This window comes from Lethenteron reissneri, chromosome 20 (assembly GCF_015708825.2).
Source record: "Lethenteron reissneri isolate LAM-NWPU_2019-01 chromosome 20, ASM1570882v1, whole genome shotgun sequence".
NCBI lineage: Eukaryota > Metazoa > Chordata > Hyperoartia > Petromyzontiformes > Petromyzontidae > Lethenteron > Lethenteron reissneri.
The window spans coordinates 10,936,473-11,008,065 of NC_083798.1; the positions used below are offsets into that span (position 1 = coordinate 10,936,473).

The 71,593-nt window shown below is 48.5% G+C and overlaps 2 protein-coding genes across 2 annotated transcripts; both read left to right on the plus strand.

Moving 5' to 3' along the window:
* Positions 1 to 18,516: 18,516 nt before the first annotated feature.
* On the plus strand, positions 18,517 to 52,239 carry LOC133344748 (sorting nexin-13-like). The gene is made up of 22 exons (XM_061554867.1): positions 18,517 to 18,657; positions 19,479 to 19,612; positions 20,219 to 20,317; positions 21,905 to 21,993; positions 22,729 to 22,812; positions 25,094 to 25,232; positions 30,978 to 31,063; positions 34,426 to 34,531; positions 37,679 to 37,884; positions 38,721 to 38,837; positions 39,670 to 39,796; positions 40,484 to 40,521; positions 40,796 to 40,877; positions 41,017 to 41,159; positions 41,865 to 41,965; positions 43,011 to 43,128; positions 44,271 to 44,432; positions 45,570 to 45,647; positions 45,821 to 45,966; positions 48,090 to 48,158; positions 49,095 to 49,207; positions 49,731 to 52,239. The coding sequence occupies exons 1-22, from the start codon at positions 18,626 to 18,628 to the stop codon at positions 49,979 to 49,981; spliced, it is 2,520 nt and encodes an 839-aa protein (XP_061410851.1). The 5' UTR covers positions 18,517 to 18,625; the 3' UTR covers positions 49,982 to 52,239.
* A 1,788-nt stretch (positions 52,240 to 54,027) lies between these two features.
* LOC133344487 (DNA-directed RNA polymerase I subunit RPA43-like) lies at positions 54,028 to 58,786 on the plus strand. Its single transcript, XM_061554460.1, is given in 6 exon segments — positions 54,028 to 54,600; positions 56,473 to 56,614; positions 57,276 to 57,356; positions 57,358 to 57,485; positions 57,983 to 58,112; positions 58,115 to 58,786. Coding segments are annotated over 6 exon segments (1,221 nt in total). The 5' UTR covers positions 54,028 to 54,334; the 3' UTR covers positions 58,589 to 58,786.
* The last annotated feature ends 12,807 nt before the right edge of the window (positions 58,787 to 71,593 follow it).

The following is a 71,593-nucleotide window of genomic DNA, read 5'->3' on the forward strand; positions in this document are numbered from 1 at the left end:
GTATTGATGGATCTGTTGGGAATTTATGCGATTAAGAGTACAGCCCACTAAATATTAAAGATAAAAATTACGAATACTCTTATAAACGACGGATGGCCATCACTCGGTCTCGTTGTGATGCCTTCCCAGCCACAGATGGCTTATGGGTTCGAGTGTGTTTGAGTGGTAAGAGTTGTCTTGAATAGTCAGTGTTCGGAGTCGATTCTTTATGTCAAACAGACGCCTGGTGGTCGTGTGGTGAGGGGGCGGTGCGCGTCATACGTATCAGTCGCTCCCCTGTCACCGTGGTGAACTGGTTCGGATGCCCGTTGATACGCTGTCGCAGTTCGGAACCCGGTCGGTAGGTGGCGCCCACAACTCGCTCGCAGCGTGCAGTGTTGGGTCGTCGACCAGGGTGTGCACGGAGCCTCGTCGCCAAACCGCGACCCTCACCACTCCGGCGGCAGCAGAGACCTCCGACTCGGCAGAGGTTGACCCACGCAGGCCGAGTTGAGCTGTCAAGCGGGTCTTGCCCGCCTGCAGAGGAGATGGGGAGCCGCTTGAGTCGAGCCCCAAGAGCCGGCTTTGGTAAGCCGATCGAACTCGGCTGAGTCCCAGACGAGCTGAAGATGAGTCGAGCCGACCCGCTGGTCGCAGCTCGCTCCTGAGCCGACCCTCCCGGTCGAGCTCGCTCCTGGGTCGACCCGCTGGTCGCCCTCGCTCCTGAGTCGACCCGCTGGTCGCACTAGTTTCCAATGCTCAGGATCCTTTCCTTTATGCCGAAAAATCCCCCTGGATCCCGCCCACAAGGCGGGGCTTCTTTCGATTTTTGCTGTGTCAGGATCTGTCCGTAGGCAGGTGTGTCCATGTGTGTGTCCGTACGTCCGTATGTCCTTGTGTGCATCACCCACGGTATATTCCGTTGTCACACTCCCTCCATTAAAACCCACGAGCAAACAATCAGATGTTACAAATTGCCTCGAAGTCGTCTCTCTGTCTGGGTGCAATATTATCTCTTGTCTGGCCTTCTTCATGAACCCAAAACACAGACGTTACAAATCGTCTCATAGGCGTCTTTGTTCGTGTTGCACAACCTGGAGGGAGGGGCAACACTCTCTCCGACCCGGCGCACAAAGAAATGGTTAAAAAGTTTTAAGTTAACATTTGTCCCTTACTATTTCACAGTTATGATTCTGTATGTAACCTAAGGTCTGTCGTTTCCCATCGTGGTGCTTGACTCAAGTGGAGGTGTTTCCCCGAGCGTATACACACTCCTATCCCGCGCTGCGGGGATACAAAGACGGCCGGGATCTCCCTTTCTCTCCGACCCTGGGTTTAACATCGTTTTTTTTTTATTATGTATTTATATTCGACCTGGTGGTGATTCATCCCGTTATCCTGGCTTTTCCATAAGTTTTACTTTTGTCTTTTCATGCATATGCTTATTACTATTAATTTATTTCCGATATCTTAGGTTAAGGGGTAAGTTTCTTGATCCTAGGAATTCGTATTCCTTGGTGTCTGCATGGTTATATAAGCGGAATATAGTTTACGGTGAATAGCGTTAACATTGATGTTATGTACGATATTATGTATTGTGATGTCTTTAACTTAACTTGTTTGTCAGGGCTTTACTGACACGAAGTTGCATTCCATAGCCCCGCAGTCTTTGCCCCACCCTATCTCTGCTCGCCGTGGTTGTTGCTGTCCAGCTGACGCCGTTAACTCAAGGCCTCATTAATTTCCGTCACTCCTTGTAGTGTGAGGGCGGTTGAACCTTGGAGTCAGTTCTGGTTTTTGTCTGCCTGCTTCTTCTTGTGTCCCCTGACCCCGGGAGTTATTATTTCTACTTTTTATGGCCTGTCGAAGCCCGACTCGCTGTTGCTGGGCTGGTGTCGTTCCCGGCTTTTTGCTTACGTTTGCAGTTCGCCGTGCTCTTAATTTCCTTCCCTCTTCAACCTTATATCGACTATTCGCTCCTGTCTGGGTGCGATTCAATTTTGACTTAGGAAGGTTCTGATTGTCATATGCTTCGGGTCGAGTTGTATAGAAAGTATTAAAGTATGGAAATAACATTTCATATTGACTTAATGATGGTGATGGTTCAGTAGGCGTAACTTGTGGCCTGGTTTAATTGGAGTGGGTGTAAATATCAATAACTTTAGCCTACCCTGTTGTTAAATTCCGACTTTAACGTTACTTTAATAGAAATACAGAATAATTGAGCTTTTTGTCTTAACTAGGCGAACGCGAACTTCTGGTGACCCCTGCAGCCTTGTTGTTCAGCTGGGTCTGCCTCCTTGAGAGATATACACCACTCTTATTCTTGTCTCACTGTGGCCACCCAACCTTCTGCTCTGGGAGTGTTATTCTTAATTTCAGGTCAAAGGCCCCCTCACGTTCAGACGTGCAGGGTTGTTTAAATCAGCTCCCTCCCCTGTGCACACAGCCTTGAGCTGACCCACTTATTTTCGTTGCTCCCTCAGCTGCAGGAGGACAAGGCGTACTTCTACCTCCCCCCTGTGTGCACGTGTTCTAACTAGCTCGGAATCCCTAAACACACAATCAGTGATGATTCCTGGCTTTCTGTGGTTGTGATTTAGACAAAGGCGCCTCTGCTTTCTTCCATTGCCTTTGAGTCGACACTGCCCTATTATTTGCCCATGTGCTGAGGTCATAGAATTCGTTTTGACTTCAGTAATATTAACATTCAGTATTGGATTAGCAAATGGGCAATGGTTCATTGATGTAGCTCGCAGCCTGGTCTCCAATTTGAGCGAGCGCGAGGATCGATACTTTAGCCTACTCTGTTGTTGAATTTCGAATTTTGACGTTACTTTAAAACCATGCAGGATGGTTGGGCTTTTTGCCTTAACTATGTCTGGCTGACACTCCCACTGTCTCTGCCGCCTGCACAGGTGACATGTGCCCGTTCATCAGGCCTTATCTTTCCTTGAAGCAAGGTTGCAAATTCTGCCATCCTAGCCCTCCTCCAGTTCATTACTTAACAACACCTGGTGTTTTGCAGTTTGCTGCGCTTTGGTGTGTTCTTCATTAAAAAAACAAGTAAAAAGATAATATATAAAATATCATCAAATATTATTAATCTCAATTTTGGAAGAAGGGTTAGTATACAACATTCCGCCCTTTTAAAAATGACCAGTGGTCAAATGGCCACGGGTTATTTTAAAAAAAATTGTATACCCTTCTTCCATCATGAACCATCGATTGTCCTCAAGTTTTGCTGCTATTCCTTACAACGCGCGCGTACGTGTCACAACTTAACATGGTTATATGTGACAAGAGAGAGGAAAAAGAAAGGAAAAAAAATTCTAAAGGAAGGTAAAACGATAAGGGAGGGAAAAATTATTCTATTGACTACGTGTTATAGGAGATATCGTTAAAAAGATAGTTTCTACGGTTATTCTTGGGTGGCATCATCAGGCCTTGGCTCTATCCCTGTTCCTGGGCTTGAATGGTAGGTGGCTTGTGCCTGCGATTAGTCTTTTAAGTTCGGCATTCATTTTGGCCACATGGTATGTTAAGGTTAGAATAGCCAGGACTAGTATGATCATCCCTGTTGCCCCTGTGATTCCCATCCCCATCTGTTGATTTCGCTGATATCCAGCCTCTTCGGTCGCCCAAGTAAGATCTGTTATGTTAATCTCTGATTCGCTGAGGGATAATTTCACCATATGGAATTCTTTACTGTTCAACAAGTTGGACAGAGTGCTGCTTATCTCAAACTTGTGGCCTCGGAATGTGTCTACTATTTCTACCTCCGCTTGGTGTAGGCTTTTGTCTAGGTTATATAATACCTTGTCCCCTATGCGTACGAATGTTCCTCTTGGTATTGTGACCAGTGCGACGTGGCTTGGAATCGGAACTTCCATGGTTATGGAGTGTTGATCGGTGGAAACAATTGCCGTGTCTAGAGGGGTGCTAATCAACCACTGGGCATTAGCTATCATGGCCACTGTTCCGGTTCTTTCTTTGGGTTTACTTAGCTTAAACTTGCAAGTTTCCTTGGAGCTTAGGTTTGACAGACCACACATTATTTCTGCTGTATTGGTCAGAAATGGTTCCCCTGGGCAGAGCCAATGAACCTCTTTCATTATTTGACACAGGTTTAGGTCAGGCACCAGGTACTTAAGGGGGCCTTCTTCCTGGTAGGCCACCACTAAGGGAGTTTCCATCTTGGAGTAAATGTCGTTATTCCATGTACCCACGTTCAATACTGTCCGCAATCGAAATACATTTCCGGGTTTGACCAGGGGTAAATTTAGCAAAAATGCCAGCTGTCTAGTTTGGGGGTCCACATGTATGGGTGTGGCTGTACCCATGTTGAAGGCAATTTGTACTTGAGTTGGACTGATTGTTTCCGGGGATGCTGCTTGTAGCACATCTTTTATCAGTGTTGGAGTTACCAGATATGACGGAATTTGTCCTTGTATAAGATCACTGATGCTGCCGCTGATGCTACGCAACAAGTCTTGGATCACCCACTGAATTGGCTCTCGAATACTCTCTTCTTCGTATAGACCTCGGATTGCAGAACTCAATTCTTGGAATGTTAAGTTAATCATGATAGAATGTAGGTTTACGAGAACCACGGTGTCTCGGAGGGTGGATCCCATTTCGACCAGATTCTTTTGTTGGTGTTGTATTTGCTGATGGATTTGATGCATATCGAGCTGTAAATTCTCGATACCTTGCGTGAGGTGTCCAATCTTTACGGCGTTGGATATGGATACTCCTAGTGTGATTAAGGAGCTAAAACCGGATAGTATTCCAAAGACCCCTCCCAGGCCGATAGACCTCTTGGAACGTGTTAGGTTGACAGTGGTGGGGGGAAGTATCATGGTTCTTTGTAATTGCTTCAGGATCGTTCCGATATTCTGTTCACTATATCTTAGGAAGTCATAATACCATATTCGGGTTGCTTTGGTGGCTTGGGGTGGTAACTTCCCGAAGTGCTTCTTTACCACCAAGGCAGGTTCCAAGGAGACATAGACTTGTTGGGTTACTATTTTCGTTTCGGTTACTAGGAAGCTGGATGAGTCTCTCAGCATCACCCCGGATTCTGGTCCTGGCTTGATCAGCTCTTGGCTCCCTTCTAGCTTGGCAAGGTACGTTAGCAGGAGCGTGAGCAGGAGGGCTGCCATTCCCTGGAAAACATGTTACATATTATTGTAGTGTGATAAGCCCATTAGTTTAGTTCCCCCCCCCCCTTTTTCCACCTTTATTCCTCATCTTGCTCCACCAGCACAGGGTACGGTTTGATTTGGTTGATGTGCACCCACTTGTATTGCTGCTCTCTTCCTGTCTTTGTGATTTTTAGCTGATATACGACTGGGGACATTTTGTCAACAACCTCGTGTGGTCCTGTCCAGGAAGGCAGGAATTTCCTGCACTTCTGTTTTCTTTTCTCGTAATTGAGGTACCACACCTGGTCTCCTAGCTGGTATTCTGCGTGGCTGGCTTTTTGGTCATAGTATGCTTTGCTCCCCTGAGCCTCTACTTGCAACTGGTCCCTGACCATAGCGAATGTGCTCTGTAGGTGACTATTGAGTCCCGTCAGGTATTCAGTTGGCGTCATTGCCGTCGGGGTCTCGTCCTCCGCTGGGACATATAACAGGTGTACTGGGAGGGTCATTAGCCTCCCTGTCATGATCTCGAAGGGTGTCCTGCCTGTAGCTCGGTTGGGTGTGGCTCGCATGGCCATCAAGACTAGGGGTAGTTTCGTATCCCAGTCGCGGCCCGTGGTAGACACATATTTCTTTAGGAGGCTCACGATGGTCCTGTTGGCTCTTTCCACCTGTCCTGAGGATTGTGGATGGTATGCGACATGTAATTGTCTTTTTACTCCCAACATCTTCCACACTTCTGTGATGACCTCGGCTGTGAAGTGGCTTCCTTTGTCTGAATCGATCGTTGACGGTAGGCCCCATCTACTGAATATTTGGTTGATCAGTAGGATAGCGGTCGTTTCCGCGGTGTTGTTGGGTGCTGGTAAACACTCTGTCCATTTAGAGAATGCACAGGTCACAGTTAGCATGTACTTGTTCCCTTTGGTTGATCGGTTGACAGGTCCTATCCAGTCGATTTGTAGGTTGGACCAAGGATAATCTGTTCCCCTCCTCTGTAGGGGTGCCCTATGCTGTGAGGTCGTTGGCTGGTACTTACAACACACGAGACAGTTGGACACATGTTTGTGTATGTCTTCCCCCATTTTTGGCCAGTAGGCCACCTGTCGCAGCATCTGTCCCGTATTCACCTCGCATCGGTGGCCGCTGCACGGTTCATTGTGGGCGTGTTGTAACATTATTTCTCGATATTGAGAGGGGACTACCCATCTAGGTCGACCGTCTTTTTCGTTTGTGTATACCAGTAGCCCTTTTCGCATTGAGAACCTTTTGATTTGGCTATGCATGATCTCGAGCTCTTTGTTGTCATTCAAGTTGTCAGTAGTGATTGGTTTTCCTGCTGGATCTTGGATATGATCGGCGAGTGTCTTTAGTGTTTCGTCCTCTTGTTGCATTCTGATCAGGTCTTCGGAAGGCTGGGCACTGTTCAATTGGGCTCTGGTTCCAGCTTCTGCCGGGTTCTTCCCACTTCTTGTGACCAGTCTTATCACGGCGATGTCTTGGTTCGTCGACTCTTGTTGTCCGTCTCTGTCGGTTTGGTCTTCTAGCTTCCACGGGGTGCCTTCCAGGCTTCCCACTTTTGCTATGGCATCTGCTTGGTCGTTCCCAGTTTTCTCTTGACCAGGTATCTTGGAGTGCCCTTTGACTTTCTTCCAAAATATCTTCATATCCTTGTTCTGAACCATCTTATCTATGGCCTCGAATAGTTCTCGATGGTGAATTGGTTTATTCCTATGGTTCTTCATCTCGTTTTTTTTCCATATGGGTAGGTGGTGCAGGAAGCTGTGCTGTACGTAGTTGGAATCAGTGCACACCACCATGGTCCGTATTTGGTTATCGGATGCCATTTGGACAGCGATGTGTACCCCGACCAACTCTGCATACTGGTTTGACTTTGGTCCCAGCTGAAATCCCTCTTGAATCCCTGTGAGTGGGCCAGTTTCCCAAATGACTCCTGACCCAGCGTGAAGCTTGTTCTCCTTCATCTTGGAGCATCCATCGATGTATACCACTGGTAGGTCGGCACATGTCTCCTTCCTGAAGGGCAGGTACCTGTTGTCCTCCGGAGGTATCTTTCCGTCCTCTGCTTCTATGCTGTCAAGGGTACAATCATGTAAATCGGCAAGACCTTGGGCCATTGGACTTTTCTTGTTTTTTGCGTATTTCACTGTGATTGGTAGGCCTTGGAGTGTCAGTGCCCAGCTGGCTATTCGGCTGCTGGTTACGCGGCCCTCTCGAATCTTCTTACTGTTGAGGTATGCCAAGGATTCATGATTCGTTTCCAGGATGATCTTCTCTCCGTTCAACAAGTTCCGAAAATGTTGTATGGCCCAGATGTTTCCAAATATCGCCTTCTCACACTCGGAGAACTTCATCTCCACTCCCCGGAGGGCTTTGCTGGCATAGGCAATAACTCGTTTCTCTGCTTCCTGTCTCTGGTACAGTACCGAGCTGATACTATGATCTGAGTATGCGGTCTCCAGGTAGTATTCTTTCCCTTTCTCTGGGTATGCTAGGCAGGATGCCTCTGTGATCTGTCGTTTTAATTCTTTTTCTGCGGCTTCCTGTTCCTGTCCCCACTCCCATGGTTCGTCTTTTTGCAGTAGTTTGACTAAGGGTCGAACGATTCCTGCGTAGTCGTCCACGAACTGTCGAAGGTAGTTGCAAATCCCTAAGAAGCTCCGAAGGGTCGTGACTGTGGTGGGCGATTTGAGTGCGAGGAGGGCTTCAAGTCTTTTGGTTTGGGGTAACATTCCCTCAGTGCCGACCTGGAGCCCGAGGTAGTCCACCCTTTTGCGTGCCCACTGTCCTTTTTGTATTGAAATCTTTGCGCCTGCTTCCTTTAACTGCTCGAGGGTATGCTGGAGGCTCTCGAGGTGTTCTTCCCATGAGGAGTCCTTGACCAGTATATCGTCGACATAGACGATGGTACCTCGCTCTTTTGCGTCGTCCATTGCCTTGTGTAGGAATATGTTAAAGTCCGCAGGTGAATTTGAGTATCCAAATGGACATCGGTTCCAAGTATACTGTATTCCATTGAATGTAAATGCCAACTTGTATTGATCCGCTTCTTTCACGGGCATGGTCCAGAAGCCATTTGATAGATCCATGGTGGTGAGAATTTTTGCGCCTTTTATTTGGTTGAGATTCTGGTCGATTTCTGCCATTGGCCATCGAGATAGGGGAACCGTTTTGTTGAGTTGCCTATAGTCGATGGTGAGTCGCCACTTGCCTGTGGGTTTCAATACAGGCCAAATCGGTGAGTTGTAGGTTGAGTTGCATTCTCGAATTATATTCTTCTTGAGTAGGTTCTCCAAGGTTTCTTGGATTGATTCGTAGGCAGCCAGTGGAATCTTGTATTGTTTCACATATACCGCTGGCGCTCCTTCCAGTGTGGGAATAGATACCACGTGTAGGCCGGTTTTGCCGCAATCATAGGGGTCTTCTGAGAACAGGAAGTGGTATTTGTGGAGCAGTTGACGAAGCTCATTTCGTTGAGTGTCGTTCTCGAGGGCGTCTGCTGCTTCAATTTGTTGTTCGATTTGTTCTTCTATTATGGAGACTCCTTGTCCTGGGTCTGGGTCCAAGGCCTTCGTGGTTTCGGGCGGCTCGGTTGAAAGTTCCTTTTGCGTTACTATCGGTTGAGTTGCCTTGGCTTCATCCGAGGGTAATACGCTCTTGCCCTTGTGTTCTCCTTCATCAGTTTGCAGTTCGTCGGTTTGGCCTCCAGGGGGCGGTATATACTCCATGAGGGGACGGTCATTTGGTGATACTGACTCTAAGTCGGCTTCCTTTCGGTCTTCTCTCAGTCTGTTAGTCATTAGCTGAGTGATTCGAATTCCTGCTGGGAGCTCGTCTTCGTTCCTGATTGTCGTTGATAGGTCGTCGAGCTCTTGTGTTATCACTTGGATTCCCGTGGAGTCTCTCATAACGTCTTCATCTTCTGAGTCCCTTTGTTGCTCCGGCATTGACTGTGCCCAAATTTGTCGGGATTCAAGGTTCATAATGGGTTTCAGGCGATTCAGTAGTTCTATCCCAATGATCAGCTCTTTTCCGGGGCTCCGTACGACATATAGGGGATGGTTCATGTTGATTTTGTTGAACGTCAACTTCGTCATAACTTTGCCCAATGGTCGCATGTGGGTCCCTTCACATCCTGAGTAGGTAAGTTTACTTGGCATCATTTGTAGTGTTTCATTCTTCCTCTGGAGGGCAGTCTGGAGTTCGTCAAATAATTCTCTGGATATCATGGATATTTCTGCTCCAGTATCACAAAGGCCCTGGCTGGTCAGGGTGTCTTGCAGTATTACTTCCACGTGGACTCGTCCGACTGGTCCTACGGGAATCAATTCCCCCAGATGGTACCCTTTTCCCTCTGGTACCACTTCGGTGATTGCTTCGAGGCTTCTTGTCTTCCCTACGTTCACTTGGGCTACCTTTGCGCTGGGTGTGTCCTCCTCCTGTGTGGGTATAGTTGGTATTCTTCCCTTCGCTACTTGCATGGGAGTCTTCATACTCCCTAGGAGCTCTTTTTCCATCCTAATGTGGTGAGCATATCGATTCCTGTTAGCTAACGGTGGTCTATGCTCTATTGCTAGTGGAGGCGGCAGTGGGGGACGATATGGTAACTGGTTTGGTGGGCGTCGGCCTCCGCGGGGTAGGTATGGCCCGTCACTCGCTCTTCCTCCTCCATAATTCCAGCCTCCGCCCTCTTCTGCATTCCATGGTGGTGGCGGCTGTGGGTGCCAGGTTCCTCTGGCCTCGTTCCTCCCCCCACGTGGAACGTTATTCAGCGTGTTGTGGACGGGTGTTGATTCTATTGGGTTAGGCGCCCTCTCCTGGGGGAATTCATGTCCACCCCGTGTGGCGCTAATATTATTCCTTGGAGATTCGCTTCCCTCCAGATCGAGGCATTCTTTATCTCTGGTGACGATGTGGGTTTTGGCTATGCCAGTGGTTTTCCGTCCGTTCACCCAGGCCGTGTGGGCCTTGCTTTCAATCTGGCGTAGGGAGGCAGTCTCGGGGTCCAACATCATTCCTACTATTCTCACTATTTCAGGTCTCAATGATTGGAAGAACATCACTTTTAAGACTGTCTTATCTCCCTGGGCATTGTCCACGTCCCCTGCGTAATATGCTTTCTTAAGGCGTAGGAGATAATCTCGTGGGTCTTCGTCTACACGCTGGGTCATCAACTTTGCCGCGTTCAATCCTTCGGATAGTGTGGAGTATTCCCCAAATCTCTTAACTACTGCTCGGCTCAATTGTTTAAAGTCACTCTTCACCCTATTTGGCAGGGAGGCTACCCATGGTCTGGCGGGTTCATGTAGGCTCCTTGATAATAAACATGCCTTTTCTGCTGATTTACCCAGACCCCGGATCTTAGCCTCCTGTTCTACTGTAGCTATGTGAGTGTGTATATCCCTGTTCTTGTTATGTGGATCGAAATAGGGAATTCTCACGAGTGCTTTGTCCATTAGTTTTAGTGTCTTACTGTTAAAAGTGTGTTGTTCGTCATCAGTGGTGTCGGTTCCTGAGGAGTGCTCCCTTGAGCTACCCTTGTCTCCACTATCACTGTTGTCATGTGTCCCGTGTCTGTGTCGTGATCTCCCTCTGTCCGAGGATTCGTATCTGTCCCGTTGCTTGTGTCTCTTGTTTTCCTTATGTGGGTCTTGTGATTCGTGCTTGTGGGTTGGTGTGCGTGATCTCCTTGAGCGGTGTCTATGTGGTGAGTGTTTTTGTCCTTGACCTTCATGCTGCCTACTACGTGTGTGGTGCCTGCTAGGTGAGGTGTTGTATTTATGTTTGTCTCGTGCTTCATGGTTATCGGGATTCCTGTCTCTGTCATCTGTGGTGCGGGTGGTTTTGCGTGGGTGATTTTTACATGTCATGCGTCCCTCTGGTGAGCTCTCTCTGTTACCCATGTCGTGTTGGTCATCGTCAGAGGAGTCAGTGTCAGATGAGCCGTCACCATCACGGTGGCTCTGCTTAACATAACTTTTGTAGTGCCTTTTGCACCTGTTACGTGGGTCAACTTGGCTCGGTGATTTCTGCTTATCCCATGGCTCATGCTTGTGTGATGTGCGTCTCTCTGGTGAGCTCCTGTTACCCGTGTCGTGTTGGTCGTGTTTGTGCGAGGTGCGTTTCTCTGGTGAGCTGTCTTTGTCATCTGCATCATGTCGGTCATACTTGCGTAGCGTGCGTCTGCCTGGTGTGCTGTTTATGTCATGTTTCCCGTCTTGCACCAGCTCCGCCCTTTTCCGCTCTATCATTACAGTGTATCCTGATGACTTAGGGTTAATTATTTGTCTCTCTCTAACGTTGGGGTGGTCGGCCTCATGTTTTCCCGTTTGTATTATTATTTCCTCTTCTCTCTCCTCGATTTGCGAGGGTGTTACTTTATCAAAATTGCTTTGCATAGTAGCCATACTCATTGTGAGATCTGGCCCTGGGCTACGTCCACGTGGCTCGGAGTGTGGTAAATTGTTACTCCCGTATGTGTTCTGTGTATCAACGTCTGGGTGTTTCACTGGTGCATTTAGTGCGGATTCTTTCTCTCTCACGAGGGCGTGCAGACGCTCTACCTGCACCATTAAGGACAGTTTCTCTTGTCTCTCCCTTTCAAATTTTTCCTCATTCCATAATCTTTCTCTGTCTGTCTGTGCGAGGAGATACGAGTCTACCCTCGCTATTTCTGCAATTTTTACGTCACGTTTGGCTTTGCCACATTTCATCACGTCCTTAAGTAGTTTCCTTCTATGGGCCTTAACATCTTCTGTATGGCTCCCCTCCCATATATCTCTCTGCTCCGTCTGCTGGCTAGCAGTCCGTCCAGTACGTTTTAACACAAATTCCCGATATTGTTTTTCCATAGATTCCATCTCCTCCTCAGAGGTCCACTCTGTATCAGTGTTATGCGTTGGTGTGTCAAACTCAGAATGTTGTGGATCCTGTGCCATCTCTATTATGTAGTGTGGTTAATAGACTTAAGAGTGTATCTTAATTCTAACATCTCATGTGCGTCGTGAGTTACTCTAGAATTCCCCTTCAGAGCACATATAAACAATTGTATCACAGGATGCGTCAGTTCAACTCGAGCAAATAATCTCAGCCCAGCTGTCTTTGTTATACTCTGCTACTCTGGTATTTCCCTTCAGAGCGCGTTTTGTTTGTATACCCCCGTTTACAATCACAAGGCAACGTTAGTTCACAACACTTTGATTAACACAACAGTGATTCGTTCCTGAATTCATGCATAAACTGTCTGCGAGAGATCCCGGACGAGCCCCCATTATGTTGTATATGTTGGTTATCAAAATTTGTTATGTTGTATGCGTGCGTGGGTGAAATTATTATGTTGTATATGTGGGTTATGAATATTCAGTGAAAATAATAATAATTAAATGAAATTTGGCCAAATGTGTAATTATCCGGAAATATGTTAATTTATGTAATTATGCACATTTTAATTATGCCAATTCGAGAGGTAATCGTATTAATTATGCGAGTGGGTGTAATTATGATAATGCAAGTCGTTATGATAACCAGACCCCGCCTCGGTGATGAGGGTGGGTTATCGATCGGAATAAGGCAATTAATCGTATGCAGTTATGCAGGTGTGGTGTAAGTATGCAAGATTAACTTAGATTAACTCGGCATCGTTGTCTAGGTTCGTCTCATTCTCGCTTTAACATTCCCAGAGTGTGTATTCGTGGTTATATTTTAGGTCCCCGGTTCACCCCGTTATCGCTTTAACATTTACTGAGTATGTATTAGTGTGTTTATTAAGGTCACCAAGTTCAGATCTCAACGCAGAAGCAGATCTTATGCATAGATTTCAGGAAAGAATCACACAACCACTTCTGTATTGATCAATTTATTACTAATTCAACCTTAACTATGATATAGTATGCGAACTCTCAATCCCGGAACGTCAACACGGCATCAATACAGTATCATCAACGATTGTCTGATTTCACTTTGACAACGGCACATGGATCCCGCATAACGCGATGGTTGTTAGTGAGAGAGAGAGTCGTTAAAATATGCAAATACTATGCTAAGAAAACCTTAACGTTAATGAATGATTATACTCAATATTGTTCACGCAGTACCGCACTCCTTATTGATCATACGCAACCCTTATCACGTTGTTAGCACCTTGGGTCACGGGACAGTTGAATATTCTGTAGAGGATGCGAGTACGTGCGGCGATTATGACTGAAAGATACTTGAAAGATTATACGGCGATAAAAAAACACAATCAAAAACAGTTATTATTCTTAAAGGCACCAATCTCAACAGATACATCGGCAGGTTATCTGACAACAGAACGGCTCGGAGTAAGGGCCTGCGACGGTGCTCCTTTTCCGAAGATCGTTATCTTATACCAAGTTTACTAATTGGGGACCAGATCACCTGATAAGGATCCGGTGGGCCACCACTCCCCACGTGAGCGTGGCTCGGCGGAAGGAGGTGCCAAGAATCAGTTCGTATTGATGGATCTGTTGGGAATTTATGCGATTAAGAGTACAGCCCACTAAATATTAAAGATAAAAATTACGAATACTCTTATAAACGACGGATGGCCATCACTCGGTCTCGTTGTGATGCCTTCCCAGCCACGGATGGCTTATGGGTTCGAGTGTGTTTGAGTGGTAAGAGTTGTCTTGAATAGTCAGTGTTCGGAGTCGATTCTTTATGTCAAACAGACGCCTGGTGGTCGTGTGGTGAGGGGGCGGTGCGCGTCATACGTATCAGTCGCTCCCCTGTCACCGTGGTGAACTGGTTCGGATGCCCGTTGATACGCTGTCGCAGTTCGGAACCCGGTCGGTAGGTGGCGCCCACAACTCGCTCGCAGCGTGCAGTGTTGGGTCGTCGACCAGGGTGTGCACGGAGCCTCGTCGCCAAACCGCGACCCTCACCACTCCGGCGGCAGCAGAGACCTCCGACTCGGCAGAGGTTGACCCACGCAGGCCGAGTTGAGCTGTCAAGCGGGTCTTGCCCGCCTGCAGAGGAGATGGGGAGCCGCTTGAGTCGAGCCCCGAGAGCCGGCTTTGGTAAGCCGATCGAACTCGGCTGAGTCCCAGACGAGCTGAAGATGAGTCGAGCCGACCCGCTGGTCGCAGCTCGCTCCTGAGCCGACCCTCCCGGTCGAGCTCGCTCCTGAGCCGACCCGCTGGTCGCCCCCTGAGCCGACCCGCTGGCCCCCCTGAGCCGACCCGCTGGTCGCACTAGTTTCCAATGCTCAGGATCCTTTCCTTTATGCCGAAAAATCCCCCTGGATCCCGCCCACAAGGCGGGGCTTCTTTCGATTTTTGCTGTGTCAGGATCTGTCCGTAGGCAGGTGTGTCCATGTGTGTGTCCGTACGTCCGTATGTCCTTGTGTGCATCACCCACGGTATATTCCGTTGTCACACTCCCTCCATAAAACCCACGAGCAAACAATCAGATGTTACAAATTGCCTCGAAGTCGTCTCTCTGTCTGGGTGCAATATTATCTCTTGTCTGGCCTTCTTCATGAACCCAAAACACAGACGTTACAAATCGTCTCATAGGCGTCTTTGTTCGTGTTGCACAACCTGGAGGGAGGGGCAACACTCTCTCCGACCCGGCGCACAAAGAAATGGTTAAAAAGTTTTAAGTTAACATTTGTCCCTTACTATTTCACAGTTATGATTCTGTATGTAACCTAAGGTCTGTCGTTTCCCATCGTGGTGCTTGACTCAAGTGGAGGTGTTTCCCCGAGCGTATACACACTCCTATCCCGCGCTGCGGGGATACAAAGACGGCCGGGATCTCCCTTTCTCTCCGACCCTGGGTTTAACATCGTTTTTTTTTTATTATGTATTTATATTCGACCTGGTGGTGATTCATCCCGTTATCCTGGCTTTTCCATAAGTTTTACTTTTGTCTTTTCATGCATATGCTTATTATTATTAATTTATTTCCGATATCTTAGGTTAAGGGGTAAGTTTCTTGATCCTAGGAATTCGTATTCCTTGGTGTCTGCATGGTTATATAAGCGGAATATAGTTTACGGTGAATAGCGTTAACATTGATGTTATGTACGATATTATGTATTGTGATGTCTTTAACTTAACTTGTTTGTCAGGGCTTTACTGACACGAAGTTGCATTCCATAGCCCCGCAGTCTTTGCCCCACCCTATCTCTGCTCGCCGTTGTTGTTGCTGTCCAGCTGACGCCGTTAACTCAAGGCCTCATTAATTTCCGTCACTCCTTGTAGGTGAGGGCGGTTGAACCTTGGAGTCAGTTCTGGTTTTTGTCTGCCTGCTTCTTCTTGTGTCCCCTGACCCCGGGAGTTATTATTTCTACTTTTATGGCCTGTCGAAGCCCGACTCGCTGTTGCTGGGCTGGTGTCGTTCCCGGCTTTTTGCTTACGTTTGCAGTTCGCCGTGCTCTTAATTTCCTTCCCTCTTCAACCTTATATCGACTATTCGCTCCTGTCTGGGTGCGATTCAATTTTGACTTAGGAAGGTTCTGATTGTCATATGCTTCGGGTCGAGTTGTATAGAAAGTATTAAAGTATGGAAATAACATTTCATATTGACTTAATGATGGTGATGGTTCAGTAGGCGTAACTTGTGGCCTGGTTTAATTGGAGTGGGTGTGAATATCAATAACTTTAGCCTACCCTGTTGTTAAATTCCGACTTTAACGTTACTTTAATAGCAATACAGAATAATTGAGCTTTTTGTCTTAACTAGGCGAACGCGAACTTCTGGTGACCCCCGCAGCCTTGTTGTTCAGCTGGGTCTGCCTCCTTGAGAGATATACACCACTCTTATTCTCCTCTCACTGTGGCCATCCAACCTTCTGCTCTGGGAGTGTTATTCTTAATTTCAGGTCAAAGGCCCCCTCACGTTCAGACGTGCAGGGTTGTTTAAATCAGCTCCCTCCCCTGTGCACACAGCCTTGAGCTGACCCACTTCATTTGACCACTCACCCTGGATTTAATAATTTAATTCCTTGGCCTTTTTGGGTTTATCTTTGCTCCCTCAGCTGCAGGAGGACAAGGCGTACTTCTACCTCCCCCCTGTGTGCACGTGTTCCAACTAGCTCGGAATCCCTAAACACACAATCAGTGATGATTCCTGGCTTTCTGTGGTTGTGATTTAGACAAAGGCGCCTCTGCTTTCTTCCATTGCCTTTGAGTCGACACTGCCCTATTATTTGCCCATGTGCTGAGGTCATAGAATTCGTTTTGACTTCAGTAATATTAACATTCAGTATTGGATTAGCAAATGGGCAATGGTTCATTGATGTAGCTCGCAGCCTGGTCTCCAATTTGAGCGAGCGCGAGGATCGATAATTTAGCCTACTCTGTTGTTGAATTTCGAATTTTGACGTTACTTTAAAACCATGCAGGATGGTTGGGCTTTTTGCCTTAACTATGTCTGGCTGACACTCCCACTGTCTCTGCCGCCTGCACAGGTGACATGTGCCCGTTCATCAGGCCTTATCTTTCCTTGAAGCAAGGTTGCAAATTCTGCCATCCTAGCCCTCCTCCAGTTCATTACTTAACAACACCTGGTGTTTTGCAGTTTGCTGCGCTTTGGTGTGTTTCCTTCATTAAAAAAACAAGTAAAAAGATAATATATAAAAATATCATCAAATATTATTAATCTCAATTTTGGAAGAAGGGTTAGTATACAACACCCCTCTGAGACATATCCTCATCTCAGGAACCATGCACTCAAAATGGCAACCATCTTTGGCAGCACTTATGTCTGTGAACAGACTTGTACCAGAATGAAACATTTGAAATCTCCAACCAGATCTAGACTAACGGATACACACTTGCATCACTTGTTACGACTAGCAGTGACAAATATGGAACCGGACATTGACCATCTCATTAGCCAAAAGCAGGCCCATAGTTCCCATTGAAATACTGGAAAGTTTGTTGATTTAACTTTACTTGTTCTTCATTTTAAATATTGTATTTGTTCCCGTTTTGTTTCTTCACTTCAAAATAAGATATATGCAGTGTGCATAGGAATTTGTTCATAGTTTTTTTAACTATAGTCCGGCCCTCCAACGGTCTGAGGGACAGTGAACTGGCCCCCTGTTTAAAAAGTTTGAGGACCCCTGTTCTAACTGAATCGTGGTAATTTAAAACTGAAGCAAACAAATGTACAACCCGTTGTCAATCTGCTGCTGGATGGGGGCCTCCTGCAAAATAGCGTGTGTTGGCACAGCGGCGGGAAGTGCGTTGTCGCTGTGCGGGAGTGACACTGCAACGCGCCCACGGCACACTTGGGAGGGCATGCTCGCGATTCACACGCCAGGGGGGGAGCGGAGGAACTGCGCTGGGGTGAACCGCACGTCACGTGTCTTACACACGGGGGACGTTTCCCATGCTGGTCGCTGCATCGCGCACACTTTCAGATGCGCTTCTGCGGCCGTCTGGAACGCTCTTCCTTCCGATTTTAGGAAGCCACCGGAGATATGCACTTTTAAGCCGATATTGAAAACTAATTTGTTTATAACTGCTTTTTGTGTTTCGTTTGTTGTCCTTCCCCCGCACCTCCGATTAGCACGGTTGGCTACGTACGGTGCAAAAGAAGTTCAACAAACACACATACATGGGGGGGGGGGGGGGTTGTTGTAGCCACTGTTAAGTGGCTTAGCGAAGTCACGTTTGCTGCGTTGCTTCACGGCCTGATTTTGGATGGGAACCAGGGCAGAGTCATGTGGTGTCAAGTTATTTGTTGTGAATTACTTGGACAACTTTTTGTAATAATTCCGTGAACCATTTATCCAGAGTTGACGAAGAAAACTCGGAAATCTGCCGTGATTTCATGCTCGAGGCTCACTTCTCGGTGCTGATTTATGCCGTCGGCGCACGCGAGCTGCGTTTAAATAATAAGCTTGGCAAACGGCTGTGAATGGGGCTAATGCAAGCCATTGGTGTGTCGGCGGGTTAGTGCTACCAATGAGTTACCTATAAAACACCTGCACTCAACCTTGCCCGTTACTACATGTCCTTGCTGATAATACTTTTTACGTCGTTTGTGCCGTTAGCTGCCAACCCGTGCTCCAGCTGCGCTATGGCTTAATGCTCGTTTTGAAATGACATTAAATAATTGTGCCTAAATTATTGAATGCGTGCGCTCTTGGTGTGATCTCGATTCTTTTAGCTCTGCTGTGGCACAGGAATATCCCTTCGCTTGGATCATGTGCGCTCTCGTGGCGTAGCATCCTTTGAAAGTTGCTCAGCGATGGCATGTTTAAACGCAAGGGGCTTTAACTAAGTAATTTTTTACGACTGCTTCAAAGCCGGCCGCGCTGAAAGTGTTACTGCCACTTGGCAGGCGTCGTTTTTTTGCCGTGCAGCGTGACAAGCGTGTGCGGTGCGTTGTGTGCGGCGCGTTTTTCGATCCAGGTTCTGCAGTACGTGCTGCGCGACTACGTGCACTGCTGGTACTACGACTTGAGCGATGATGAAGGGTTCCTGCTGGAGGTTCGGCAAATCATGCAGATGGCCCTCACCACCCTGTTTAATAGGTGGGTGCGGGTGGCCTCCGATTGCCCAGCGTTTGCACCATGCTAAATGGCTCGGGCTTGAGTCTTGCGCTATGCCGATCGCTCCACTGGCTCCCAGGACAATCTCGGATAGATTTCAAGATTGCATTCACCGCCTTCAAGGTCCTCTGTGGGCCCAGAGCTGCCTACCTATCCCCTCTCTCCTCTTATCTCACACTACTTCACGCTGCCTCAGTTCGTACCTCCAATTAGCGCTGTTGGTTACATACGGTGCAAATGAAGTTCAACATACATGCTCCACCAACCAAGGCTTTCTGTTGAAGCCTCTGGTCAATATCGGTCAGTGGGAGTATGTATGTATGTTGAACTTCTTTCGCACCATACGTAGCCAACCGTGATAATTGGAGGTGTGGGGGAAGGACAACAAACTAAACACAAAAAATGTGGTCGCCCATTCACGTCTGCTTCTCCCATTGTCTGGAATTCACTTACGCCAGACATCTGAGCTGCCAACTCCCTGTCCTTGTTCAAGTTCAGAGTTAAACACCTTTATTCTTTCTCTCTGCCTATGATTGACTGCCTCTATCTATCTATAATAAATATGCCCACTTTGCTTTACAGCGTCTTGAGTCGAAGCCGTATATCGATGTGATGTAAATTAAAATTGTATCTTATTTTATGGTCTTTTTGAGGCAGGAGGTTGGGTGAATGGTATGTTTTTGCTTGGAAATTATATATCTCATAAAACGTTTAAACCTTTCCTGTTGTAAAGGTTTATTTGATTTAATTTCTATGATGGAGTCAAGGGCTTTTGAAATACTCGTGTGCGTGCGTCACCGCAGGTGTAAGGATGTGGAGTGGCAGCCGTACCTGACGACGCGGCTTGTGGACGACTTTGCATCGCACCTGCGGGCGTACCGCAAGGCCCTGCGCAAGGTCAACGAGCACGATGTGGCCGAGGCTCAGCAAAGCGACGGTGAGGGCCGCTCTCGCCAGACCAAGGCGCGGCTCGCTTGAGCGCTATTGAATTACGAACCCTAAACAACTGAATATTAGGTATAATTTGTATGCATGTACGTACGTACACAAACTAATTACAAAAAGCAGTTCGAAATACATTAATTTTTAATGTAGGTTTAGAAGTGCATAGCTCCAGTGGCTTCCTAATATCGGAATGAAGAGCATTCCTGACGGCCGCAGAAGCGCATATGAAAGCGCGCGATGCAGTGATCGTCTTTGTTCGATGATTCGAAACACTTTCCCTCCCACCCCAGTGGGTTTGGGTCATTCTTCTTTTCTCAGAGCTGTAATTACGTTGTGCGTGAACCTGTTAATCCTGTACCCTAATAATATAGACAAAATAAAATTTGAAAATGGTCGTAAGAAACCTTTGGCACACACCCTAATGGTAACCCTGTCGAGTATTCTGGGAAGGAGTCGTATTGCTATGATAGAGGTTGTTCTCTGGGGGTTCAAATAATATACACTGTCCGAACCCTCGGTTCAAATCCTGGAGGGTCAAAAGATGTCGCACGGTACCTTCGTACACACGACCCTCCCTCTGTTCTTCGATGCCCGGCAGACGCGGATGAGATCGTGGAGGCGTTCTTCAACGCCGAGGTGGAGATGGAAAAGGAAATTTGCCGGGACTTGGTTTGCACGTCAGAGCAAGAAGAGAGAGGTACCGCCGCTTCAGTCGGCGTCGCGATGATGGCGTGGGAACCTCGTGCGAGCAATGCGCCGAGGCCACCCACCCTGTCTGATGTCCCCACCTCTCCGTCGCCTGTATCCTGGCCCCCTCCGCGTCACGGGCCCCGGAGCAGTTGCACTGCCCTGCACACACTCGATAGCTACGCCGCTGCATCAGCTGTTGACGTTTGTTGTAATTTTTCCGTCGCTCTTGGGCCTTTTGACAGGAAGAGCGCATGCTGTCGATGATAGCTGCATATTATAATTTATTGCAAAGAGAGTTTTTGATGTTGGCAGAATGTTATGACTGCAGGGTTTAAAATGTACATTATTAATTTCTGCAATTTAAAAAACTTAAATCCATTTTTGTAAAAGCGAGAAAAAATGATATTTTCTGTACTATAGCAACCTGTATTTGTTTTAAAATCTTAACATTTTGAATGACATTTTTGGGTTTTGCTGGACAGAATGCATGTGTCAATTGTGTCCCTGCCCTTGTGTGGTTCTCTGGCGCCCGTGATTCTCTTCTGTTCGCTAGGCCTCATTGTAGTCTGGCATTCACACCTGACAAGTGCTGTCCTATAGAAAGGGCAGTGGTGGCTGAGTAAATACATGGATACTGGGAACGCACAGCATCTTGCTTGGGAACTTGAAAAGGCATTGTCAAATCGCTGGTGCTGACCACACCTCGTAGCAATTGGGAATGAGCTGTTTAAGAGGGGTCCTTTCCTCTATGGTCAGCAGTTCACCAGCATTCATTCAATCGTGTCTGACTGTGCTGATGATGCCACTTTAAGTTAAAGCCAGTCCAGAGTTTGCTTGTCCTGAGGCAATGCTGCTGAGATTGTGTGCTCCCCAGAAGGCCATGCTTGCGGCTGAAGGGTTTTGTAGGACGAGTGTTGTTGGTGCCACTGGCTAGTCGTTGTACGACTACCAAAGTTGGTTTTACCACCCTGGACCTGAGCTGCTTTAGCAACCACTTCCAAATGAGTCCCAGTCTTGATTTTGTCCATTTCTAATGACAATCATGGGCGTTTGATGTTCGGAGACTACAGCGTCAGAGAGCAGGCCTTTGACAAGGCAACTCGACAAACACTTCTGGCCTTTGAAAACATGCAGATGGTGCTATCACATTTGTGGAAGCATAAGATAAGCAACTTACAACATTGTAATATAATGTAGCAGTACATTGTCGTAAATGGAATCGGAAGAGGAGGGCAGGTTACCAAGAGATCGGCAACTAAGCAGAGGACCTAAAACCAAATGAGAGTGATGCACCTGTAAGAACGGTCCTTGAAGGACGCCTATTCGTCGTATAACAATGAGAAGATCCTAAGCTACTTGGGGGCAATGGGACTGTGAGAAAGGTCATTGAAAGGATGCATCATTGCATAAAACAGGGAATGCCCCAATGGTACTGAAAAAGTAGATGTTGGATTATCGTATGCCGATTCGGCGACGTGGGATGTGGCGGAAGGAAGTGATGCGGTGGTGTGTGGTGGCGTCGACGGCATTGGTCCGTTGATCCTGTCGGGATGGACGGGCCGTTGAATGCGGTTTTTATTGTTCTTGCCCCTAGAGTTCTTGCGGGACCTCAGTGACGTGTTGCTCTTCTTGCTGCTGCCCAGCAACGACTTCCAGAGCCGAAGCATGCGTTGTGTACTCAGGGTAGGTGCGGGCACCATTGTGAAATGCACGGAGAACAAACAAGTGAAGGGATGCATTCATTGGCTTGTGCTGCGCAGGCTCATTAATAGATAAAAACATCACGAAAACCGTCATTAACACTGCCTTACAAGAGACATATGTATAATTTGCTGACGTCTTGGGCAATGGTTCTGTTCCAGAGCAGAGAGAAAGTGAGCACAGAGGTTCACTGGCTTTGTAGTAGTGTGGTGCCCCGATAAAACTGTTAATTTTTCACATTGCTGATAATTTTTCAGTTTGCTCAGGGCACCACAGTTCCAAAGTGCCACCTCAAACTGTTCATTCAATTTCGCCGTCCTGTCTCTTTGAAGAAGGGCCGTTGCCCAAAATCTCAGCGTGCAAAACATTATTCCGTTATAAGGCAGCGGTAATGATGAATGTGGGAGAGTTTAGTTTCCAAAAAAACCCTGCTGCGTTGACTTACACTGCTGCCACCAATCAGAATCGGTCTTAGAGCCCACGGGGCCCGCAAGTAATGGGAGTGTTAATAGCTCTGATATGACCATGAATGGAGACAAGATGATGGTTATGGTTGGGGTAAGGGATGGAGTTAGAAACCTGTTTTCAGAGCAGAGGTATTTTGCACTCCAGCACCTTCTGCGTAATTTCATAGACGCAGTAAGATATTTTTTTATTATATCATGGTCATGTGATGCGTGTCTTATGGTTATTTTTCTGTGTGTGTTTTGTTGAAAGGAAATCTTCGTGATGGGGATCCTTTTACCGACGGTGGATACCCTCAGCGACCCCGACTACATTAACCAGTACGTCACGTGGATGGTAAGTTTCCCACGATGCACCGCCGCTGCTTTAATCTCTCGGCTGTGAAGTGCATGCGGAATCCGGCCAGAAACGTTCGATGAGACATTTGCAGTGGTGCGTTGAAACTGTCTGAATTCTTGTGGTCGTAACAAGGCTCTTGTTAACGCTTGAGACAGTTGTTCTGTGTGGAACTGAGTTGGTACATGGGGAGCTGGCTCAAGGCTGAGCTATGTGGTGGACAAATTGTCCTTGCCAGGTTGGAATTGAAGCGTACAGTGATATCTTGTGAGAGACGGACAAAGGCAATCGGTCTGACCCGCTGTTTAAAGTGTGGGGGTTTTAATGTGCAACACGTCTTAAGTGCTACTTGTCTCGTACTGAGCTCACTTCAAGGAAAATCTGGCACAAAAGATAATCAATGGTAAACTTTGCCGTGTCAGCCGCTGTAACAATTCTGTGCGGGGTTGATGATGGGGAAAGAGTGGGTCTCTCAAGAGCGTGACGCTATGTGCGCTCGCGGCACTGATCGTGTAGGCGGATACGCACGCCGAGGACGTAATTCCTCACTGAAAATGTTTGTGGTTCGCTGATAGACTGTGTCGTGGAATGTGGCTACTGCCCACAGCTGTGGTGGTGAGATACACTCGACGTGGTGTGCCGGGTGCAGAAATGTTTTATGGATTGCTGAGCCAGGAAATTAGGTCACGCGTGCGTCTACCTCATCGAGATTAATGTTTGTGAAATTGTATCGAGCGTGGCCGATGCCTTCCAATGGATGGAGTGCGTGGCACTCCTTGGCTGGGCGCATGCTCGCTCGTTATCGGATATCGATATCGCCGGGCAAGGTCTTTCTTTGGCTTGCGAGAGCCGTACGGTGATAATGCGTAATGGTGATTCGATGCATTTGTACCGCGTGGAAACTCATGTTGTTGACTTGCAGCCAGAATCCCGGTGGAAAGGTTTGCACGGCTGTGCTTCCAGGGGCCGCGAATCGACCTTCTCTCCACGCGTCCTGGCTGTATAAACATATGAGCTTTCGCTGTTGAATGCAGCCCAGGCATAATTGACTTTTAAAGGCCCTCCCTGCTGCGCAGAAAATTAAATTTGTTCTAACATACCGCCACATAGCTGAAGCATCCTAACCTCTGGCGTTGCGTGTTCAGCTGCGCTCTTACTGTGACTCGTGGAGAGAGGCGGCGTGGTGGTTTGTGCACTGTGGTACGAACCTGGCGTCCTGAGTGGGCGTAATTTCTGGTCACGGCAAACATCTGTGGTGAATGATATCTTAACCTGACCCGCTGCTTTCATTTATCTGCACTGACGAGCGTGGTGAAGTATTGTCAAACAACTCTTCGTTCATAATCTCCGTTACCGATTGGGTGTAGGGAGGCCTTCATCCAGCACTGGATTTTAAATAATTATTGTGCAAATTTCAACCTTTGAATGTCATTTTTTACGAAAAAAGGACTTGGAGTCCTCCGTGTGCACTTCCTTTGTGAGACGAGCATGGGAAAGCAACAATGGGTGGAGGGAATTTCTTTGTTACATCTAAAAACACTTTTGTTTTCAGAATTAGATCGTGACAGATGGCTTGCGCGGGGCTAACGACGCAGCTCGAATGAACGACTGCACGCTCGAGCCTGCGTCACAAGGGGCAACGGTGGCAGTGATTCTCAGCTGCTAGCCGAGACAGCCGCCTCCTTTTTGCGATGGCGGAAGGGGAGTGGAAGCCGTGTGCGGCTCTGACGCACTCGGCCGCCACTGTCACAGAGGCACGGCACTGCAGACACTTTGTCATCCGCAGGCACCGGCTTAAGGTAGCACAGCAACGGTGACCACCGCCGTCATGTGTCGTGCCGGCCTTCAGAGGTGTTCGCTAACAGCACTGGCCCCAACAGCCTGTTAAGGCTACACGGGGGATCTTTGTTCTTGTACCACGTACTCGTGTACATATTATTGAGGGACTGCGTGTTGTCTTGGTGTGGTCTGGGACTGTTCTTGCTGTTGTTTTGCTGCCTTGCCCAAGCGTGAGAATTTGTATACTTATGGAATTTGAACTTATATACGTGATCTACTTTACATATTCATGTTTTACCGATTTTCTTTCCTTTCTTATGCTTTGCACTGCTGTCGGTTTTTGTTGTTGTGTTGTTTGTTGTTATAACCTTCTGACCCGCCCCTACTGGACATTTGTGAAAGAGAAAAAGCTTCTCAGCTCATCGGATTTCTCCCGAATAAATAAAGATTGTGATTGCGTGCGTGCGTGCACATTCGCGCACGTGTGTGTGTGCGCGTGTAGCTGGGAGACAGCCCGTGCACGTGCGAGGCGTTCCTCACGGTGCTCAAGGGCAGCGAGCTGCTGGACGAGCTCGAGGCCGTGAGGGAGAAGGCGTCCGAAGAGCTGCAGCGCCTGCGCTCCCAGGACACCATCGGGGACGGTGAGCGCCGAGCGTCGTCCCTCGCTAGCGATCGCCGGCGCACTGTGATGCGTCGAAAAACATAATAATAAATAAACAAATAGACCTTTTCTTTTTTTATAAACCCCAAACAAAAATCTGAAAAGTGAGCTAAAGCGGCTTGGAGAGTGGGTGAACGGGGAAAGTGGAGCCCGGCAATTGGTCGCTCATGCTGCAGCAGCTGGCAGAAGGGCATCCACTCAAGGAAGGGCTCTTCCACGCGAGCCGGATGTCTTGCAAGTGGTGGGAGTGCCCACACCCCGGGAGAGGATGCACGCTTGGAAGTACATTGAGAGATGGGGACGAGGAACCCATGGATGAGAGAACGTACTTTTGACAGTTCACCCTTTCCCGTTCTGAGACATTTGCAATTTGCAGGGTGGGTCCAGCTCACCGCTGAATCTCGGAATGTGTAACCAGTTTAGCATGAATTTTATTCAGAAAGGCATAGCGCCGTTGTTTTTAAAGACATACTCACCGCAGAGAACTGTAGTGACACGACCGCACTCTATGATAGCTGGCACCAAGCTGTACCACACCCTCCCGCATGGCCTTGTGGGAGCCTCAGCACATCTTCCGACCTGATTACGTCCCGATAAAGTTATTTTATTCTGTTCCAATGACGTACATATACGTGTACGTCATCGGAAGAAAACTGATGACGTACAAGTATGTCATCGGAATGGGGAAAAGGGTATAGAAAGTGAGTGGGCTTTGAGCAGGACGCGTCACTCGGAGGTATGATAGACGGTGGTTGAGACTGACGACAGAGTGGCAGCCAAATTGGCAGCCAAAGTGGCAGCCAAAGTGACAGCCAAAGGAGCGAACACGCATAAGAGGACGTCCACCCCAGAGATGAAATCTGCTCGTGCTCTGGTGCTAGATGGATTGTTGCATCGTAGGACTGTGAGAGATGGCCTAGGGAGGTGGTGTTTTATTTTTATCCAGCAGTGGATTATTCGTGGTCTTTTGGTGATCAAGACAAGGACCATAATTATAAGATTTAAAAAATACAAGGGCCTGGTTTGGCAGTGGTGTGTAAGGACAAACAAGAAAAGTTCGCTAGTTTAACATTTACACTGCCTTATGTCATGAAAATATTTCATAAGGTAACATTTTTGGTCATAGGCCTTCAGAGAAAAGAGAAGGCGGATAGAGCAGACGAGTCATTCTCTGTATCTGTAATTCAGCCTCTGTCTGATAAAGGGCTGTTGCCTGAAAAACAAGGCTGCCGCTGCTGCTCCATCTCTGGGTTGTGACGCAGCGTTCTCGATGAGCCTTGCAATTGTGTACATTTCTATGAGAGTTCCCCTGTGGAACACCCTTGGCTCTTAAATCGGGTGCAACCGCAACAAACAAAAACAAAAACATGAACAAGAAAACGTATTAAAGTGACTATGTGCAAACAGAAAAATCCAGGAAAAAACTGCAAAATTTTCTAGAAAAAAAGCACCGTACACCAACGCTGTGCAAAAAGCCCAGTGGGATGCAAGTCAAACAACAACCACAAGACAACTTAGATTAAAGCCATCATTCTAACTCCGTACTACAACAAACAAACATGGCCAAACCAAAAAACTTTTCGAAATCACCAAAATTAAGCCATAAAAGCAATGTAACAGTGATTATAGGAACTGTGACCGAAATTTTACAATAAATTACATAAACAACATGTACCACCAAACCCTGTAGCCATAGTTGGCTGCATGAGTCACTCCACAACAGCAGGAGCATCAGTAGGAGTATCAAAATTTTCCAAGACGTGCAGTCCCAGTAGCGACGCCACTGTGTGATGCGCGAGGTCGTGCGGTCTTCTGGGCCGCGCACGACAATTTGTCGGACGTTGACATTCACCGAATCCTTCCTGCGTGTCTCGGGCAGCCTCCCCGCTCCAGTCGCCCCGGCGAGTGCACGCCCGACGAGGAGTTGCAAATGCGCACAATTAGTTTGTACTCCCAGCGTGGCGGATTCTTTTATCTTCCTTCTCCGAATCCAGGTTTCTTGAGCATGTATGCAAAGACCCTTCAGGCACCATCATTAGTAGCCTCTGCTGGTAAGAAATTTGTGGGAGTAAACTTAAAAATAACCACCGTATTATAATTGTTTATGTTTTTAGCCAATGGAGCAGTTTTTTTTTTTTGCGTGTGATTCTAATTGCCCTCCTCTGGTGTGTTGCCAGTGTTAGGGGGTGTTACATTTTCCTCTGCCATCGTGTGCGATCACCAACCTCGCCGTCTCGCCAGTCCCGAGACAACTGTCATCAAGAACGCACAGCAGCGTCGAGCGCAAACATGCCGCGCCGGCAAATTCAAGCTCATTAAGGGTTTTTTAAGCAGCTTAGAATCTAAAATGGCTTTAGATCAGCAGAAAATTGTGAAATAAGGTATATTTGGATGGGTAATTTTCTGTTTTTAAATAGGCCACAGGGGTATTCTGCAGTGGCAGAACAGAGTCGCAATTATTAATGGTGACGCCTCTGGGTTTTGTTTTCGAAGACCTAATTTTATCCCGTCACTCGTCCCCAACTGGTCGTGCCTCCCATCATTAGAACATGAGGCCGCGGCTAATTGGAAATGCTTATCTTCATTTCCTTTTGTCACAGTCAGGAGCTGAGAATGTAGAATTACAAGGGTAATTCAACCAAATTAATAATTGCGTAAATGTGTTTGTTAAACGCAGGGGACGCGAAGGTGTAACGTCCTCACAGAGGGTTGCATGCAACACCCGTGTAACGTCGTTGTAGAGAGTTGCATGCAACACCCATGCCACGTCCTCGTAAAGAGTTGCATGCAACACCCGTGTTACGTCATAGAGAGTTGCATGCAATACCTGTGTTACGTCCTTGTAGGGAGTTGCATGCAACACCCGTGTTACGTCCTTGTAGGAAGTTGCATGCAACACCCATGTCACGTCCTCGTAAAGAGTTGCATGCAACACTGGCATAGAGATGATGAATCGGCCACTGCTTTCATAGATTATCTTTAAACGACTGTTTATTTATAAGAATGATAACATCAAAACAAATCGTTCTTCTTCACGTTCAAATTAATCCAAAGCAAACGAGGCGTGATTATTATTACAAGAGATACAATCATGCATTGATTAATCGATTAACATTGATTCTTAGGCTCGCGATACGCGTTGTGAGAATCAACGTTTACAACAGTCAAACTGTTTGTATTTGTGTGTAAGAATAGCATATTATACGTTTACAAGTGTGGTATTTAATGGGTTCAGATGACCCCCCCTTCCAGCAACGAAGATGCCGCCAAGTTGATCACAACGTTCATAAAACGAATTGATTCCAGAATCAAACTGAGACCTTGAATCACGACAAGTCAACGAATTGCAAGGAGAGCGGGGGAAGCATAATCACTACGATTGTATTCATTGCACCACTGGTTATCACTACACGTTGATGAAATGCGTAACGTACACGTCAGGCATATTTACAAAATGTGCGCGGTCGGCAAGCCACGTATGGAAGCCTGTTGCCACTCGATGCGTCTTGTAAAACTATTTGACCAGAGCCCATCAGAAACGGAACTCTAATCCCGTATGAAATATTCATCGGCACGCGCCACGTGCTCTAAAGGTCTGTACAGTGCCTTAAATTATTTATGAAGCGTTCATTAAAAAAGTGGCATTACTGTCGCCGTTACAATGGCAAGCTGGGGCAGCGGGGAGGGGGGGGGTCCGGCCTGACGGTGAGGTCCCCGGTTCTGGTTTGTGCGATCATGTGTCCTGACAATCGTACGACGGCACCTTTTGGTCGGCGGTGCACCGCGTGCTTCCCGCTGCGAGCTTGGGAAATGGCACGTGGAATGGACACCACGTTGCCCTGTGTGTTATGTCTGCCACGTGTACACGCACGGCGGTCGGAGAGTTTGGCCAACGAGGTATGGAAAGCACGAGCTTCAGTTGTTCGGTGCAAGCCGCCACCCCTATCTGTCAACATCAGGTAAAAATGTATTACAACCCCCGTGTCAATCTGCCGCTGGGTCAAAGCTTCCCCATGCCGTGTTGTAGTAGGGGCTGCTTGACTCCTTCACCACGTAGTGATGGGGGCTGGTCCAAGAGGAGGAATCGAACTCGGGTGATTGGGTTCATAGCGCAGTGTGCAAACCACTTTACCAGTGCTCCTTTGTTCGTACTATTCGTGCATATTGTGGGGCTTTGCAAAAGGCATGATAGTATGTTTCGTCTTCCAGTTTGTAATTAAATATATTTTTTGGAACCTGTATACCTTATGTATTCCAATTGCTTGCAAGCTGCAAGTGCAATATATATATTTACCCCACATATCTTACAGAAACAATAGGGACATGATATTTTGAGCAAAACAGTAAGCGTTTTAACACGTAGGCTTTCGCGACCAATATTATTCATAATACACTTTTTTGGGTTAGATCGCGTTATTTATAAATGTGTTGTAACCCTCCACCACCCGACACGGCCATTCAGCAAAAAAATGTGTCACGTTGACAAAAGACAAATAGTTCACTACTTTAGCCCACCGGTGTGTTGAAGAGTGAATCCACAACATTTACAATTTTTGAGTACGGCGTTTCGCTGGTAATTGCATCCAGCATCATCGGGCAATTCGTTGATGTTTTCCGGAAACTGGGTCCCGCCGACAGTGATGGCAGGGGTGGCAGCGGCATCGGCAGCGACAGCGGAGGGTTCATTTCTGCCGTTGCCCTGTGTGCGCGCGTCCACGGCAGCTGACACCTCCACACGGCAGCAGCAGGAGCAGCAGCAGCAGGCGCCCTACCGTGCAGTGCTTTTTCCCCCCAACGTGTTTGTTGACATAAATGATAAACAGGAAGTTCAAAGGCAAGGCGTGTAACATTTCACTCAGCACCCGACATGCGACCAGTGAACTGATGAATTGTCACTGTTGCGTGTATGTATTTTGACTTCTTTTGCACCGTGCGTAGCCATCGATGCGAAACAGTTTGAGGTCTCAAATCAGTTGAAGAGTCAATAGTTTTATTTTGTTTTCACCATCGTTTGTTATTTGCTCTGGATTGTGCATCCATTTTCATTAGCTTAAACGTAGTAGAAAAAAACAATCATATACTTTGTATAAATCCATAACCGGTTCTCAGATGCATTTTTCTTACGTAGTTTTTTTTTCTTTTTTGATCATGGTGCGAGTGCATTTTTGTGGTTTGCGTTTCAACAAGGCGCTTTCAGATGCCATTGAATGAAAGCGCCCAATAAATGCCAAGTCCCTGTCCTCGAGTATCGTGAGCGCAAGGGGTCAGCCCTAATTGATGAATCGACGAATCGTTGCATGCAGATTCAATTCCCTGCAGTAAATAAACATACAGTTAGACACAGTGCATGGGGGTGAAGGTGGAGGAGTGCGTGAAGTGAGTGGAGGTGCATGCTGGGTGCGCGTGTGTCAGATGTGGGAAGTGGTAGTGCAGCGGCTCGCGCGCTGCGCTACGAACCCGGCGACCCGAGTTTGATTCCCGCTCACGGCCAACACCAGTGAAGATTATCTGAACTGGTCCTGGGCCTCCCCTAGGTCGACTCGGCCTCAAATGAATACGTGGTATGATGTGTAAACATCGCCACTGGGGAGACAAAGGCGGTCGGGCGTGGTGTTGGCCACCCACCCCCTCGTGCGCCGTGCCGGCCTTCATAGGCGCTCGCTAACAGCACTTGCCTCAATAGTCTGTTAATAGGCTATATGGGGGATCTTTGTCTTTGTGTCAGATGTGACGGTGAAGGGGCAGATGAACAGCCTGCAGTTTGTCAAGAAGCTGTGCGAGGTCAGGATGGATCGGCTCCGGTGTGGCAAGGTGAGGAAAGGAGACCCTTGAAGGGACCTCGGAGTGATGTTATGGACTCGTCCCCTGCACCCCTCTTCCCCCTCTCATCTCTCTCTACTTCTGTCCGCTCACTCTTCACTCCAGCAACCAAAGCCTTTTGTTGAAGCCCCCATTCAACCTTATCTCAGTTGGGGGGCGGGAGGGGGTCCACTTATTCTCCTCCGCTGCCCCTATCATCTGGAACTTCTTTCCCCCAGCCACCCATGCTGTTAACTTCCTGGTCCGCTTCAAGTTTTTCCAGCATCTAGACTTTTTTTTCCTGTGCCTATGACTGGCTGCCTCGATAAGATAAATGCCTATACTGTTTGCCATACAGCACCTTCAGATGTTGTCACGTTTATAATTTATATAGATTCACGTTATTGCATTGTGTCTTGCAAAGATGAACCACTCTCTGCAATGGTTCCGCATGGACATTACTTCATATCGTGACATAATGCCAGCCACATTATACAGAGACACTTACTTTTGGAGTTTTTGGACACAATATCCCTATAACTGTGGGCATGAACTGCGGACCCAATGCTACCGGCAAAGGTTGTTTTCGCTGGCAGCTAGGGCAGAAGAAGTCTCTCCTTTTAAATGTCTGGTTATGGACAACGAGTACAGGTCTTAACGCCCATTCATTGCCTCAGCGCTCGATTTATGACTTTATTGCAATGTTCCTCTGGCACGGCACGTGACGCACTTTGCACATGACAGCTTACACTTCCTTTGAATTGTGTCCACTGCACGTCTGTGGTCTAAGTTACTTATTTGTTCTAAAAGCGGAAATTTCCTGCCAGCCACAAGGCACATTCTTTTATGTCATCTGCATTTGCATCGGCTGTGAAGGTGGGGTGGGGTGGGGTGCAGGGGTGAATGGGGGTAAGGGTGCGGTGGACACGTAACACGTTATCTCCGATTTTTATTTATTTACGATGACACAGTTGCATTCATCGTGCTTGGCTTCATCATTTTTTGGCCGCTATCTTGCTAACGAACACTTGGCCAGAGAGCCCACTGGGACCTCTAGGTCGGGATTATATGGAGGGAGGCACTCCTACGGCTTACGAATGCCGGCTTGAGGATAAGCCGACCGGAACGGGGCAGCGCTTCTGGGATGCACAGTTGCATTATTATCGCTGTCGCTGCGGTCCATCGGTGCGCGTGCCGGCTCAAGCGGCATGCCGAGCATACGTACCGCCGCGATATTTAATTTGGGGGATTTTTACCCCCCTCCTCCCCCCCCGCCACCTCTCTCTCATGGCAAAGTGGGATATTTAAACGATTCGGTTACAAGCGAGCGGAATCATTTTTTTCGTCGGACGTGGCATTAAGGAATTGATATGCAACGGCCGTCCCTCTCAAGCCGTACAAATAAAAACACCGCGGCACCCGCGGTACCCCTCCCCCCTCCACTTGATTATTAACGTTAGAAACACAACGATTCTCGCTGTGAAGTGCATCGGTGGAACGTAATGGACTTTGCGCGTACGCATTTACACTTTGTAGTACAACAAATAATTGTACTCTGCGCAGATGTCCTGCGTCACATTTACAAATATCAAGCTTCACTTTTTTTGGTTAAATGGTGATTAAAAATGATGACCCCTTTCCCAAATGTATTTCAGGGTGTTATCAGCCGTGTGTCACGAGACCAAGAATTGCATTAGAAACAGGGTGGCTGCCAAAGTTTAATTTTACAGAACTTATCCAACAGGCGTTGCACTTTTCCCACACACCCTACTATGTATGAGGTTGCATGACACACGACCAGTCTAAAAAAATGTATTTTTGTTATTCTCAGCGCTCGCATTTAGGCAAATTAACTGCAAATCTATTGAACTCTGATGGGGTTTTATTTTGGTCACACTAAACTGTTTAATCACAGGTGGCTTTAACCCAGATTCGAACCCAGGGTCTAAGCAAAGCCGGCTCAGCGCTCCGACCTCGAAAGCCACTCGACCACCTCCAAACTTGAAAATCTTTCAAGTGGGAGTCTCTCCGAGGCATGACAGGCATGAGCAGAGACACAGAATTTGGCAAGAACAGGTTAAACGTATTTTCCAGTAGTGTGAAAAACTTTGGAGCAAATGATGCTTGAATGTTAGCCACAGCATGGTCACATTAAAAGCCCAGGGCTTGTAAACATTTTAATGGAATTGCATCTGCGTTGTCCCTTAATGTTACCGCTTAACGTTAAGCGTTAGCTGACTGTTAAACACACCACGCGGTGTCCGTAGCTGTGTGTTGAGCTAAGAGCGCACCCTATTGCAGCATGATTGAAGATTATTTCGATTATTTGGCTGCTATACATTTCTACATGATAAGCCACCTCTTTGAATTAGTGTTTGTGGCCAGGTCTCTTCTGAAAAAGAAGCTAAAAGCTCAGTGGGCTTTGCCTGGAAAAGTAGAAATAGTTGAGTTTAGTTTGTGATTTGTTTACCTTTTCTATACTACTCCTATTGTAGTTTTGTATCGTTTGTTGTAACTTTTTGACCCGCCTCGACTGGACATCTGTGAAAAAGAGCTTTATAGCTTATGGGATTCCTCCAGTATAAATAAAGATTCCAATTATTTTTGAATGCCCTGCTGGACAAACAAAGAGGTACAACACCACTCGCATTCACCGCGTGAAACCTCCGATACATTTTTGTTCATTCGTTTTGAAAGCAAGCGTTAATGCTTTGTTCTTGAAATAAATCTAAATATTAACATTTTGATAGCCAGGGATGGAGTCTTTTAAAATTGGCATTCTGGCAAGTATGTCCGTATTCTTATTCACATGGCTGATGTAGGTGGAGAGAAACATCTGTCTCATTACATTGAGGTTGTAGAGTCATAAAATTGCATCAGGAGTAGCGTAGTGTATCCCTGCAAGACCTTCAGTATGTTCATGAAGCGATCTGTGCAAAGCTTTGAGTGTTAACCTCTCTCCGGATATTCCAATTTCTTCCCATGTGCAAAGCAACAACAACAATAACGTTTATTTCTTTGACATGCTCATGCAAATGCATCTCAAGATGCTCTGCAGAAACGGTGCCAAAAAAGTCTCTCAAGTGCTCCCAAACAAGAGAATGAGCTAAACATCCCAATGCAGGAAGATCCTTCTGAAAAAACAGTCCTGAGACTCAATTGCAGCTCTCCTGGAAAGATAAATGAAATGACTATGATTGCTATTAACATGTATTGAAGTCTCTGCTGCGATGTCGTCGATAGTTTGTTGAAGCGGCGGTTTTACACGCCGCAGGCAAGGCAGGGGCGCACGTCATGAGCGGCCGTTGGCGTAGAAGCTGCAGGGGCCACTGAGCGAGGCCAACGCTCGCCTCCCTTTTTTGTTCCCAACGCAGGAGCAGGAGCTGGAGTGCTCGCGGCTGCCTGCGAACCTGGGCAAGCTCTGCGTCATCCCCCTTGATGACATCCTGGGCAATAACATCGCCCTGCAGTACTTCATCGGTGAGCCGCACACGTCTTAAAGAAAACGGTCAATGCGCAGCATAATTTTTTTGTGATCTTTGACCTCTTCCGTTTCCATCGTCACCCGTCCCCTCCTGCCCCACACAACCCCTCACCTCTGGTGTGTCTGTCCACCGATTGCCAGGATGCGCGGGAATGCGACGCTTCTTGTCACTCTTGTCCGACGGCGTCAGCGCCGGTTCATGGTTCCCCCAGCTTTTGGGGCGTTTAATTTAATCCGTTGAACCCCGTTGCCCATCACCCGTCGTGGCGGCAGGGAACGGCCGGCTTCCTGTGAGATCATGCATCCCTGTTGGTGCCATGCCTGGCTGAAACGGCAGCTTCGTGCCTGCGACTCTTTAAACACTCAAAGGCAGCCTTGTTTCCCGTGGCCAGAGCCTCTCAAAGGAAATGTGCACAATATCCCTTTGCTGCTCGCTCAAAAGAGCAAATATTCTCGGGAACACAAGACGTTCAGAGCTTTTTAATTTATTTATATTAAATCCTTTTTAATGACCCCTCTCTTGCTCGTGAAACTTGCTCTATTGCGTTGGCGCGTTAACCCTGCTCCTGCCCTGTGATCTGCATGCGGAGTGACTTATCGGCACAACGAGCCCTGCCTTGCCGTATGCAGGTCGCGCTCAAGCCCTCGTGTGTTCAGTGCAGTAGAAAACAATTTGGGTTTATTTAGCGGCGTCCGATTGCGAGCACACTTCAGGAAGCTGTACACGAAAAACATTGGACGTATTTTAATGTGTGGAGAGATGCATTCGGTCATAGGTGGAGGACAAAAGAGGATGGTCTTGAGACCTGCACAGCACAGATGGCTGGGGGGGAAGGGAGTTCCAGACTATGGAGGAGAGTGCACGACTATTGGGGCAGTGGAGGGAGAGAGCGTGGCGGTGAGCGCCGTGCAATCTCGCACGGGCTGTACTTCGTGAGAGGCGTCAAGCCGGCGGACGTGACCTTGCGCTGAGCGGACACTGTCACGGTGATTTTCCACACCGATGGCGAGCGCTGCAGTGTCACACGGGAGAGCAGAGGGGTTTTAGCCGGAGACGGGCCCTACGGCCGTACATCTCTGCAGCGCCGTGCGCAGACGTGTGCTCCCGCCTGCGCTGTGCGATCGCGACTCGTGCTTCATCAGCGCCACGCATGTCGGGCCCCCGATATTTGATACGGACGTCAACATGGCCCTGCCCACACTGCGCCCGCACCGCACACCTCCAATGAGCACGGTTGGCTACGTACGGCGCAAAATAAATTCAGCATGCATACTTACACCGAATTCATTCCAAATTGGCACCGTTCGGGGCTTAATTTCTCACCGAATATTTCCCGGGTCGCTGGTAGATTGAGAGTTGGCACGTGACTAGCAGCCAGAGCCATAACAGGAGGTTATACCGGATGTGGTGTGTCGGGTGCGGGGATATTTTCCCTGCCACTGACTGAGACAGACGCGGCTGAATTGGAGCCCCGGCGCTAACGTTGGGGAGTTTTTACTGACGAACCGGGTTCGTGGGTGGCAGCCCGGTGTGAATTTCAGATCGAATGGTGGGCACAAAGCAGAGGCGGTTCCTCCTGCTAATAGCAACAACGTCATTGGCGATGAAACCACTTCGTAGCATTCGACATCAAAGAAAAACAATTAGTCCTGCCAAAAATGCATGCTTGCAATGATACGTGACTTTTTTGTGTACGAATGTATTTATATTCGTGTGTGTTGTGTTCTAGTCTTTCGTATGGCAGCAACTTGTTCGGGAGATAGATGCCATTGTCGAGGTCTGTTAGCCAGGAGCACAGACTTTGGTGGTTTATCCAAAATAAAGCTTTTCTTTTGGTGGTCAAGAAAGTCTTCGTGTTCTACAGTGGTTTACTTTGTGGTCCATAGTTTGGAGTTGCATGGCCACAAACGCACGACTGTGGCCTGCATGTCTTGTCATGTAATTAGTTCATGGTGACCCCTGCAGTCACTAGAGGCGCTACATTCACCACGTTGTTAAAGCGGAATCGGTGTTTATTTGAATCAGATCCTCATCCGTGACATTTCAGCAAACGATGGAGGGAGGTGGGGTGCATGAATAGTTCCACCACCAGTAATATTGTTTGCACGTAGAAAATAAGATTATCTTCAAATCACTGGATGGTTACCCAAACACAAAGCTTTATGATGACTCATAGTATGAATACGAATGACGAGATTCCACGGAGGTACATCAAGTATATCTGCTGAGGTTGTCTTGACCAGCTAAAGCACGACTTATAATAATTTCTCTCCTCGCAGAATATTAATCATGTTTAAAGAAAAACCAAAAGCATTGTTTAATTCACCAAAATCGCACGTGCTCTTGTACGAGGGCTGCCAGAGATGGTTTGGGAGTGCTAATCATTGACTAAGTTGTAAGGAGTAACCAAACTACGACACTAAAAAAAAAAATTCCACGTAAGGCCCACTAAAAATAATAGCTCAACGAAGTGGCTTATCGTATGGACATTTATAGACACCAAATACTCTAAACGCATGTTCCTAAATGTGGAGGGAAAAACCGGAGTGCCTGGAGAAAAGTCCACGTTATCACAGGGAGAACATGCTGACTCCAAATATCCAGCAGGCGTCAGGGTCAGGATCGACCCGACAACCTCCTGCATACCAGGCGTAGCAGGGTTTAATTCTAAGACCAGTCCAGATAAAGTAAATAAAGAGACAATTTATGGACGAAGGACATGTCCATCTGCAGTAGACGTACAGGCTACAATACTCCTGCGTTTGAGAGAAGGCCTGGATAACGTTCGTGCGGTGGATTGTGCACTAGGAGTGATGTCTGTGCCGTCCCTTGAACTCCCCCCATCACCAACGTACACCGGTCAGCGTGGTGCAGTATGCTCGATTAGATCAAGTTACTCCCATGACCAACAAGTGACGAAGGGACTGTTAAAAGGGAATTCTGAAACAGGTTTTTTTTTTTAAATGACGTGGAATGAACATTGGGCCTCTGTCATTTGTAGCAGCAGCAGCAGCTGTCATTGTGAGTGGCTCTCGCGGTGCTGGGTGCGGACGACAGGGCTGGGGCGGCGGGGGGGATGGGGGTGCGACGTTGCAAAGTTGTGATGCCCGGGCGGGCGCACGTGCACCGTATGCCTCCTCAGATTACATGCAGAGCATGGCGGCGCAGGCGCTGCTGTTTTTCTGGCTCATCGTGGAGGGCTACCGCGTGACGGCCGAGCAGCAGCTGGACGCGCTGCACACGCGGGAACGCGTCGGCGCCCCGCGCCACGCGCCGCCCACGCACAACCTCGTCGTCATGCTGCGCAACGCCGCCATCGGAGTCTACGAGCAGTACCTCGGCGAGAAGGTGGCCGGCGCGCGAGCGACCGGGCGGCGTCGATGCTGGCGCGCAGCTCGTTTGTACAGAACAACTGTCGAGTCGTATGGTGGCGACTGTTGCCCAGCACTAGCGTGCCATGTGTGTGTGTGTGTGCGTGTCCCACGGGAACATCAGTGACGAGTCATACCTTTGTCGACTTGGCCTTAAATGAGTACCTGGTGCGATGTGTAAACATCAGCACTGGGGAGACAAGTGACTGAGCATGGTTCTGGCCACACCACTCTCTCCTTTGTTGCACTCGCATTCAATGTTTCTTTGCTAACAGCACTTCCCCTACCAGTCTACGTTGGCTACACAGGAAGTCTTTCTCATTGTCCCACGTACCTTCAGCCGGGTTGGATATAGTCAACTCCGTAGGCAAACTGGACGAGGCACAGGGTTCACCTTGATTGGTAGGCCTCGCCGTGCCAAAAACCCAAGCCGACGCTGACCGCTGTGGTCCTGGAATCGGCCGAGTGGCTGGACAGGGTTGGGGGTCGTTGAAAAAGACCTCGGCTAGTGCGGCCCAGCCCTACTGCCCACGCTCCAGTCCACCTCCGCACGCGCACCTGGGCCGCTTGCGCCAACACCAATAGAGGAGCCACTTGCAGCTTAAAACCAGCCGGCTTAGCGCGAGCATGGGCCACGGTCTGGTAATTGAAATTTAGCAGTGATTACAGGATTAGACGTTTAATCTGTAATCTATGAGAACTCGCTTCAAATTTAACCCAAATGTTTGCATTTTGTCATCTATTCACCTGTATTGACATCGGCCGTTAATGATGTTTGTGTGTGTGGCACGTGATGCCCTGCGCTGCATGCAGGCGTCCCCTCGCGTCCGCGTGGAAGACTTGATGCTGGCCAACTTACGCGAGAAGCTGCACAGGGAAGATCTTCCTCCCAACTTGTTCCCAGCCCTCTTCGATGACATCCAGAGGAAGGTTGGTCCGCCAGTCGTACTTTGTTTTTGGGTCTGTTGTCATCGTTTTGCTTTTTTTATGGGGCAATAATTGCGGTGTTTATTTAACATGGCGCGACTAAGAACCCTAAGTGTAGTGTACGCATGTTGGTCACCAATCCAAGATTATCTTCTGAGATCTGACAAGATTTAAACATGGGCAAAAATAACTTTACGTAAACTGTACACACAGTTAGATTTGCAGTGTGTGTATATGTGTCATTATTTTAATATTGTGTAATAATTATTAAAGTACTCACTGGATGTGTGTGTGTGAGTGTGGACCTAGCGTGGCGCAAGTGACGTGATGTCGTCACCACCACTTGGTGACAGATGCGGGTTGTATGTTTGCACAGTGTGTTTGTATGAAACTGGGCTGGCACAAACACCGTGGTGACATCACCACCACTTCGTGGTGAATGGCGACTTTACGCACTTGAGTTTGTGTGCGTGCCTGTGTACGTATGTGTGTTTGTATGTGTGTGGAGAGCTGTGGTTCAGTGGTCAGTGCACTGCTTTGTGGACCTCTTGACCTGGTTACAGCTAACATCTCAATGGCAAGTGATATCTGAACTGGTCTTGGGGACCTCCCCGATGTCAGCTCAGCCTTAAATGGGTACCCGGTACAATGTGCTTACATCAGAACTGTGAAGGCAAAGGTGGCCAGGCACGGTGCTGGCAAAACTACCCCATCGTGCGCCGTGCCAACCTTAATACGTGCTCACTGACGGCACTTTCCGCAACACTCCGTTAAAGGCTCCATGGGGGATCTTTGTCCGTTTTCTGTGTATGTGTGTGTGTGTGCGTGTGTGAAGGTGTACGATACCATGCTTCGAGATGACCGCTACTACCCGGGCTTCAAGCAAAGCTCGTTTTACGTCAAAGCGCTGGCCGAGCTGGACATGCTCAAGGAGCCGAGCATCCGGGAGGGGGATGATTCGGGTAACGGAGCTTCTGGGATGGGGATGATTTGGGTAACGGAGCTTCCCGGAGGGAACGATTCGGATAACGGAGCTTCTGGGATGGGGGACGATTCGGGTAACAGAGCTTCCGAGAGGGGAACGATTCGGATAACAGAGCTCGCTAGCTGCGCACGGCACACGGCCGCTTCCGGTGACGACCCGCAGGGAGATTCCCATTGATGCGGCCCCACGCGATGGAGGTCGCGGTTTGAGTTTTGAACTTTAGTCGAGCTCTGCGTTTGTTGCTCTCGCTTGTCCGAAGTCCATTATCTTCACCCTGCATTGGTTGCCTCTCGAGCGTCACCAGTGGCGCGCACGCACAGCCCTTTTGTCAATGCCCTGTTGGGTTCGGGCTCCCCACGCCAATGCGAGCCGTGCCGGTTGTCTGACCGTACTTAACAGCCGCTCGTCAATGGGAGTTGGTGAAGATGGTGGGGAGGGGAGCGTAGAAGTGGGAGAGTTGATGCCCAGTACAATGACGGGTTTTGCTGTGCTGCCATTCGCCGCCCTCCACGGCCTATAACAACCGGACGTGCACGTTCATCACCCGCGTGGTTTAAAACAATTCACTTGCGCATTTAGCAGCACTCTTGTAGCACCGTAAAGTCTGTATCCCCAGGGGGTTATGGTGAATGATACATTTACGTGAACGTCTTTTGTTTGACAGAATCCTACAATGGGTCTCCGGCGAGCAGCTTGAATGTGGTAAGAGAAGACAATGTCACAATACGTGTGCGATTGCGCAACTGTAGCCTAGTAAAGGATTAGGAGTGAGTTTTTTTTTTATAGTAAGCTCATTTTTTTGTGTGCTTAGCTTGTTGTCCTTCCCCCGCACCTCAGATTTCGCATGGGTGGCTGCATACGGTGCGACGGACGTTCTACATACATACATTTGCTGGGATTAAAGTTTTACAATAATATTAATAACAAACATTTGTTTCCAAGTCACATCCTTTGCCTGCTGGGCCTTGTGTGCCAGTCCCTAGATGACCTGTCTCTGACAGCCCAGACGCCCAGCCCAGAAGAGCCCGGGCAGCTCCAAGCACAGATCACCGAAACCGGTAAATGCCACCTCCGGACGTCGGCTCAGTTGCCAGGCAAACACGGTCGAAGCAAAAAGTTTTGGCGCCTGCAGAGCGCCGGTGGTCGTTGGTGTCTTGTGGCCGAGCCTCACAAAGCGTCCGCTTGCCCCGGTGGCAGGGGTCGGCAATGAACACGGCAAGTCCTACACGCTGTACGCCATCACTGTGATGCGCCGCCACCACGACGGCAGCCAGGACAGCTGGGACACGTTCCGGCGCTACAGCGACTTTAACGACCTGCACATGCGCATCACCGAACAGGTGAGGGGCTCCCGCGCGCCCCCGTGGCCCCCCCCCCCCGCCCCCACAAACTCGCTCGTGCACGCGCATTGACGCTTTCAATCCTGCCTTATATTGGCAAACGCATTTTCTCATTACCACCGCCTTGAATATAAAATGTATATAATAGGCGACGTTTCTGGCCTCTCTGGGTGCTGTAAAGAACGGCCATTGCCTTAAGCGTCGCATATTATAGTCTTCTTATTTAAGGCAGTGTTAGTGACTAATGTATTTTGTTGGTTTGTTGTTTGTACTCGTGCACCAGTTTTAACGCAGTATCGCCAAATAATTTATTTACTTCTCGTGAGCCATCCAGTGGCTGCCAAAGGACAGTATCTTGGCTCCAATTAAGTCAACAACTTGACAAGGTTGTGTATTTAGTTGACAGAGATGCCAGGTAACTCAAATTCGTGTTAAATATTTTATATTCTTGGTTCTTTCGGTACAGTCATGTAGGAGGGAAACAATAAAATAATAAAAATATAAAACATTCTTTTATTGTTTCCCTTCTACGTGACTTTACGAAAGAACCAATAATATGAATCCCTACGTGTCACGAAAGCTTTAAATCAAAATTCAATATTTTACTTTACAATTGCATGGTCACATGTTCCCAACATGCAGCTCATTATGAATGCACGTTACTCTGTTGGTCTCTTTATTTGTCCCTGTTTTGTGGTTGATCAGTTTGAGAACCTGGCCAATTCGCTGAAGATGCCCGGCAAGAAGACCTTTAAGAACATGGAGAAAGAATTCCTGGAGCGGAGGAAAAAAGAGCTCAATAAGTACTTGCAGGTGAGTGAATGGTTTCAGCCTCCCACCGAATGAACCTAATTGCACCCGATTACATCAGATCTGCGAAGTTAAGCAGGTTGGAGCCTGGTTACCACATGAAGATGGTCGACCGCCAATGTTTCCCAGGTGCTGTAGGCATGTCGCTGCGAGGTGGCCAGGAGATGCTTACCCAATGCCTGGTGGGTTGATCCAGGTTTTTCAGTTTCCTTCCACATGCAGCCAAACACTCATTAATGGGTTGGCCAAACATCCCAGTGGAAAACCTTGCCGCATAACAATTCTGAGACTACATCTGAGCGATAAGCTCAGAGAAAAGGAAGAAAAATACGCATGAACATGGGGTCCATTCCTTAACCTTCGACGAGTCTTAAATACCTGAGCCCAGAACGGCAATGACCGGCCAACCCCCCCACCTCCCCCAAAGAAAATCCCTTCCTTCCCCCCCACACACCGCACCCTGATCAGTCCAGTGTGCCTGAAACCGTCAATGCCCCCTGGTAATATCGCCCCGAACATCACGATGTATAATATGAGGGAGGATGTGAAATAATAAATGTTTTATGAAAATTAGAATTCTGAGACTTAGCGAGGCTTTTCTTATATTATTATTTGGCATTCGTATTAGCTCATTGATTAAATCAGCTTATGCGCATTTGCACGTTGAACTTATTTCGCACCGTACGCAGCCAACCGTGATAATTAGTGGTGCGGGAGTGATTGCAACGGCTTGGGGAGGAGACTTTCATCCAGAAGTGGATTGATTATGGCTGATGATGATGATGGTGATAACAGTGGTTAGTATCGTGACTAACAGACGGGTGCCGTGAGCCACGGCAGTCGTGTGCCATTCACATGAGCGCGGCTGCATGAGATTTCTCCGGTGGAGTCGTGTGAAATAATAAATAAATAATGTACAGCTATTCTCAATCTACTGCTGGATGAAGGCCTCCCCACGCCACATCGATCATTAGGGGAGGCGGGGGGGGGGGTGGTGTGGTTATCGACTGGGAGATTGCTCCGCTGATGAGTAAATGCGACCTTGCAGGAGATTCTGAACGCGGAAGTGATCAAGGCGCACCCAGGCCTGTCCACGATCGTGTTCGTCTTCCTGGAGAACAAGCCCTACAACAGGGGCAAGGGCGACTTCGCGAGGAAGGTTCGTCGCACGGACTTGTGCGCACCGCAGCAGCCGTGCACCGGGACAGAAGGCGTGTGGCGTTTGTGGCATGCAATTATCAGACGGGTTGCCGTGGCTATGTTTGATATCTTCGTGTCTTTTCTACATGGAGCCAGGTGCTCTTAAACGTCACGTGATACGCCGATTAAACGTCAATACATGCAATGTCTATCCCAATTTTTTAAGACTTTTCTAAATATCACATTCCAATGCGGCTAAAGTGCCCGAGTCCATGCTAGCTCCTCTCCATTGCGTTGTGAGAGTATTTTGCTGCTGATATATATTTCCCCGCGATAAGCCACTTGGTTGACCTATCATTTGTGGCCAGGTCGCTTCTGAAAAAGAGTTGAATACCTCGGTGGGCCTTACCTGATAAAGTAAAAACCGTTTAGCGTAGTTTAGTAAGCCACGTTGTCTTGTCTTCTCGCGCACTTTCACGTCAACAAACATCTGTGATCAGAGTATTCCGATGCAAACGTCGCATCATAGAACCGCTTTTGCTGCTAATGCAGTTGATCCCAAATGCTCCTGTCAGCATTCTTGCATTGCCCCAATACCCCGGGTCACCCCACTGCTTTCCATTCCAATCCCAGGTCATTTTCAAGATCGCACTCACCATGTTCACAATACTCAATGGAGTCACACCTGCCTACCTCTCCCTCCGCTGTAATCTCACGCTACTCCCCTCTACGCACTCACCTACCTCTACCCTCTCTGGTCATCCTTTGCTCAGTAGGAGATTGCTCATTTTCTGCTGTCCCTATGATTTGGAACTTGCATCTCCCAGCCATCCATGCTGTTGCACCTCCCCCCCTGTTCAAGTTCACACTAAAGCATTTTTACTTTTCTCTGCCTGACTGATGCCTTCATTCTCTATTTAAAAACAATTATTCCTATCGTTTCTGCGCTGCGTCTTGAGATGCTGTCACACGTAGACGCTATATGAATCCACACCATATATTGTATCGGACGCGATATGAATCCACACTGTATTGTAAGCGTGCCACGGTTAAATGGGTTTTCCTCCCGAGCTTTTCCACTGCCATCGAGGGGAGCTGGAATGCAGCAGGGGGGTAGGGACTGACCACGGCATGCACGCGTGCATTCCGGCACCGCCGCAGATGGACACCCTGGTCAACCCGCTGCGCAATTCGGTGCGCAACGTGTCCAACGCGGTGCGCGCCTTCCCCGACAACTTCGTCGAGGGCATGACGCGCGTCTCCGACAACATGGGCCGCATGTCGGACAAGCTGAACAACGAGTTCAAGATTTTCAGCAGCAAGGTGCGTGGCGAGCCCAGTGCAAAGGTCACCGCCAGGAACCCTGGACACCCGCTTATCTCGATTATCGGGTGTCGTGCCAAGACCAAAAGGGGCCACGTTTCCTTGAGCATGCACGTACCTCGCTTGTTATTCTTTCCTACGGCAGGCAGTCGATCGGCAACGTCCGTGTCGAGGTTGGTGGGCGAGCTATCGGACGGCTTCAGGAGGTAGCCTCCTGGTGAATATCTGAAACTCTGCCGGCGTACGATCAAAGCGGGCAGTGACGTTGCTAAGTTTGCTGACCTCAGTCATATTGTGGAAAGAAGAATACCTTCTTTAAGAGTCATAATACATGCAAAAGGTGACATCTCAAAACCAACAAGTGTGACTGCGACCATGGCATCACTCCTTACATCGTGCCGTGCACGCCAAGTGACGTCACCATACTGCGTGTATAATGCACGCAGCATTGTGATGGAATAGAATAGGCTTTACCCCTTTCTGGCAATAATACAGGAGGTGTGAAGATGTTCAAACGCCAGAGACTCCCATTGCAAGGCATCAAGTCTGCATTAACCACATATGCGTGTGGTAAAACATGCAAAGAAGCATCATTTTGGTACCAGCTAGATGGGTTCCATAGGCACGCAACATTGTTTTCGGCCAGCAACCCAAACAAGGCATAATCGTGGCTATATTATTTTAAACAGCAGCAGGACATAACTTTCTTGCAAAACATAATTTTGTCAAATGACTAAAACCAATTGATAAATATCTTAATTCATTGTTGTGAATTTGATTTGCTGGACGATGCGTTTGAGTTCTTAATAAAACCCATACCATTTGTTTGCGTGTGTGTATAAAATCCCAAGCACGTACAATTGCTATCTTGTTGGGTTACAATTGATAGAACAAACCAAACAATGGAATGAATACTAAGAAAGTACTTTGATAGAATGGAATGGCAGCGTATGTATCGAGATGAATGCTGCAGGGTCTGTGTTTTAATGAAATCGAATGTCTGCATATACGCAATGTTCTTGGCATCCCACCACGGTGGTAATTTTAATTGCACTGAATGGAATGGGCACGTGGTTAGCCGGGTGTCTCTCCGCGCCGGTGTTAACGTGAAGTCTACGGCGTGTGCTGGCGCCGCAGGTGCCCACTCTGCTGCCGCGCAACACGCGACCCACTGTGCTCGACGACTGCCGCGTGTCGGCGCAGCTCGACGAGAACGTGAGTCGTGGTCCCCCCCCCCCTCCGTCCCCCTCCGTCCCCCCCCTCTGTCCCCCTCCCTCTGTCCCCCACTCCGTACCCCCCCATCTCCCCATCACGGGACCCTTGCCAGACCCCCCCCGATTGTGCGATCCTTCTCTGATCGTCCCCCCCCCGTCTCCCTTCTGTCCCAGGCTGACGACAACCTGCCTCTGCGGATCATGCTGCTGCTCATGGACGAGGTGTTTGACCTGAAGGATCGGAACCAGTGGCTGAGACGAAACATTAAGAACTTACTCCAGCAGTTTATACGCGCCACGTTCGGAGACATGATTAACAGGTATAATGACGTGGCACGCTAATCATTCACCCCGACAGCGGTTCGATGCTTTGATATGAATCGGTTTCATTATCTCAGCTGGTAAAGCCACATTGAGCTTCGCAGATCTGTTACAAGGACAGCCACAGCCCAAAATCGTCGGTAGTGGCGGCAGTTACAGGACAATGTAGGAAGGGAATCTGCAAACTGAGAAGAGCAAAAGCAACAATCGTTAACACAAAATCCACCGCCAAAACTAACTGCACACAGGATTAAGAATAAACGGTGCTTGCATACAAATAAAAAAATTGCGTCGACAAATCCTGTCACAGGTGCTTGTATTTAAACCGTAGAGTACACAACCAGAGCTTAGTTTCGGCATTCATAGCAAGTGTGGCGGAGGTGATCCTGCAGCATGGCTTTAAAACAGGGGTGGGGAACCTTTTTTCTGCCAAGAGCCATTTGGATATTTATAACATTATTCGCAGGCCATACAAAATTATCAACTTAAAAATTTGCCTGTTATATTTGGTCAAACATTTAATTAACTCGCCCCCTAATGTGATGGCTGGAACTGCTTCTCTTTGGCGAGGCGTGTGATGCTAGCTGGTATTGATGATGTTGCTGCTACTCGCAACTGCTTTTCCAGGTTTGCTCCTAGATTTATTGAATTTCGAGTCCCGTCTGCAGTTGCCTTGGCAGGGCCACACCAAATGATTCCGTGGGCCTTGTACGGCCCGCAGGCCGGACGTTCCCCACCCCTGCTTTAAAACGTGCAGATTCAAGAATATCCAGCCCTCTCTTTTGTGGTTACTGTCCCATTTGTATCGTTTCTTGCCTAGTCTGTCTCATGTGTATAGGTTTGTCTGCTCCATCATCTTCAATGTAACATGAGTATACCATTTGCATATAATTTATACAAATTCGAATTCAACTTTAATCACACATGAGCCAATGAATTATGAACAGTAATGCATGCATTTATTGTTACATGCCTAAAAGCCACGGTGCAACACAGAATTACATTGATATGCAAAAGTATTTTATAATTCAGGATGTAATAATGACGATAACAGTGACGACAATGTGATGTGGTAAGCCATTCGAAGGGCGCTGAGCAGTCGAAAAATAGAGATAACAAAACCTATAAAGTGATACATTAATTGCTGTTTTCAAGTTCTTTACAAGGGAAAGAGTTAGCAAGAGCCATTACAACAACAAGGTTGACGTTTTATTTATCATCCTGATATATCTATTTTTAAAGATACTTAACTTATTGTGCGTTACATAATATAGAATTAAGCAAGTGAAACACTTTCTCTGTCCACAGTTGCCACTTTGGAAAAACTTCCGTAAATATTGTTTTACAACCACGCAGCTTGGCATTCGTGATGCAGCTCGTGAAAGTGCGGGTGCAAGTCCACGGGCTGACATGCACGTCGATAAGCCTCGGCCAGGGGTCGGCAGGAATTTGTTTGACTTTTTTTTCAAATTCGGTACAAAACTCAATATTTCAAGAGCCACAATGCATGTGAATACATGCATACACCAATACCAATATCCGCCATCCACCACTAAGTGACGTCACCATGGCGCCTGTGCCAGGCCAGGTGCACCTTGAGGACACGTGAATACATACACACATACGTAGACAAAGATCCCCCATATAGCCTGTAACAGACTGATGGGGCAAGTGCCGTTAGCACAGCACACCAGGGGGTGGGTGGCCAACACCACGCCTGGATGCCTTTGTCTCCCTCATGGCTAAGTTTAAACACCGCACCAGGTACTCATTTGAGGCTGAGTCGACCTAGGGGATGCCCAGGACCAGTTCAGATAATCGTCACTGGTGTTGTACATACACACATGCATACGTACAGACGTACATTATGTCACGAAGCAGTCTGTAAAAAAAAAATGAAATCACGACGTTTCGGGCGCAACACAAGCGTCCTTGTGTTGCGCCCGAAACGTCGTGATTTAATTTATTTTAATTTTTTTACCTACGTGACTTTACCGTAAAAACCAAAGAGTATAATTGGTGCATTTAACCTGTACAATGTAAAACAAATCTTATGTTTGCACTCGCATTTTTCAGTTGTGTAGATAGTGGGGTGAATATGAATATTGATATTTCTTTTCAGGAAAATTGTTGACCATGTCGACTTGATGACATCACCGGAGCAGGTGGCAGAATATGTCAAGCGATTTCGGTAAGAGCGATATCACCTCTCACGGACGACCACGTGTGTTTTTGCATACTATTGTGTGTTATTAGATTGTGCTGTTGTGTTTTTGACCAACAGCCTAAGTAGCCGCAAGGTGCTGTATATATATGTAAATGATCTGTCTAAAATTGGTGAAAGCTGGAACGAGCCAAACCATTTATTTCCTATTCATAGATGTTTGTGAAGTTATTGGAGGGGCCTCCAAGCCACAGGGCTCCTTGGGGCTGCAGGTGATCCATATTGGATGACTCTGCTCAACATGCTGTGTATTCCTTGCTGCGAAGTATGGTTTATAAACCTCGACATCTTGGAATGACACCGAAAGATGGAGATGGGGGGCGCATGTGGACTTGTGAACATACACAAGTTACAGATGTCATATTGAGCGCTAAGAAAACTAACTGGGCTTGGCCAGGAGAAGTCACGAGGGAAGGGATGATGGCCGGTGGTCGAGACTGATGATTGAGCGCTAGCCAAAAGGATGGAATACGCTGGAGAAGGACACCCACCGTAGAGATGGAGGAATACTATCAGCTCAATTACCAGTAGGTTGTAGATTCTATTATATTATATTTCGGATTTATATCGCGCCCTTTCCAGAGCGCTTTAAAATACAGGCCGACGGCGGTCAGTGAGTTGCATCACAAGACTGCAAGAGAAGGCAAACAGCTTGGGGCTTCGTCCGGCGGTGAATAGTTGTCTGATGATAATCGTGAGCCAACCCTTGATGCCCTCACTGGCATTGAAAAGACGGACAATCTGGCTACATGGTGACCATCCTGTCGCGCGTGTCAACTCTATTGCCTGGCGCTCCATCGTTACCACCAGCCATCCATTCTTACGACGCGCCCTGTCCAAGTCCACTCTCCGTTCTTAGCAGGCCACCGTGAAGTGTGCCCGTGTGCCGGCTGTGCCCTGCAGGGATTCGCTCTGGCCTGGAGGGATACTGGCCGAAACGCCACCGCCACGGAACCTGCACACCCACATGAGGACGAGGGTGGCGGCGCAAGCCAAGATGTTGAGCAGCATGCCGGGTAACTCCGTCGACGGCACCCGAGCTACCGCGCCAGAAGTGACGCACCGGCCGCGGCGCCGTCTAAACCCCGAGCGAGCGACGTTCTCTCTCTGGCAGTCAGAAGGAACTCGTGCCACTGAAACTCTACGTGTTAATTTGTCTGCTCTAAAAACGTGGTAGCCAGTACCGCTGTCTCTACTCAATGTTGTTTGTTGAAAGCGTTAATACATTTGCGCTCTCCGTCTGTCCCTCTTTCTGTAACAGCGGGGGAATACGTTAATAAAGCTAATCCAATATGAGCAAAACATTTGTTTACGGTTGTGTTGCTGTAAGGGACTTGGCATATTTATAACCGGCCAAATTGATCAAAGCGTTGCCTCAAACTTGGGAGACATAAAACAGGCAAAAAGTTACATCTTTTTCTCCTAACAGCTATCCGTCAGCTTCCTATGCCGCTAATGAAATATTTCCAAAAACAAATGCGTGCTGGAAAACTACGCAATTCATGCGCATTTTACTGAACGTATTCTCCTCACTCGCAGATGAGCTCAAGCACATCTTGGGCGCTGAGACCATGCGCAAGGGCCTGCTGCGCGTGTTTGAGATGTTCCAGCACCGGCAGCTGAACCGCCGCCTGCTGTACGTGTGCCTGGAGGGCCTGCTGGAGAGCCTCTACCCAAAGAATCGGCTGCACCAGCTCTTCCTCCGCCTGCACTCTCGCTCGCCGCGCCTACAAGCATTCCACGGTCGCTCGCCCACGGGCAGTGCCAAGGGTGTCTCGGTCAGGAGGTGACACGGACGCTGCTGCTGTGTGCCGACGCGCCGTCTCGCTCTGCCTTGGCGCAGTCCTCCTCTTAGCCGCTCGGCGGCGTGGCACGAGCGCCGTGGCCCGGCATGGGAAGCCACGGCAACTTGTGGGCACGCTCGCGCGCGAGTTGTCACGCCGCGTGGAGCGTGGCGGATCGGAACTCCCGCCTTGGAGCCGTTTGGATTTTTTTGTGAATTTCGTGGCTGTTGGCGGTTGACGTCCAGACTTGAAAATGCTTTGACCATGCATCGACTACCCCGAGGCCTTGTATCCAGTCTCCTGAGGCTTCTGTGAAGATTCTTTTAAGAGAGCACCTGCGTGTCTTCAACGGACACGTGTAATGGAGGGCACTAAGCTACTGTATGATTTTTGTTTCAAATTCGAATGACACGGTCAGCGTTTTAACCACTAATGTATTGCTTCCCCAAGCCGGCGCACATCCACAAATTGTATGTCTCTCGGCAGTTGTGGTGACCAATCGAAGTTGTATGAAATCGTAGTATTTACGCAAAAGTGATTGTTTATCTAATGGAACAGCAGTACTAATTATTTAAGCTGTCTTGCAGAATGGCACCGATGTGGATATTATATTTCGTTGGGTCATAGCCTACCTGTCAATATAGAACTTTAATGACAAACACCCACACCCTAACCTCGGGATTGGAAATCCAGTAATGGGACATCAGGACGAGCAAATGGTGCATTTTGTGAGAAAATAGTTGAGGACATTTTATTTAAAACTTATCGTAGTACAATGTTTACAGGGAAATTGTTATATTTTGAATTAGAGCTGTTATACAAGCAACAAATGGGAGTAGAATTTTTTTCTTTTTGCAGTCCCAACATTTCATAATCCGCGTTCCGTTATACACATTGCAAACGTCCCCTTGCCCCGCTCCCCTCCAGCGCTATTGGTCAATTGAGCTGGAAATATCATTGCCCAAACACGCATGGCACGTGAGCTGTGGGTGCAGCGGGAAGGGTCGACAACTCAAATGGATTTGTGCAACACGTGATCATGCACAATGGAACATTCATATCTGTTCGATTCAAATTTATTGTGCCCACTTAACCAGTGTACAATGAGAATATAATTATCACCTGGAAAGCTGTAAATGCTACATTAGCCAAGGGCTGCGCGTGTGTTTCCTCTGGCCTACCTAGCATTTGTAAAGTGATGGGATCAAGGAGATTTAAAAAAATAATTGTTGTCCCTCACCGAGTACAGTGATGGTGGCACGCTCTGTGTAATTTGCATGCTTGGGAGCTGATTTTTCTTTCTCCAGTGGGCCCCATGGCACATTTTTCCTGCAGTGCTACTTTGCATAGATTGTTTACATTTTTATTATGCAAATGCTTCATCCAAAGTCCAGCTTGCTGTTTGACCCTCTATTTTTCATCACCCCAACTTCCTCCAGCCCACGCGCATCCGCCAATGCTGTCCGTGCTGCCGTTTCACTGATGAGATGTGCAGCAACGTTGGCCAGCGTAAACCTTACAATGTAATCGGGTAACAACAACTCCACGTGAACGCTGCACGTGATGAAGGTCCACTCACTGTCTCTGCTCCCCCAACACTGAACTTTCGTGCACAATCCGCAGTACAAGTCCATCCGTGTGCAATATTTGGAACGTACTATATTGTGGGAAGGTACACATTTCTAGCGCGCTGTAATATTGGCTCGAGGTTCCCCCTTAAAACAATAAACTGCGATATTTTTGTTTTAATTTTCACCGATTTCCACTAAATTGTGCGGTCGCGTATTATTATTATGCATTCTGAGTTTTAACGATTTTAAGAGCACACGATGTAGATTGAGAGCCGTGCCGTGTTGTGAAATATTGTAACGGTGTACTAAATGTAAATGTTTGGCGTGGCTTTCCAGTATTTTTGGCATGTACAGAACAGCACACAAGTCTCCCTTTTCCACACGCGCTCAACGCCCCGTTTGTAAATAAGGTCCGATAGGTGTATGTATTTGTACATTAATTGTGTCCATTATGTGCCTGACTGTACTCACAGTGGTTCCGGGGGGGGGAGGGTTCTTTCCAATTGCTTCAGTCAGCCCCATCCTCAATCGAGTCTGACGATTATCACGGCGTTTTTAAAATAATAATACGAAAAAACAATTACAAATAGCACTTTGCCTTTTTATTTTACACTAGATTGTACAGGATGTTGAAGTTAAAAGACTGGACGTGTACACATACTAAAACTAAATAAAGGGTATCTTTTAAATCAACGCGGTTGTCTGCTTTTGCGGTCTTTATCGAGGAGTTTGGTGGGTTTCGTCTTCAAGGCGGTGACATGGCAAAGCGGTGTTCTCATGCCACATGCTCTTGCGAGCCGGTTCGAGAGGCCAAATGCACTCTACTACCACTCTGGTGTGCTGTGAAGATGGGCTATTGCCTGAAACGTCGCCTGCAGTGTTGACATTTTAAATCGGTATCCTGTAGTTCCATCACCGCCCACTGGAGGGCAGCTCTCACACGTGGTGTGTGCGTGCGCGCAGTCCCGTGGCTTTGAGCTTGACTGCTCCGTTGAGCGAACAAGCTACCAAAGGAATTTAATCGGAGAGGTTGAATTCAAACAAGGCTCATTCGTCTGCAGGGTGAAACATGCTCCATAACCTTTTTCTTGGGATCGAGTGCGGTGTGTGGTCCGTGTGACGAGATTGCACAGTGATGATATCGTTCTTAATACGGGTTTTTTGGTTTAGATCACGATCTAACCCAAAAAAAACATGTGTTGTGGATATTGGTCGCGAAAGGCGACTTGTTAAAATTACATCGTTCTGTTGCGCTCGTATTGGTTATACCCAGGTCTCCCTTTGCAAAGAGGCTTTACTCTTAGCGAGATCTTACCTGGTGATACATCTCTATACAACACCACGCGTGCATGTCTGTCTGTCACGCGCCGGGATGACGTCACGCTATTTTGAGGTGAAGTGGAGAATGGTGTTACGACGTCAGAGACGCTGGGGTGTTCAGGAGAGGATAAATGACGTCACGCGAGATTGGGGCGAGGTTGTGAGGGGGGGAGTAACGACGTCACGAGACGCGGTGGGAGCGAATAGCGGTGATGGCGTCATGAGAGGGTTATGACGTCACGAGACATTGGGGAGGGTTATGACGTCACGAGACGCTGGGGAGGTGAGAAGGGTGATGACGTCACGAGACGCTGGTGAGGTTAGGGGTAATGACGTCACGAGACGCTGGGGTGATGAGAGGGGTAATGACGTCATGAGACGCTGGGGAGATTAGGTGATGACGTCACGAGACGCTGGGTAGATGAGGGGTGAAGACGTCACGAGACGCTGGGGAGATGAGGGGTGATGACGTCATGAGACGCTGGGGAGATGAGGTGATGACGTCACGAGACGCTGGGTCGATGAGGGGTGATGACGTCATGAGACGCTGGGGAGATGAGGTGATGACGTCACGAGACGCTGGGGAGATGAGGGGTAATGACGTCACGAGACGCTGGGGAGGTGAGGGGTAATGACGTCACGAGACGCTGGTGAGGTGAGGGGTAATGACGTCACGAGACGCTGGGGAGGTGAGAAGGGTGATGACGTCATGAGACGCTGGGGAGATGAGGGGTGATGACGTCACGAGACGCTGGGGAGGTGAGTGGTAATGACGTCACGAGACGCTGGGAGATGAGAGGGGTGATGACGTCATGTTCTTTCTAAGAAAAGAGAATCTTTATTTAGAATGTTTATTTCTCGCAGTGATTCTGAGCCCGGGGGTGCGAGATGCCTTTTCTGAGAACCGAAGCGGCGCCAGGCTGCAAGTGAACGTTTAAGAGCCACCGATGTAGACCCTGAAGCTCCTTTTTCACAGACTTCCAGTCGTACTCGCGCCTCTTCGAAGACGCCCGGACAGATTGGAAGAGTAGCCCAAGTACCCTCGAGAGAGAGCGAGAGAGACGTGTGCCCTGGAGCTCCCTCGAGCGGCATGAGAGCGACATTGCCTGGCTGCGCCTTCACCTTTGATACATTCGATTCCAGAGCGGCGTAATCGATACTTGTCAGAATCGAGAATCGATTTCGCCTCTAATCGCGTGCGTGGGCCTAGGGTGGCCCTCATGAATCGATTCTAACGGTAGGAAGGGAATCGAGTGTTATCGATTCCTGCACCCACATTGTCGTGCAGTGAACCAACATCATGGCCGCATCTAAACTCAACAGCTCTGCTCACGAATAAAGGCCATTGCCACAGCGTCGTCGTCGTTGTTGTTGTTGACGTGTTGTGTGTGCACCACCGCTACATCAAAATCGCGTGGAATCGAATCGACACGCGTGTGGTCGCTCACTCGAATCGATCCCTCAGCACATGGCGGCCACGCGGCCCACGGCGTGCGGGTCGCCGCGCTTCTCGGGACCCCGACGGTCTTCGGGGGTCGCGGCTTTCGCGGGAGGGTCGCGTCTCTCGGGGGCCCCGGGGTTCGCGGGCGCCGCGGGGCTCGCCCGGGGCCCCGAGTCGAGCCTGGTGAGCGAGAGCTGCGTGCGGCACCTCGCGCTCTTCCCCCGCCACTTGGGCCGACTGCGCAGCGGCATCGGGGAGCAGCTGGACGCCGAGCTGCTGCGCTACTCGGAAAGGTGAGCGGGGGGTGAGGGGGGGGTGAGTGTGAGGGGTGGGTGAGGGGTGAGGGGTGAGTGAGTGGTGAGTGAGGGTGAGGGGTGGGTGAGGAGTGAGTGGTGAGGGGTGAGTTGTGATGGGTGAGTGACTGGTGAGTGGTGAGTGAGGGTGAGTGAGGGTGGTGGGTGAGTGAATGGTGAGTGAGGGGTGAGTGGTGAGTGAGGGGTGAGTGAGGGGTGAGTGTGAGGGGTGGGTGAGGGGTGAGTGGTGAGTGAGGAGTGAGTGTGAGGGGTGGGTGAGGAGTGAGTGGTGAGTGAGTGTGAGGGGTGAGGGGTGAGTGAGGAGTGAGTGGTGAGGGGTGAGTTGTGAGGGGTGAGTGAGGGGTGAGTGAGGGTGGTGGGTGAGTGAATGGTGAGTGAGAAGTGAGTGGTGGGTGAGTGGTGAGTGAATTGTGAGGGGTGAGTGAGGGGTGAGTGGTGAGTGAGGGTGAGGGGTGGGTGAGGAGTGAGGGGTGAGTTGTGAGGGGTGAGTTGTGAGGGGTGGGTGAGTGAGGGTGAGGGTGAGTGAATGGTGAGTGAGGGGTGAGTGAGGGGTGAGTGGTGGGTGAGGGGTGAGTGAGGGGTGAGTAGTGAGTGAATGGTGAGTGAGGGGTGAGTGGTGAGTGAGAGGTGAGTGGTGAGTGAGGGTGAGTGGTGAGTGAGGGGTGAGTGAGGGGTGAGTAGTGAGTGAGTGGTTAGTGAGGGGTGAAGTAAGAGTGGGTGAAGAGTGCTGCGGGGTCAGGAGGGAGTGAGTGGTGGGGGAGTAGTGAGGGGTGAGCAGGGGGGGTGATGAAGGGCGAGGGGGAATGAGTGGTGAGGAGAGAATAAGGGATGGGGCAAAATGAGTGAGGGTGATGGGTGAGTGAGTGGTGAGTGAGTGGTGAGCAGTGGCGGCTCCTGCAAAATCTCTCAGGGGGGGCAAATGTCTGGATGATTGATAAGGATAAGGTCCACCCATGCAATGGATAAATTAACAGCTTAAGCATGTAAAGGCAACTTCACTTATTTAATATTAATGAAAAAGAAAGTGACTCTTACAATACATCTTGTTTGTTTCTATACTCACTATTAATACAATCCACTCAAGTTTCTTTTATTAAAGATTCCACTAGGTGGCGACAAATTATATTGTTGGATGAAACGTGCTTACGTATGATGACGTAAGCACGTATGATGACGTAAGCACGTTAGTGCGAGCCCTCCCGGAAGCCATAGAGAATGCATTGCAGCGCCCCCCGTTCGAAAAAAAAAACATCTTTGAATGTAAGTCTATGGGGCCACTCGGGGCGATTCTCAGCCGGAGTGAAATCGCCCAAAAAGAGGCGGTACTCCACAAAACGTGACATGATGCTGATTGGACTATATCCAGAGGCACAGTGACGGCTCGCGTGACTCTGTGGTTGAATGACATTGGTGGTGCGTCGCCCAATCGCCCTAATGAAGAAACCGCCCCTGGTGGTGAGTGAGGGGTGAGTGAGGGTGAGTGGTGAGTGAGAGTGGTGGGTGAGTGAGTGGTGAGTGAGGGGTGAGTGGTGAGTGAGGGTGAGTGGTGAGTGAGGGGTGAGTGAGGAGTGAGTGGTGACCATGCTTCGCCACGCTGGCCAATGCTGGTTTGTGAGTGGCTGGCACACAGGACCAGTTCAGATGTCACTGACATCTGTGGCCGGGTATCGAACTCAGCGCCAACCACTGCACGGCCGCTCCATACTGGAAATTTGTGAAAAAGAGCTTAGTAGCTCATCGGATTCCTCCTTCTCAAGTCTAAACAGAGATTCTTATTGTGAGCATTTGCACGTAAAAAGTGCCGTGCCCATTCCCAATATTGAGTTGTGACTCTCACCTCCGCTCCTCCAGCCTCAAGGGGGTTCCTCTCGCCTACGACAACATGAAGCTCCTCAGCGGTCTCGGCGACCTCATCGATGATCAGGGATACATCCACATGGACGTCCAAGCGGACTTTGTGGTCTTCCGTCCCAATCCAGGGGACATTCTCAAGGTGCGCCCCATAACGATCTGTGTGTGTGTGCGAGGGATCCGCGTACGCCGGGTCAAATCAAGTGCGGGAGCGTATCCCAAGCAGACCACCTGGGTCAATTAGAATTGCAATTGTCGTTCAGAATGAATTGTAATAAATCATATTGTAATTACAGTCAACAGTGTTGCTGTAATTGTACTTTACCCAGTAGCTGATACCGAGATGGCAGCATCCACAATCTCCAGCATCAACCTCTTGGGTCCCTTCTGGAAAAGTCCACAAGCGAATTCTGTTCCCGGCCCCAAGAGGTCCGACAGCCACGGCCGATCTGATGCGGCCACAAGGCCTGTGGCCTCGGCCTCCTCCACCCCACGTGGTTCTCTTTAACTGGGACAGGGTCATGCGGGTAGCAAGCCTCCGATTAGCACAGTGGTCTCCGCATGGTGCGAAAGAAGTTCAACATACACGCCTCAGTATCCCAAGGTTAGACACCCCCCCCCCCGTGTTTACAATTCCTGTACACCTGTATGTGTGGGTGTGTGCTATATATCGAATGTGTGTGTTAGTACACCATGGTGTATCCTGTACACTCCTGTGTGATCCCTGTACACCGATGTCCCGTGTGTCTTGTACACCTAATCTCTCGTCCGTGCTCCCCACACACCCCTGCGTGCCTGCCCAGGGCGTGGTGAACAAGTTGGGCAGCGCACACGTGGGCTGCCTGGTGCACGGTTGCTTTAACGCGTCCCTGGCCTGCCCCGCGCGACGAGCCCGGCGTTCCGTGGCGGGGGGCGGGGCTGTTCCCCGGCGACACCGTGCGCTTCACCGTGACGCACGTCGACTCCGACTGGGCTGGTGTCCTGCTCGTGCGCGGCTCCCTCATCGGCCTCGGGTCAGCGCCGCCGGACAGCCTCGCGTTTGACCCTCGCGTAGTTCCCTCTGGCGACGCCCGCGCCTTATACCACCGTCTCTTCTCCTGCACAACCAAGCCGCGTTGGGGGCCGTGCTGAGCAGGCCCGGCCCGGCTCGGGAGGCGCCGGGTTGTTTTTCCACTGCGAGACCCAACCCGTGCCACGCTGACGCCACGTGCGATGAATGAGTCGAGACCCACGTAGATGATGATGATGATGCGGCGACGCCATGCTTGAGTTGTCCGCCGACTGACGTTGTACGCATTGGACCCGTCCTTAGCCCAGCCCTATGGCTACTCTTGGTCCTTCATCCGTTCTGTATTTGGATTCCTTGCGAGGCCAGCGTGGCATATCTTTAAATAGCGAGTGAAAAACCACCCATACTGGGAGGGTCCTGCGTTGACTCGGCTCGAATGTCGCCAATGAAAAAGTGTGTGTGTTGGGTGCATGTGTAATTGGCCTGTTATTGTCTCTGCAGAGTTCCCGATGAGAGTTATGCTGAGCAAGCGAATGGGGCCGCAAAACAGGAGCATGAGGAGGTTCAGAAAGTCCCGGTCGAGTACACAGACTCTGCGCCGAACGAGAAGAAGAAGAAAGAGAAAAAAAAAACGTGACCGAGAGGTCGGGGGTGACGATCAAGGTCGAGGAGACGATGGTGGTCGAGGAAGTGGTGGAGCATCGTCATAAAGAAAGAAAAAAGAAGAAATCCAAACGGAAAGGGGAAAGTGATGGAGAAGAACCAATCTGTGACGGCGTCACCAAGCTTCCTGTGAAAGAGGAGCCTGAAAGTGAACTCTGCACGGAGATTGGCAGTGAAGCTTGCACGAGCCAAACCGAAGCTTCTGTTAGCCCAGACCAGAAGAAGAAAAAGAAGAAGAGGCGGCGTGACAGGGATGAGGAGGGGAGCACGGTGCCGCTGAGCGACGGATCCCGCTACCTGAGCAATGACGCGGGACACGAGGCCAATGGAACTTTGACCTCTGACCCAGAAGCCCCAAAGAAGGAAAAAAAGCGTAAGAGGAACTCCGTTGAGGATATTTCGCTTTCAGAATCGCCACTGCCTAAATCCAAAAGAAGAAAGTGAGCCACAGGGCACGGACTTCTCACGATACCAAAGACAATCACCTCGGTGCGAGCCGTTTGCACCAGGAATGCGTTGTCTGACCCTAGTCGTGTTTATGCCTTTGCCTGTGTCGAATAACCACATTTCGTATGTTTTTGATTACCGTGGTTGAAGCTACTTTTTATTTAAATTTGAGATGGTGAGTTTGAATAAAAGTCGTATAAAGTTGTATAATCAGTTGGAAAACCTACGTATACATGTTTACAACCAAGAAAAGTGCACAGCATCAGCGGCTGTGTGTTGTAACGGCGTGCAGTGGTGTTCGTTGAACAATACACTTGTGAGCTAACTGAGTAAGCTGTCTTTACGTGATACTCTGGAAAATGGTTTATAATGCCTGCATAAAGTGATCTTTTATAATTGATTTCCTACACGCTGGTTAATCCCATGGTGTGTTGTAGCCAATGCAGGCTTGCAAATGTGAGTGTTTTGTTGGCATGGGAATTATAGTACATGTATTTTCTGAAACGGTGGGTTGTTGTGGATTGTGTGAATATGGTTTGTTTTGAAACTGGGAGGAGGGTGAGAGTGTCATTTGGTCTTTAAATATTACCGTATCTTTATTTGAAGCTTTCGTGACTGCAGGAATCCACATTCTTTGGTTATTTCGGTAAAGTCACTTCAGTAGAAGAATAATAGATCACGACGTTTCGATAGCAACACAAGCCATCGTCCTCGGGTGAAACAATACAGCAGGCGGACTGCTGAGGCAAGGTGGCAGTAGCTCTCTCGCTTCATTTCCTGCTGCCTCAGCAGTCCGTCTGCTGAGGACGATGGCTTGTGTTGCTATCGAAACGTCGTGATCTATTATGTTTCTACCAACGTGACTGCCGAAAGAACCATAGAATAATGGACCATATGGTGAAGCACTGTAGCCTGCGCTCCATGAACAGAGAAGGAACTACAAACAACAACACCAGCTCTGTCCGCAAGCCCTCTCGTGGCTCGCAGACCTCGACATTGGCATTCAGATCCTGAACATATTGCCGTGCGCAAGAATAGAGTCGTACCTTCAAGCACATGCGCAAGAACAGTCCGCTTTGAAATATACGGCCGTGGGATGTTTACAATGCATTTCAAATATTCGTGTCAGACTCTTTCAAAAGTACCATTAGCCTACGGAACTCTTCCTTGCTTTGGAACATTACAATTAGGGAAAAAGTCTATGTATGTTAACTTCTTTCGCACGGTACGTAGCCAACCATGTCTATCAGAGGTGCGGGGGAAGGTCAAAAAACAACACAAAAAGCAGTTTTAAAGGAATGAGTTTTTAATCTAGATTTAAAAGTGTGTGGGTTCCTAATCGGAAGGAAGAGCGTTCCAGACGGCCGCAGAAGCGCATCTGAAAGCGCGCGGTGCAGTGTCTGCCTTTGCTTGGTGGCTAGCCGAAAGTCGCCTGCTGCGAGAATGACCAGAGTTCGCGTGATGGTTGTGCTTTCGTGATTGATGGCCCAGTGCTTTCAGCAATGGCCATGACGTTGAGCTGCATTGCTGGCCAGTGCCCGCTGATGCCCACTCGCCCAAGTCGCGCGAGCCGCGGTGTTGCCAATCCAGCAGGTGGCGATCTCTGTCTGGCCTCGACTTGGAGGGGGAAGGGATGTTTTGTAAGCGTTGGTGGTCCAGCCGTGCCTCGTTGCGTAATCATTCGCATTTGTGGGGCGGTGACACACGGCCTCGGGCAAGGGTCGGCAACCTGCAGCTCCACAGCCCATGCGGTTCTTTAAGGATAAAATGTGGAGTGTTGTTTTTACCGAATTCGAAACAAATGGCGGCTCCGTGTTATTTTGGTTGCCGAGCCCTTGACCATGGAAGTCCATATTCTTGGTTCTTTCGGTAAAGTCACGTAGATAGAAAACAAAAATCTGAATTAAAGCAAAAAAAAACCCACGACGTTTCGATCGCAACACAAGCGGTCTTCATCAGGTCGAGAGAAAAGAGGGGCAAAGGGCATCCAAATGTAGCTGCTTATAAGGGCTCCGTAGTGAGTTGACGGGGTAAAGTGCTGCGCCAGAGACAGGGGGAGCGAGAGGGGTGGAGATGGGAGGGGGGGATTGCACCTCGCTGCACTCATCCACACTGCTGACGGGAGAGGTTGACAAGGAAACACAAGTTCAAGTCATGACCCAAAGTGGTTGATGACATCTTTCAAATGATTGCTGAGTTTTAAACCGTCGTCTCGGTTGAAATTGTGTTTGTGTCTGTATATATGGATGGCTTCGTGAGCGAATCTTTGCTGATAGCCAGTCGGCTTGCAAAGTACCATCGTCTTAGAGAAGTCCAGTTTACCATGCGAGTCCAATTTACCATGGAAGTCCAATTTACCATGGAAGTTAATTTTACCATGGGAGTCCAATTTACCATGGAAGTTCATTTTACCATAGAAGTTCATTTTACCATGGGAGTCCAATTTACCATGGAAGTCCAGTTTACCATGGGAGTCCAATTTACCATGGAAGTCCAGTTTACCATGGAAGTTACATTTACCATGGAAGTTCATTTTACCATAGAAGTTCATTTTACCATGGGAGTCCAGTTCACCATGGAAGTTCATTTTACCATAGAAGTTCAATTTACCATGGAAGTTCATTTTACCATGGGAGTCCAATTTACCATGGAAGTCCAGTTTACCATGGGAGTCCAGTTCACCATGGAAGTTCATTTTACCATAGAAGTTCAATTTACCATGGAAGTTCATTTTACCATGAGAGTCCAATTTACCATGGAAGTGCAGTTTACCATGGGAGTCCAGTTCACCATGGAAGTTCATTTTACCATGGAAGTTCATTTTACCATGGAAGTCCAATTTACTATGAGAGTCCAATTTACCATGGAAGTCCAGTTTACCATGGGAGTCCAGTTCACCATGGAAGTTCATTTTACCATGGAAGTTCATTTTACCATGGAAGTCCAATTTACTATGAGAGTACAGTTTACCCCATGGGCGTCCAATTCACCCCATGGGAGTCCAATTGACCATGGAAATACAGTTTACCATAGGAGTCCAGTTTACCATGGGGGTCCAGTTTACTATGGAAGTATAATTTACCATGGGAGTCCAGTTTAACATGGGAGTCCAATTTACCATTGAAGTCCAGTTCACCATGGGAGTTTATTTTTCCATGGAAGTCCAATGGGAGTCCAGTTTACCCCATGGGAGTCCAATTTACCATGGAAGTGCAGTTGACCATGGAAGTCCATACTCTTAGGGTTTTTCGGTAAAGCCACGTATAAAGAAAAAATAAATGTAATAATAGCATACGACATTTTGATTGCAACACAATTATCAGGTACGAATGAATGAAAAAAAACCTAGTAAACTTAGAAATATAATGCAATACAACACAGAGAGTCGCCTCTGTTGATTACGTTCTTCCAAAGAGTGCTAAATTTGAGAGGGAGAGACAAAACACAGACACGGAGACACAGACAGACACATAAGCAGAGAGAGATAACACAGAGACACAGAGAGAGACACACACATAGGCACCGAAAGAACCAGAGAGTAATTTACCGAAAGACCCAAAGAGTATGAATTCCTGCCGTCACGAAAGCTTTAAGTCAACATGGAAGTCCAATTTACCATGGGCAGGGCTCAGAAACCCGCGGCTGCGTTGCTGCATGCGGCTCATCAAGGAGTGTTTCGCGACGTTACTTGTCACGAACCGTCCCGTATTCACCACACCGTACATTGCGGCTCGTGAAATATTTAGTTTATAAATTTGTGTTTGACCGAATTCGAACAAAAGCGTCTTCTCTCCTTGTTACTTTGCTTGGCGACCCGTGGCCCAGCGGGTGGCCCGTTCTCCGCATCCAAGCGTCCGCCCTGGATTATTCCCGCGAGTATCACCACCTTGACAATACGCGTCGTCTGCCTCCCAGTGGGGTTCCATGACCCCGTGACCGCCATTCGCAAGAGGAGCCATTGTGTGCTGGCATCAGAGGTCGGAACATGCCAAAGATTGCGCGAAATTGCTCCATTGGGATTATGCACAGCAGCAATCGTCGTCACCCCCCCCCAACTACTGACAGATTAATGCCCCAGGTCACTCTTGCAAATTAGCCTCATGGTCCCTCGACTCCTCACCTGGTGAATTAAAGTGAAAGAGAAAAAGTCTGATAATTGGTTTTTTTACCCTTTTATCTGGCAACAAAACTGACCACCTTTTTTACAAGGAGTCATGTTTGCATAGACCACCAATACCTGCAGTCAAAATGCAAACAAAAAACATAACTCTGATAATGTATGCACTGTCCTTGAAGTTGATTGGTCCACACCCGAGACAGCTTTCCTTAGAGCCTAGTCTCACATGGTGTTGGACCAGATGACGCCAAAGGCGCACAACTCAAAGACAATGCATTTGGCCCAACACCATGTGAGACTAGGCTCTAAGGAAAGCTGTCTCGGGTGTGGACCAATCAACTTCAAGGACAGTGCATACATTATCAGAGTTTATTTTGTTTGCATTCCGACTGCAGGTATTGTGGTCTATGCAAACAGGACTCCTTGTAAAAAAAAGGTGTCAGTTTGTTGCCAGATTAAAGGTTAAAAAAAACAATTATCATTGTTTACTGGCAAATGAGGTTCCAATGGTGATAGAAAAAGTCGTGCACAGGACAGCTGCGTGGCTGAACCGGAGGAGGCTCACTTTCGCCTCTGAGCGCACTCAAACCAATCGCCGGCGCGCGGGTGTATAGCCGGCAACCCGCGAATTACAACGACAAAACAACTGAACACGTTGGTCAATAACTTCGGCGGGCGCGGTCCTCACCCACCCCCACGACCCCTCAATTCCTGAGCTCCCTCCCCTCTCTCACGTGAGCCCGCCAAGGGGCGTAGAGCGTACCGACCTGGCAGCGCCGTTGCGTCTGCAGACGCGGTGGGTGATAGATCACATGCGGGCACGTCTAGCATCGGTGTTCCCATGCCAAGCAAAGGGGGGTTGGGTCACGGGAATTTACGGTCACGTTTGGCAGGTGTTGTGCCCCTATAGGCGTGGGCCCACTTATAGATATATACAGTGGGGAGGGTGTTTTATATTTGTTTTAACAGTACAGTGCATTCAAATAAAACGCCGCTTCTTTAGCAAGTGTCCACACGCCGTTTTAGAGGAAGATTTGTTGGGGGTTTGTTTCTTCGGCTCATTACCCGTTTATTTTAGCCGGGCGCTGGTCGCTATGCACGTGGCCTGTAACCCAGCACGGCGTCGTGATGCGAGGGTTGGTGAATCACATGCACACACACGCGCACACACACGCACGCACACACGCACGTTAGAAAACTCCCTTCCCATGGGCTTCGAGGAGGCCTAACCCCGGCATGCCAGGAGCTGCCGTCGGCACAGTAAAAGGCAGACTCCGCCTGTTCCAGCCGCATGGGATCGACTGTTGCCTCCTCGCACGTGTGTGCGTTGTCTCCGGCTGCTCCGGGTTGCCCCCACACATGCAGATGCTCATTAATTGGCGATAACGCCTTCGTTTATACGGCAGCGCCGGATTATACTAGTAGCACAAGTAGCTACTACATACATGTGTAGTAGCTACTACATATGTAGTAGCTACTACATGTGTAGTAGCTACGGGCCCCGCACTTTCAAGGGCCCCGCGCTAAATGCTTTCAAGCTATCAATTTCGGTTCAGTGATTCTGCACTTGCTCTATTACTATAGTACTATACTGCATTCAACTTTTATGACGGCTGAATGTTTAAGGTTAGCGATTTGTCGTGTTTTCTCGCTGTATAGCAAATGAAACAATACAATTACTTTACTATGCAAGTTAAAAATGCATGTGTTTTAATATTGACGTGTGTTTTTATTTATTTAGGGCCCCTTTATAACATATGCTACAGGCCCCGCACTCGCTTAATCCGGCACTGATATACGGAGGACCGCAGAGCTCGGGAAATCGCTGGTAGTGCCGGCTCACCGCCCAGCCGCACGCCTTTCCCGCTCGACTGTGGTTCCGCGTGGCGCCTCTTGAGCCAGTCGCCCCCCTCCACCAGAGTGAGCGGATAACCGCGTGAATGTGGCGGCCCGTTGCAGGTTTGTCAATTGTCATTTTTGCACCGCGGGATTTATTTTTAGCGTCGCCTGCGTCTGCGCGATTGGCGTCTGCGCATTCTCAGCAGCTCTTTGACAAAGGCCACGCTGCCTATCGGGCCCTCGGGACGGCGCGGTGGCAGCTGCCAGGGCTGCTGGCAGGGGAGGGAGTGGTGTGCCCAGGTACTCTTCGCCTGGCTGTGCCCCTGACACGTCTGGAGCCCTCTTAATTATGCAAGAAGCAGGATATAAAAAACAATGCTGTAACATTATAACCCCCATTGTCTTGTGGATGTAATTGTGTTCGTACGATCCTCAAAGCGCACCTGATAAAGCTAGGACTGTTTGGAGCACATTTGACACTGAGTGAGTGTCTCGGCTGGTCCAGAAGAGGGCAGCGGCGTGGAAGGTCGGGGAGGGTTTTTCAAATACCCCAACTCACAAACGGAACGCTCCCGAGTATAATAACCAACACCTGCCCGCTTCGCCGTGTAAGCTATTGTGTAACTGCACATGTGGTTTGCTCTTTGCCCGTTGCATTTGAGCGAAAGGTGTGCACTTGGATGGGACCCCCCCCCCCCTTCCTCTCCAGCCGGCATCGTGCCCGCATTCCGCATTGGTCAATCACTCAAAGCGTCGATGTTCAAACACACAAGGGGCTCCTTTACAGCAAGTGACTCAACCCGCAGTTCGGCAAATTGGCAGGCACACAACGGTGTGGTGAGCGGGCCATATTCGCTTCACCCTCCCCATCTCAAGGATAGCCCCCTCGGTTCACTATTATCGTGACACGCAGTTCATTTGCGCTTTGTTTGAAGAGGAATTGGTCCTCGTTCAAAGTAACTCCGAGTGTGTTTTTGACGTAAGTAACAATTTGCATAGGTAGACCTATCAAATCGAACGGGTGCCAAAACATACCAATTGGCTTAATCATATGCCTCGGTAAAAATTTATCTTTTTTTTTACTCTGCAAAGGCAACGTTTTTGTTTGAATTGCGCCCAATGCCTGTGTTCTTGTGCCCAATTAATGTTCCGTCTGTCACGGGGCGTTCTGCTTCGGTGCGTGAATGTAAAAAAACAACAACGATCGGGTCTGCATTTCACCCCAAACCTCAAACTCCTGGAAAACATCTCTCTCGAGTTGAGCGCGGCACCGTCGGCGAGTCGATACCCGCCTAGACGGCTCGGGGCGAGAGAGCCGCTTTGAGATGTTCACTCGAGGCCACGTGGTTTGGCGAATGGCCCAAAAAAACGCGCCACTAACACCTTTGAAGATTCGGTGCGGCAGTCCGGCCGATCGAACAACCACTCGAACATATATATTCGAAACCTTTCGCGTGATGCCAGGGGCAGTTCGGGAGTCGATGGGAAAAGCGTTATGTGTGCCTTGTTTGTGTCACAGCGCGCCTATGGGAAGAACTTATGCGTGTCTTCCTAATGTCACGCTTCACAATTTGGCAGTCGCAGGCGAACGCTGTTGGAACAGCCTTGGCTGGGAGATGAAGAATTGTAGCATTTCTCGTCCTGCGGTGCCAGGGTTCACGAGTTGAAGCCCTCATTATTGTTACTCTGACGACGCTTTGTGCGTAGACATGTGAACTTTTCCATGTCTTGAGCTTCCAACAGCGTGCCATTGTCAGTCAGGGTCATGACCAACTTTTCCTTCAATTCCCTATTCAGTTCGCTGCATCTCCCAATAGATGGGAGTCCATTCCTAAGTTTTTTTTCCTGTTGCCAAGTTTATTATATTCGTTAATTGCAATGAATTGACATGCGAGTGATGGATACAGTCAGACTGGCGCAGAGGAGGCCAAAGGAACGACAACAAGTCGTTGGAGACTCACGCTCTCGCTCTCAAGGACCCCGGGAACACACGCGGCGCCACTGTCCGCATTGTCATCGCCTCGTCGTAAAGCGTAGCGAGTGCAGAGCACGCCGCCACGGATGAGAGTAGCCAGGGCTTTACACGGCGGCTGCGTAGACGCAGGGATGTCCTCGTCTCTGCAGGAGAAATGTTACGAGAGCGCACAGCTGCGTCCTGCCCGAGTCATTCAGCAGCAGCAGCAGCAGCAACAACAGTGGCCACTTCCAGCAGTGCCCTCGAAGGCCACGTCTGGCATTATTTTTTTAGTGCGTTCGGTTCGGGTCCATAGCCGTTCCCCCGATGTTACTCGGTAGCCGCTTGAGACGTTCCTCTCTGTCTCTCTGCCCCCCCACCCCTACCCCCTGTGTCGCGTAGTGGAGATGGGGGGGGGGTGCTCGACAGCGGCTCACGATGTTGAAACTACCGCGAGGCTTTGCTTGGCGGACGCCGTCGTTCTTCTGCTGCAGCAGCAGCACGGAGCTGTGATTGCAGCGATCGCTCTTCAACTTTGATGGGGGGGGGGGGGGGCAAGTGAACCAGCGGCCACTGGCAGTGGGGAGCGAAGGCAACGCAACCTGTGCGTGCGTGCGCGCCGGGAATGAAGTCGCACGAATCCAAAGGCCATTTACAATAAATCAAATTACACGCCGGTTCTGGGCACCGCCTGAAGGGGCTTGGTTTTTTGTTGCTCACTTGCTGCCGCCCCAAGCGGGCTCGGGTTTACATTCCAGCCGTTATCTGCACGGCCAAGACAACAAGGCCGTCTTTGTTTCCCACCAGGTAAACAGGTCCCGGGAGTTAAGAGGCTCCGCCGCTTTTTGGCCCAGTACGGTCGGCTTGTGGGCGTCGCGTTTTTTTTTGTTTTTTTGTTTTGTTTTTAGCCCTCTGCTGTCAGCGCTGCCGAGTGGTTTGGGTTAGGGGCTCAACGATTTGGGGAAAATATCTAATTGCGATTTTTCTGACAGATATTGCAATTGAATTTTTTTAAGTCAAGGTTCAGTTCAATATTCGCTGTGTAATAGATTTAAAACATGTGATGGAGCATTACCACATGATACCATCAAAATATGAACCGCTCCATATATTATAATGCGAGGATGAGAACTTAAATATATTAATTGCTTCCAATATGAATTTATTAAAATGCTTTAATTGAAATAAAACAATCAAACATAGAACAATTGTTAAGTTAAATAATTATAATAATAAAAAAATTCCAATAAGAAAGTATGACTTTTCAAATCGCAAAAAATCGCAGCCGTTGCGATTTGCTAATCGCATTATTTCAAATTTCGATTTGAAATCGATTAATGGCTCAGCCCTAGTTTGGGTTGGGTGGGGGTCGCTCCGCTTTGTTCGCGCTCTTCCCAAATGTGGATTGAGAGCGAACTCGCAACCCACACGTCCTTTTGGACGTGACCGTCCCGTCCGACCCTCCAGCCAGCCAGCAAAACTTATTGTTCTTCTTGATATACAGAACAGTACTTGTACGCGTGATAGAATGTGATAGCGTGTCCCGCGCATTGGCGTGGGATGCACGGCCGGGATAGAAGCTGGTGGTGGGGGTGGGCAGGCGACACGTCAGAACGCACGAACCCTGCTCAACGTGCGCGATGACGTCACCCACGGCATGCTGTGGGTGACGTCATCGCGCACACGTGCTCGACGACGTCACAACCGCGCACGCGCTCTCGCCATGCGACAACCAATCAGCAGCCGTGAAGCCAGCTTATTGCAACACTCGTTCTCTTTCTGAGATGCTACGATAATCTACGCAGCTTTGTGACAAAGGCTTTTAGAATCCACTGCTGGGCGAAGGCCTTCCGATGTCACGCTGCTCATGGTGGGGCTTTTCATGTCCGTGTTCCATCTCGCTCATTCGTGACGGGGAAGAGACGGTGGAAGGGGCGGGGTGCACCCGCGACTGCTTCAGATATCAATCATCACCGATGCTCGTCGTGTCCCGCAATAGAACTCAGGTCGCCGGGTTCATAGCGAAGTGCGCGCGCTAAACCACTGCGCTGCCGTGTGGCCCCAGTCGTCTTCTAGGGGGGGGGGGGGGTGCAATATGTGCAGACTCTGTCTCTGGCACTACTGTTGTTCCCTGCCAGCCCCAGACAGATCTGCTGAGCTGTGTGCCTTGTAATGAAGTCACTGATATACAATTCAATCACCGGTCCCTGAGATGCACCATTACACCTGGAAATGGGCCGTCCATAAATGATGTCACGCGATTTTGGACGATTTTTTACCCCCCCGCCCCCTCGTCACACGGCGTCACAAAAAGTTAGACCCCCCCTCAGATATGACGTCACAAAGCTCTGCCCCCCCCCCAAAATAAACATGCTTCAAATCTCTTTAAACTATTGTGATTGTAGTGCTTATTTAATGTGGCGCTGCACTCTGAAGTTGTAGGAGAAAACATTTATTAAAAAGTATATTTAATTAAGTAGAACGCGTTGTCTATATTTATTTAAAGTCGCGCATTTTGATGTGACGTCACATTTCTCAACTCCCCCCCTCGTCACACATCGTCACAATGTCTGACCCCCCCCCCCCTTAGGTGCGTGACGTCATTTATGTACCGCCCCTGAGTGATGTGTGGAGCAGACGACAGTTGGCTGCATTGGCCGGCAGCATGGAAGGATGCAATGCATTGTGGCGTTGAAGCTTGTGACTGTAACCTCAACGTCCAACCAAAAGTGCACGACGACTACTCATCGGGCAATCGAGACGGAGTGTAATTTCTGCGGGGACTTCCCCCCCACAATGTTTGCCGCACAGTTATAGGCAGGCTGTTGGAAACCCAAAAAAAGATAACAATAAAGGCCATTTACTTTTTTCGAATTCGGTCAATTAAAAAACCCCGACATATTTCAAGAGTGGCGGTCCTTAATCAATACCAATCACGGAGCAGAGTCTCCCCTTAAAGAGCCGCATGCTGGCTCAGGAGCCGCGGGTTTTCCGACCCCTGGTCACGCGGGTGTTGGACTATTCAGATTCGTTTGCTGCTATAAATGTCCAAATGATGACACTTTTTTAAAAAATCTCTCATTTGTGGCCAGATCGCTTTTGAGCAATACGTTTATACCTCGGTGGGTTTTGTCGGGTAGGATAGGGATGGTTTACTTTTATTTGTATCTGTTTGAGTGATATGTTTACCTTTCTTGTCATGTATAAATGTGTCGTAACCCTCCACACCCGACACGCGATCTAACCCAAAACACATTTTTATTCATAATATTGGTCGCGAAAGCCGACGTGTAAAATGTTTGTGTATTGTTTGTTGCAACGTTCTTACCCCGTGCCCCGACTGGACATTTGTGAAATTTAACTTTATAGCTCATCGGAATCCTCCAGTATAAATATTCTGATATTATTTTGAGCGCATCCGCTGGAATGACGCGTTGAACTCTAACGCCGCAGTGGGGATGCGTGCGTGCGTCTGACCTCAACATCATCGACGGAAATTGTTGAAAGTTCACGACCTTTGTCCGATAGTGGCACAGTTACCCAGATTTCCCAAAGCCTAGAAGCAGGAACGAGACGACGCTGGCTGTTTTTAAACAATGATTGTAACGATGATCTGCGCTGTGTGGTAACATCTGCACCGTTGCAGGACACCCATGAAATGGAGCCGAACAGCTTTAATTTGGCCCTTTCTGCTGAAATAAATACAATCTAAATCTAGCCACAAACGGCTGCCACTTGGTTAAGTAAATTACATCCATAAATTAAGTTGTATATATATCTTAATATGGACTAAATCGTTAAAAACTAGACAATACATATTGGAATTGACATTATTTACGTTAAATGTCCCCTTTCTCAAAACCATATTTTACTGCAGTCTTTGTGTGTGGGTGGGTTTATGTGAGTATCAGTGGCGAGCGGAGCGTAGCGGTTCGCGCTGCGCTACGAACCCGGCGACCCGAGTTCGATTGCCTCTTAAGACCAATTGGTGGAAATTTTAACCGGTCCAGGGCCTCCCCTAGGTAAACTCAGCCTTAAATGAGTACATTGTGTGGTGTGTGAATATCAGCACCCATCTCGTGTTCCGGTGCTCGCTAAATGCACTTTCCCCAGTAGTCTCTTGCAGGCTATACAAGGTGGGGGGGGGGGGGGCAGGGATCTTTTTACGTCTAAACGGAATGTGTCAATGTATTCGTGAGCGTACATTCTCATAAGTGGTGGAGGTGTTGTATACGTGTTGTATACGTGTGGTATCGTGTTGTATACGTGTTGTATTCGTGTTGTATACGTGCTGTATTCGTGTTGTATACGTGCTGTATTCGTGCTGTATAGTGTTGTATACGTGTTGTATGCGTGTTGTATACGTGTTGTATACGTGCTGTATTCGTGTTGTATACGTGTTGTATTCGTGTTGTATGCGTGTTGTATACGTGTTGTATACGTGCTGTATTCGTGTTGTATACGTGTTGTATTCGTGTTGTATACGTGTTGTATTCGTGTTGTATACGTGCTGTATTCGTGTTGTATACGTGTTGTATTCGTGTTGTATACGTGCTGTATTCGTGTTGTATACGTGCTGTATTCGTGTTGTATACGTGTTGTATTCGTGTTGTATGCGTGTTGTATACGTGTTGTATACGTGCTGTATTCGTGTTGTATACGTGTTGTATTCGTGTTGTATGCGTGTTGTATTCGTGTTGTATACGTGCTGTATTCGTGTTGTATACGTGCTGTATTCGTGCTGTATACGTGTTGTATACGTGTTGTATGCGTGTTGTATTCGTGTTGTATACGTGCTGTATTCGTGTTGTATACGTGTTGTATTCGTGTTGTATACGTGTTGTATTCGTGTTGTATGCGTGTTGTATACGTGTTGTATACGTGCTGTATTCGTGCTGTATACGTGTTGTATACGTGCTGTATACGTGTTGTATACGTGTTGTATGCGTGCTGTATGCGTGCTGTATGCGTGTTGTATGCGTGCTGTATACGTGCTGTAGACGTGTTGTAGACGTGTTGTAGACGTGCTGTATACGTGTTGTATACGTGTTGTATACGTGTTGTATTTGTGCTGTATACGTGCTGTATGCGT

Coding starts and splice junctions, on each gene's coding strand:
- LOC133344748 (XM_061554867.1), top strand. CDS start 18,626: ATGCAGATGGCCCTCACCACCCTGTTTAATAG. Junction 21,994..22,728: donor GCATGCGTTGTGTACTCAGG/GTAGGTGCGGGC, acceptor TTTTGTTGAAAG/GAAATCTTCGTGATGGGGAT. Junction 41,160..41,864: donor ACATGCGCATCACCGAACAG/GTGAGGGGCTCC, acceptor GTGGTTGATCAG/TTTGAGAACCTGGCCAATTC.